Source organism: Prunus mume, linkage group LG2 (assembly GCF_029339155.1).
Source record: "Prunus mume cultivar Tortuosa linkage group LG2, ASM2933915v1, whole genome shotgun sequence".
Lineage (NCBI taxonomy): Eukaryota > Viridiplantae > Streptophyta > Magnoliopsida > Rosales > Rosaceae > Prunus > Prunus mume.
In genome coordinates this window covers 41,770,249-41,842,337 of record NC_142699.1, presented here as the reverse complement: position 1 = coordinate 41,842,337, position 72,089 = coordinate 41,770,249, and the positions used below count along the sequence as shown (strand labels likewise).

General features: G+C 37.4%; 2 protein-coding genes and 3 pseudogenes across 2 annotated transcripts; 2 read left to right on the top strand and 3 right to left on the bottom strand.

Annotated features, from left to right (window-relative positions):
* Positions 1 to 2,665: 2,665 nt before the first annotated feature.
* LOC103322512 (galactolipase DONGLE, chloroplastic) lies at positions 2,666 to 4,337 on the top strand. Its single transcript, XM_008224438.2, has one exon. The coding sequence runs from the start codon at positions 2,721 to 2,723 to the stop codon at positions 4,134 to 4,136; it is 1,416 nt and encodes a 471-aa protein (XP_008222660.2). The 5' UTR covers positions 2,666 to 2,720; the 3' UTR covers positions 4,137 to 4,337.
* A 19,969-nt stretch (positions 4,338 to 24,306) lies between these two features.
* Positions 24,307 to 25,575, bottom strand: LOC148920406 (uncharacterized; annotated as a pseudogene).
* Positions 25,576 to 25,831: 256 nt separating this feature from the next.
* LOC148920405 (uncharacterized) lies at positions 25,832 to 26,425 on the bottom strand (annotated as a pseudogene).
* A 5,542-nt stretch (positions 26,426 to 31,967) lies between these two features.
* Positions 31,968 to 36,750, top strand: LOC103322513 (transcription factor bHLH128). The gene is made up of 6 exons (XM_008224439.3): positions 31,968 to 32,505; positions 33,774 to 34,105; positions 34,473 to 34,604; positions 35,639 to 35,704; positions 36,033 to 36,101; positions 36,391 to 36,750. The coding sequence occupies exons 1-6, from the start codon at positions 32,073 to 32,075 to the stop codon at positions 36,442 to 36,444; spliced, it is 1,086 nt and encodes a 361-aa protein (XP_008222661.2). The 5' UTR covers positions 31,968 to 32,072; the 3' UTR covers positions 36,445 to 36,750.
* A 20,716-nt stretch (positions 36,751 to 57,466) lies between these two features.
* LOC103322542 (disease resistance-like protein DSC1) lies at positions 57,467 to 59,389 on the bottom strand (annotated as a pseudogene).
* Positions 59,390 to 72,089: the final 12,700 nt, after the last annotated feature.

The window sequence follows — 72,089 nt, the reverse complement described above, 5'->3', positions numbered from 1 at the left end:
AGAACCTCCCATCTACTTCTCCGTATAATCACTTTAAGTAGTTTTTAAGTGATTTTATGGAGAAGTAGCTCTCATGTGCTTTTCCATAAAATCACTTAAAACCACTGAAAATGATTATATAGAGAAGTAATTTTCTATAGAAATGTTTTTTGACCTATCTAAAATCACTTTCAAACGAGCTCTAATCATCTCACCAAAGACTAATACATACTCAATGAAAAAAAGGGTAAATTTTCTTTAAATCAAACCAAAAGATTAATAGGGAGTTTTTCTCTAATTTACTACCCAAAAAAAAAGAGTTGTGATTTCAATTTTAAAAAAAAAACTGAAATATTCTTTTGCATTTCTTGATCTTGGTTTCTTTGTGGTGTAATATGCCCATCAAAAATTGTTACCATTTTAAACAAGAAAAGTGAACTAAAAGAGCAGAAGGGTAGTCAAAATATGGCAACCCTACAACGCGTGGCTCCTAGCCACATTTATTCTTTAAAAATGGATAATGCTCTGCGTAAAGTGAAAAAGGCCGGAGTGGCAATTTATATTTTATACAGATTTTTATAGATAAATGAAATTGGAAAAAGGCAGTCATTGTACGTACTAAGATTACATCTTTACAAAATACAATCCAGAACTTCAGTGTTCGAGTATGAGATCATTAGTCTCTGCAAGCTAAGGTTTTTTTCCTCGGTTAGACCCGTTAACATATTATTTATAGATTATAATAAGTGGTGATGCATATGCCCACCTGAGCTGAGGGGCCAAAAAAAGAAGAAGGTACTATTCACAATCCCCACCTTTTGCATCATTTTAATGGGATCATATGAGATATCATCATACAGTATCTTGCTCTCCGCGTTGAATATTCTTTAGTCACTCCCACGCCCGCCCACACGAACCAACCAAAACCATCACAATTCTCTGGCGTGCGTCAAACATGAAGCGCGCTAAATACCAATACCAGTACTTTTTTTATTTGGGGCATGCATGTAATTTTGCTAAAGATGAGCAACCAAATAGAAAATAGTCGGCGGTTTGTTTTATTAGCCTTTTTAACCTTTGTCGCTTAGCATTTGTGTCAACTTGAATGAAGAGGTTTATTAGCCTTTTAAATTCTCATTTTTTAACGTACTTTTTTAAAACAACAATTTTTTTTTCACACATGGCGCCTCCATGACATACAAATTAGCACAAAATGACCTCATTCATGCTATGTCAGCAATGATGATAGACTTAATGCCCATAAGTAAGACGCAAAATATCGGACAATAAAGTGAATCGTGATGATTTTTAGAGGGGCAACGAGCACTAGCATAATTAAGTCAATAAATAAATACAAACGAGAGATTATACCTCTTTAGTGTAACAATAATATTATTTGTATCACATTTGTTGGTCATATAACTAACCTACCAGTGTATGTGAAGATTCATCTGTATTAGAGAGGTTTTCTGTATAAGATAGCAATTGATCATTGATTAGTTCACATGCAAGATTCCTTAACTTCTGTAGTTCTTTTTTTCTAAGCATATATCCAATAATTTGTCCTCTTTTGATCCTAACATTAATTGCTCAATTATTGTGTTACTACTTCTTATTACATACTTTGTAAGCAAACATGCCGCCATCCAAGTCAAAATTTACTAACTTTTATATGTGAAAAGTTAGCTAGCTTCACAGATGAGTATATTCCATGAGGATACATCCATTTTATTATATAAATATTATTCTTTGAAACTAATTATTTTGAATGGATCTCTATAAAATTATTCTTAATTAACTTCTTACTACGTGGCAAAATTGTAAAGAATAAAAATGAATAACGCTATTAATCATGGTGTCAACGTATTTATACAGATGAAGCAAGTTCAGAAACATACGTCCGCAATATGGGCACACAAATAATGACTCTGTGCGTTCGAATGTTAGGGCCCAATGAATTTTTGTGCCTGTCCGCGTGAGAACATGTTCTGTTATGGGCATAACTTATTTTTATCTTGGAACGGAAATTAGTGTGTACGGATTAATTTAGCGATCAAGAGTTTTAAAGATAATTGTGAGTATTTTAACTTTGGAATATAGAATGACAAACGAGGAATGTGAATATCTGGCAAACACCTTTTCTTCAAATCAAAACACAAGCCAAAAAATAGTTTAGGTCTAGGGAAACAATTATAAACAGGACTATATCACAATGCTTAGTGGTGATGAATACGTTGGAGTTAAGATTAACAGACATACCCCAAACAAAATTAGACACGATTTGACATTAATGTCACTCATTGTTGAGTTATGTATACATCTTTTCCGGCCAAAAAATGAAAAACGCTGTTTGAAACTTTGAAGTCAACGCCAAGGAATCAGCAAAAACCAAAGGAAAAAAAAACAAGAGAAAAAAGAAGAAAGGAGCTCTTCATTTCTAACATGGCCGCAACAGAAGCCAGAGTGTATACGTGGCACAACCGACCACTTAAATTAAACCCAGTGGAATTCTGAAGTCCTTAGTCAAATACTCGCCGAACATGCTTTTACTTTTGATTCACTTTATTTCCTTATGACCCACATGACAGAAATTTATCTCACACACCCTCCCTAGTCCCTACCGTATGTTCGCCCTTTACACATGTGTGTATATTTATATCTGCCTCTCCTCTCACAACATAAACCCAGCCACTCTCTCTCTCTATAGCTCTCTCCCATTTTCCTTCAACTGAGCTGTAGAAATGGCTTCCATGTTTCAGATGCAGAATACAAACATGAACCAGCATGTCACATTTCCCAAAAACATTCGGCCACGGTCGTCAGATTCTTTTGGGCAGGTTTGTTTGCCAAAAAGAACTGAAACTGCTGCCGGTCAACAGACAATTGTCGCGGCAGTAGCGACCGTGGAAGTAGCCGCTACTACCAGTACTAGAGCCAATACGAAAACCACCGCCAGCACTCGTACTACTAGTAATTTGGCTAATCAATGGAGAGAAATTCAAGGTTCAAACAATTGGGAAAACCTGGTGGAGCCATTGCACCCACTTCTCCGGCAAGAAATTATTCGATATGGTGACTTTGTCACCGCGTGTTACAAGGCCTTTGATCTCGACCCAAACTCCAAACGCTACCTCAACTGCAAGTACGGCAAGAAGAACATGTTCAGAGAGGTTGGGCTGGAGAGTTGCGGTTATGAAGTCACCAAGTACATCTACGCCACTCCGGACATCAACATCCCAATCCAAAACGGCGAGTCCTGCGGCCGTTGGATGGGATACGTCGCCGTTTCATCAGATGATGCAGTTAAGAGGCTCGGAAGAAGAGATATTGTAATCACCTTCAGAGGCACAGTCACGAACCCTGAATGGGTTGCAAACCTAATGAGCTCATTGACTCCGGCACGGCTTGATCCTCATAATCCGAGGGACGATGTGAAGGTGGAGTCTGGATTTTTGAGCTTGTACACGTCAGACGAAAGCGAAAGCAAGTTCGGGCTAGGAAGCTGCCGGGAACAGCTTCTTTCAGAGGTGTCCAGATTGCTAAACAAATACAAAGGTGAAGAGTTGAGCATAACATTAGCAGGACATAGTATGGGGAGTTCTTTGGCTCTTCTTCTTGGCTATGACATCGCGGAGCTCGGGTTGAACCGAGAGAATTCCCGAAGGAAAATACCGATTACAGTGTTTTCGTTCGGGGGCCCGAGGGTAGGGAACTCGGGGTTCAAGCAAAGGTGTGAGGAATTGGGTGTGAAGGTCTTGAGGATTGTGAATGTGAATGACCCCATTACCAAGATGCCTGGGGTTGTTTTCAATCTCGAGAACTTTAGGGTTTTGGGAGGTGGGGGATCGTTTGAGTTTCCATGGAGTTGCTCATGTTATACCCATGTGGGTGTTGAATTAGTATTGGACTTCTTCAACATGCAAAACCCTTCATGTGTTCATGACTTGGGGACTTATCTTAGCTTGCTAAAATGTCCCAACAGAGTGCAGATTCAAAAGGAGGGTGTGGATTTGATGAACAGAGCAAAAGAATTGCTCTTGAATTTGAATGTGAGCGCTCAAAATTTCAACATGCAAGTGCCAATCCCATGGAGAAGTGCTTCTGCCAGAAGCACCAACAATATGGTGAAGCTGCAGGTTCAATCACAAAGAACATAAATATTAGTGTATTCATAGAAATTTTAGGATTTTTCTCAACTCCCCAGCCTTGTAATTTTGTTCAGGAAAAGGGGTTTTGTGAATTACAATCGTCCTGGCCTAATGTATATTGTAGAAATCTGTTCAATAACCTCTCGAAAGAAATCAAGAGGTTAAATTATTTAAACCAATGAAACTGTTATTTATTTATCAATTTTTTTATGTAGTTTTGCATTTCCGGTGTTCTCATTTCCATGCTATTTTCTTTCTTCTTTTTGGTTCTCTAGGACTAACCTTGTGTTGATTGCCTTCGAAGTTTTAGAGACCGTACGTGTATGCGAGATTCATGTGTAGGATTCTAAGAAATGTCATATATAAGTGTGTTATTGTACATTAAAAATTCTAGATATTTGATCATATACCGCATTCTATGCATGCTTCCGATTAGTCCTTATATGGTAATTGTTATTAGCACTCTAAAATAACCAAGCTGCATTTCTTCTTTCTTTAATTTTTTTTTTCTCTAACTAAGAGTGCAGTACATGATGACATTTTTGAAGTGTTACTAGCAGCTCCCTCCTTTGTAGCTGTTGATATATCATTACAATTTCATGTCTCTAGTACTCCAGCAAATTATCTCTTGATTATTATTCTGTAATTTTATCACAATATTTAGTTTTCCTTTATGGAAATAAAGCGAAACCATAGGGCCTGTTTGGTATTCAACTTGAATCCAACTTTTTAAACTCAAAAACAGAATTTGAGTCCAAAACAAAGAAAACCTGTTTGGTAACTCTATTTTTAAAAACTCAAACTCAAGAGCAACTAAAAAACACCCCAATTATTAAAAACAAAAATTATCTATTTTTTAGTTTTTTTCTAACAACTCACAAGTTCTCAAATTTTTAAGATTTGAAAACAGTTTTCAAGTTGCATACCAAACAAGTTTTTAAATCTTAAAAATAGATTTAAGAACTCCTTGTTTTTAAGAAAAATCGAAGTTTTTGAGTTCCCTATTTGAATAGGATACCAAACACCCCCTTATTTACAAAGACTTCTTTTTATTATTATTATAAACATATTTAGTAATATAGGACTGTCTAATTTTTTTTCCTACATGTGTCAAATGTTAATTTCTATAACTGCATGCACAAAAGTATGAGTACTAGCTCGTTACGGTTTGTTTCTTAAGTGATTAAGAGTATTTACCATGCACTTTAAGTCCTAAGGTCGATTCCCCATCTCCCAATATCCCTTGTATCAAAAAAGAAAAAAAATTACAGAAGAAAATAAAAGAAATCAATTATCAAAACAACAAGTATTTACGACCTTTGACAATTAATTCCGAACAACCCATTAACATCAACAAAAAAGACAAACATATAGAGACGAAAATGAGGTCAAAATGTGGGAAAAGTGAATGGTGCGAGTCATGTACATTTCTACCCATATACACATATTAGAATAATAAAAAGAATTATATATATATATATATATATATGTATAAATCATTTACAGCTAAATTTTCAAATAATAAAAATGGCATTGTTTAAAAAAAAAAATTAAACAAACAACTACAGTTCAAAAAGACAAATACGAAAAACAATAATCTATTAAAATTTAAATTATTTAGATTAAATAAATAAGGAGAAATGATCAACAAAAGTTCTCAATAGAAAAAAAAAATATATATATATATATATATAGGAACACTTTGTAAGGTCTAATACAAATTTTATTTCCACAATCTGAATTGTCCATTTTTCAAAGTCTTCACTCAAAAATCAGAAACCATTAAGACATCTAGGCGTGAACAACAAAATCGACAATCCAGGTGGTTCAAGAAAACACTAAAACTACAACCACATCAATTGAGTGGCCAAATGATTTTTGGATTCAAGTGATTTTTACAGGGAATCTTTGAGGGAATATCCATAAAAAAAAAAAATTTATCTCTATATATAAAGCAAAAGGTAGAGAATGGTGAAACATTCAAAATATCATAAAATGTCATTGGTTAATTCAAACATTAAGAATTAAAATTATTAATTAAGTGAGGATAATATGGTAAATTCACATTTTTCATATTAAAAAAATTAAAATTAAAAATAAAATCAAATAATAGGTCTTACTTTTATGGAACATAACTACCCATGTTATCTTTTCTTAATTCTAAAAATAAAATAAAAAGAAAAAAGAAAACTAATTGGCACATGCGTGAGCGTGTGCTAAGGGGTTAGTATTGTGAAAATATAAAGTGAATGGGCCTCACAAGGGATCACTCAACTGAAGCTAAAGAGACAGAAAGTTGAAGATTGAGGTCAACTACTTCTAAAGTGGAAGGGTCTGATGTAGAATAGATGAATGAAGTGATAGAAGACGAGTTGGCACGTCGCACGAGCAAAGGAAAAACGGGCGAGTTACAAGTTTGGGCGCTGAGCTCCGATTTGGGTCTATGACCCACCATTTCAAAAGGAATGACGCCACGAGTAAACTTCATCATTTTTCCATGACGTATGGACTTAAAGTACGTCATATCGCTCCACCACTCCAATCCAGTCAAGAAAATCCTCAATCTGCATGTGACCATTAAAGTACGGCATATCCACCTTGAGTCGAAACTCATGCTGATGAGGTTGTTGTTAAGGTGATACAACTTCCTCCTCAGGGATCTCTTCTTCTGAATAAGCTCACTGTCAGCATTTGGGTGTCTATTACGACCCCCTCGATTAAGATTAAATCCCCTATTAGGTGGCTACACGTTTGTGTTATTCATGTTCTCTAGCAACACATGAACGGCCGCAACTTGCTCATCTAGGGATGTAAATTTTCTACACGAGTAACTACTCCCCGATACCATGGGTCCTATCACCTCCATCTCGTCCAAACACCAAGCCGGTCATACCTGCTTTGATGCCAACTTACACAGTGTGACAACGTATTGAGGCAATCAAACAATTACCTAAGAAAACTATGAGATAAAGTTGGTTTAAATACTCCTAGAAACCTTAGGAAATAAAAACGGAATTAAAAGAGAAATTTAAAAAAGTTTCTAAAAACTTGCAAAATATTAAAATGCCCTTCAAAACGTTGGGTCATGGGCCCAAACTTTTAACTTGCTAGTTTTGTCGTTACACAAGCGACACTCCAACTCCTCTTCTATTGCTTCAGCCATCTGTTTTACATCAGAAATGTCCAAAAGTAAAGTGAATGAGTAGTAGTACTGGCATATAAATAATAGATGTATATTGGTCATAAATAAATAAGGTTAAAAAATATATTGAAACGAAGATTACAACGCAGATCTTATATCCATACAAATCAAAAATGATCTTAGTCAGTAAATCCAAAGGGAAGTTACTAAACCATATACAAGTAGTAGAATAACTACGTTCTCTTTGAAAATATGCTTAATTTCCACCATTGAAATTTTTTGTTGTAAAGCCTAATATCTTCAATAATGGATCTTAAAGATCAAGGAGTCTAAATATGTTGCTGTAAAACCTGAATAAGAATCTTCTAATCTCCTTTTATTTCCATAAATGTTACAATGAGAAGAGCTCAGTGTATCTTATAAAATTGTGATTTATATGAAGAAGCGATAAGGGTTAAAAAAAAATTAAGTGGAATAAAACCTTGGTGTTTATAACCGCACCCATGTTGTGGAACAATCCATTTTTATCATAAAATCAAAAGCTGAAGTAGTAGAAGCAAATGTAAATTTATGGAGTAAAGTGTCATTTTATAAACCCACAACACCCCAACCCCCCCCACCACACCCCCTTTTTTCTTCCCCCAAAAACTACGACCCTAATCTAACTTAACCCTCGAACTAAAAAGTCAGCCAATTTAGTATTCGAATTCATTAAAACAACAAATTCAGCCTTTGCCAAAAGTTTTTCAATTTTTATTCAATTTTCCTTTAATAATAAGGGTAAATTTGTAATTTTGAGTGTAACAAAATGCAAAGACATAAAACCAAAATAAAAATTCGAGCTCTTCTGTTTCTTCAAAACTCATGAATACCAAGTTCATATTTCTTAAAAATTTGAACTAGTCTTGGGTCTTTCTGTGAGTATTTAGAACTGATGTAGATTTTTTAAGTATTTTTTAAGTGTTTTGATTTCTTCAGTTACAGGACATTTGATTGGAACCAAGTCAAACTTTATGATTTCCTATAAAGCCCTAAAGTTCTTGAGAGGATTTACTTTGAAATTCATCACCTACTGGATGTGATGGAGATACGTTTTTCATTTTAGTTTTAAAAAATAATAATAATAATACTCAAATAGAAACTCACGTGAAGTACATGTGACTTTTTGGACAGAATAGTGGATGAAATTCGAAAAACTTAACAGCATGAATAAATTGATTGTTTTAATGAGTTCGAGTATTAAATTAACTAATTTGTTAATTCAACGAGTTAAGTTCTATTCTTTTCATAATTTGGAGAGTTAAACAACTGAAATTATGAGAACTAGATTACCATGTTTAAGGTGTGGAATTAATGCATGCATTATAAGTAAGCTCTTGGTAACACTGTTCAACCACTGACTTATTTTTTTACCCAAAAAAAAAATTAACCACTGACTGATTTACAGTTGTCATATCTAATCTAAACTAATGTAATTACATTAAGAGATATTTAGTAATATACCCATTCTTAGCACTAATATTATAGATAAACCCTACACCATTGAATTTCTATAAACAAACCCAAAAAATAATAGTTGACCTTATTAAATTTAATGTTCATTATTAAATTATTTTGGTGCCCTATTGAGTGTTTTTGGTATTTTTATGAGATTTTGGAGTTGAGTTTGTTTTAAGAAATTGATGGCAATTTTGTAATTTATAAGAAGTTAAAAGTCTTTTTGTTATGTTGTAAATGGGCTTTGGGTATATTTTTAAAGTCCATTTCATATAGGGTATTTTTATAATTTAGGCCCCTATATTGGGTATAATAGTGAATCTCCCTAAAATTAAAGAATACCAAGCTACTTCCCCAGTGTTATTTTCAAACAAAATTATTTGCAGTGATCCAATTAAGGATGAGAATTTTGAATTTCATGCAGTCTATATATACTGTCGTGAGACTCGTTTGGTCCAAAAGCAACGCTTCTTCTTCTTAAACGTTTTTCTTTTCCAAAATCGCAGCACTTCTTAAACGTTTTTCTTTTTCCAAAATCGCAGCAAAAGGTAAAACCGTGTTAACTTATATTCTAATAATTAATATTCGTTTTTTTTTTCTCCTCTTTAATTTGATTAACCAGAAACAGTGTTGACTGGACTTTTTCGTTTCCTTCACGTTTTACGTGAAGCTCGTGCTACGGTTGCTTTTGTTCGTCGTTAGTACATCCCCCAACTCCGACAAATATGATTTCGTTTTTGACACAAACGCCTATTTGCTTCAATATTATATATATATACCTTATGGTTGCAAGATAGAGGTCAATATTTTCACTTGAGTAGCAGATCAAGAAAAGAACAAAGCGAGACAGGGTGATTGTTAAAAACTTCAACAATTAATTAAGATTAAGTGGCAGGCAGGTGGTGGAGGAAAAATTACTATGTCTTTTTGATAAATTAGGAGACATATGTCAATCAAATGTTACAAATTTATTTTTAGGGAGCTAATTTTCCAACACCGAAACGCAGGTAGAGAATCGACGCCGACGCATTCATCTGTGATGAGTTGAGGAAAATCATTACAAAACGAAGAAAAATATGGGAACCTTTATGTACTATCTGAAAATGGGGGAAGAGAGGAGAAGGAATGAAGAGAGAAGAGGAGATGGGAGGAAGAACAGTGACTTCCTCCCTCCCTCAAAGTGAAAACAGCTCTAAAGTGTTTTTAAAAGAGAGGGGACTAGGGTTTTTTTATGTTTACAATAATCAGAATAGTTTGTAAATTAAAAACCCTATTCTGATTATTCATTGACAAACCTTATAAATTGAAAAAATAAAGGAGAGTGAGCCCACTAAATTTGTTTGATTTGTCACATCTAACATAGTAGAAGAAGAGAGGGACGCAAACAAGAGGATCACGTAATCCCATTATTACTGATGGAAGACCTTCAGTTTGAGCCTACAAAATTTATTTATTTATTTGGAAGTGTCTGAACATTCGCTGCATTTCCAAGATTCCCGGAGAAACAGAATAGTGACTCACATATAGACACTGGAACAAGAAGAATCTGTCTATGAAAAAAAGGGCTAATCTTTGCAGTTTCAAAGGCATTTGTAGAACCATAGTGTATAGAAAGATATTAGTTGACCCACCCCTAGTTTCAGTTCCAATTCAAAGGGAAAACCTGATGGCACCCACCCCTAATTAGAAGGAGATAGAGAGATTTTCTCACACACACTGCAAAAGTGTCATGAAATTTGAACCAATGTATTTAAGTTGAGCATGTAGTTATTAATTATATATAAGAAAAGTAAAGCGTTGCAGTTTGGTTTTGACAAGCGACGGTATTGTATCGATAAAGGGGTATAATTTAAATTTCCATTCTTGTGACAATAAAAGGAGGAAAAAAAACCCATATTTCTGGATAAATGGTGGTGCTGGAATGAAACCGATAAAAGATGTACACCCCTTTTGAAAGCACTAGCTAGCATTGATTGCAATGTCCATTCACTTCAGAAAAGGACCGAGACATGAAAAGTGTGGAGTCCAAATAATTTGGGATATGCAAGTTAGAAGATCAAAACGTACACCTACGTTCGGATACGCGGACTCACAAAACGCACACAAAGCATCAAAAAATATGACGACCGACCAGAATCCACGTGAATGAAATGCGTGAAAGTCAGCCACTCATCTTAACGCTGTTCTTTGACCGTTTGACTATACGAACTTTTTCTCTCCTTTCTTTTTGTTTATTGTCTCCATGGAACTTGTGGATAATCAACGTTATATTCCTCGGTGTGAATTTAGGGTATGGTTGGACTATAATATATCAAATGTGTATATTTCATAAATAATGCATATTTTATTTATTTATTTATTTTGGTTTGGCACGATTTGTGGAGACTAACTATATGGTAAACTTGTAATATTGTGCCCTTTTTTTGTTTTTGGTTACTTTACTAAATTCCTTTAGCCCATTTATGCCTTGTTTGTCCAAGAAGTCAACTTGTAATTTTGTCAAAATTTCACGGACCGGCCATAGTGTGAAAAAATTACACTATGCATGGGCAGTTCTGACATTTTAGGAACTTATACTAAATGAACAACTTGACCTCTAGAACAGTTTTCAACACGTATCAAAGAAAAAAAAGGTTTTCAACAAAAATATTAAAATTGGGTTGGTTAGTGTCAATTAATCTTGTCATGAGAAGAAGTAAGTTAATTAGAGATTGCCTCACAAAACCACAAAAGTCTCAACAATAATAAAGTACTTCTATGCTAGATTAGGTTGGACTATATATTAGAGTATTATATTATTAATAATAGGCTTGTTTATTGAAATACCTTTTGTGATTTTCAAATAATCTTAATTTGACCCCTGATATTTCAAATGACTCAATCTCCCCATTGAACTTCCATTCCGTGACCAAAGTTGCCACATTCTGTGAGTTTTCATATAAAAACAATTAAATCAACTCAAGTGGCATGAGTATTTTGGTACATTTAACTATTAAAAATTAAAAAATTCAAATTAAATATAAAAAATGCTTGAAATTATTTTAAATAAGTCAAAACTAAAGATAAAAATGTCTCCCTTTTTTTCTCCCAATTGTAGCTCCACCACCTTCTCCCTAATCTCAACCAGCCCCACCGCCCAACCAACCTACACCCACCCCACCTTCTCCCTTCTCTCTCTCTCTCTCTCTCTCTCTCTCTCTCTCTCTCTCTCCCTTCAACCCCCTCCCCCCAATTGTCAAAAGGCTCAAACCCACAAACAAAATCATTAAATTTACTTCAGATTTCGCATATGTGGCAGTCCAAATCTCCCTCCGTAGCTGCCAAAGAAAGAGAGATATAGGGTGAATTGTTGGTTAGGGTTTGATGATGTCGAAGAAAGCAAGAGGAGAGAGCAAAGATGACATGACCCGACCCAAATTCCACTTTGGAATCTGAGCGAACCTGCGTGTCCAACACTGGCAGCAGGCACACTTAACCAAATTGCCCATCTTATTAAGACTCAAATTTCTTTTACGGTTTGACTTCTACCGAAATTTCAGCAGAGTCTACTCTTTAATTCGCTAATTTCCCAAAATTTTCACCTGTAAATATACAATTAATATTGATAACCAAATCTCAATCATTCAGTAATGCATCAGGCAAATAACTTTGAATGGCCTCATGCCTCTTTATACCAAATAAATCATTCTGCCATCAGAATCTGGTCTCAACTCTTAGAACAACGTGAAGTTAACAAGTTCCAATATAACTTATTGAACCAATTTTCAACACTTGATCTTGTGGTTGTATCTAGTAACTCTAGGTTGCCTACTTATCTTTACTAAGGGATCAAGCCATACGTAGTTCTTTCATACTTCCCTAACCAAAACTTCAACTCTAACTAACCCTCTAAAAACGTACAAATTTTTTTTGATTAAAGAACAATCTTTCACCCACTCATATATGTGCAAAAACAACCCAATATGTATGAAAACGAGAAAGTTACTAAAATAACTTTCGGTCACGTAAAACCTTAATATCGCTTTCAATAGTTTGAATAAAACATGTTTCTATCTTCCACATATAATAATAGACTCATCACTTAGGAGAATAGATATGAATTGTAGAAAATCCTTAAAACTTGGAAACCTCCAATCCTTGTCTCATAAAATCAAAAAATAGGTATTAAAACTTTTACTAAAAAATACCAAGACAAAATCATCAATTTGTGTTTAAACATCTTAAAACCAAAATACTCTCCACCTAGGCATACCCCCATTCATGATCCGTCAATTCCAAGTGTCACATAAGCGACACATCCTTGTAGGCCTCGTAAACATGGAGTCAACCCGAGCCACATTCCTCCCAAGACTCAAGGGATACTTATAGTCAACTTGAGCCGCATTCCTCGCAAGACTCAGGGGACACATAGTCAACCTGAGACGCACATTCTCGCGTAACTCGGGGGACATATAGTCAACCCAAGAACGTATATTCTCGCACCACACGGTTCAGGCGTCTCCAAAACTTGTAGGGCATTTTAATAAATGACAAAACTGTTTCAAAGGCAACTGGGAGGGTACTCCTGTGGTGGGTTTGAAAACCATATTCCAAAACTTATCATAAAATTTCCCACATACCTTTGAATTTACACCACATATTGTTGAGAACTAGTGTCCATAATTCATCATTCTCAAACCACTGAGTATATATATTTAATATAGACATGTACTTAGATATTTAATTAATTTATTATTCACGTTGAAAACCGATTAACAAATCATTCCCAACTCTTCACAACTAAACACAATATAATATCCTTAGAAAGTAAAAGTGATTACGTAGTAACTCATAAACATTAACTCATCCAATAACACTCAGTCAGATTCTTTAATAATAATAATCATAATAATCATAAATAAATAAATAATAACCCCTAGAGATCTCATCACTTCCAATAATGCATAATCTTCAAATATCCGAAATAACATCCAAGAATACCATAAAATACTATAATCTATATCTCAAAATCCAACCATAATCAAAATAATTCACATAATAGTCAAGCCTCATTTCTAGAATTGTTCTTGCATTTCTCGAAGGATGAAACTACTTAGGAAGACTCTCGGTCAACCGAGTTGTCAAACTTTCCAAAACTGGTCAACCGAGCTCGCGGGGCCCATGGCCTCCGATTTCTGATCCGAAAGTTCTTATGGATTCAACAATGTTTAATATACAAGTCCTGCAAGTTTGATCCATATCGAACGGTCGGATCGCTCGCGATCGCACGGTTATCATTCAACGCAAACTCTAAGTCATTGAATCAGAGCATTCGGGACTCTGATTCACGATCTGCAAAATCCTACACGATCCTAGAGATACTTAGATCCACATATATTGAAATAAAATCGATCCAACAGTCCGAACTTAACAAACACTGATATCACCTAATATGCGATATCCGATCAACAGTCAAATAATAACCAAATTCAAATCCGAGCATACCGTCGTGGTCGGGACTACATGAGGATTATTTTAGACCCCAAAATTAGTCAAAAAGTGGCCCAAGCACCGTCACACGCTGCCATCGTGGGTGTCTAAAACAATTCCCCGATCAGAGATTCTCCAAATCGCTGGTCAAGACCTATACCTACATGATCAGAACAATGAGTGGATAAACTTTTGTTCAAATTAAAAAACACATAAATAGATCCTAAATAACCCAACAATCAGCTAGAACATATTAAGAGGATGAAAAAGCATACCTAGATTGCAAGATTTGGTGGCCGGAATCGCCGAAATGAGCTCCAAAAAATTTACGTAAACTGCAACTTTACTAGATTTTCCAAAGGAGCATATGCGAGGTGGTGGTGGGAAGTGTCAGGGAAGAGGAAGGAGGTTGTGGTCTGAGGTACGGCCTTGTGGCCGGTGGTGGTCTGGGCAATGGTGGTGGTTAACAACCACCGACTAAACTCACCAAAAGGGGGGTCGACATGATCTACGCAAATGTACCATTCAATTCCCCAAAAATTTTCCCAAGAAAAAAGTCAACTTTAAGCCTATTGAAATATTCTAGGGGTAAAATTGTCTTTTATTTAAATAATTTAATAATTAAATATGAATTTAGGATCAGGTTATTACAGGAGAAGATAGAGGGGGGAAGGGAGAAAAAGAAGGAGAGATGGGGAATGGTTGCTGGGTTCTTTTTGGGTACCTTTGTTTTGAGAGAGGAATGGGGAGGAGGAAGTTGGTTGCTGGGGTTGGTTTAGTGGTGGGGCTAGTTAAGATGAGGGAAAAGGTAGTAGGGGCTGACGATTAAGGGAGAAAAAAAGAAGATATTTTTATCTTAATTTTAACCTATTTTAAATAATTTAAAGAAATTTTTATATTTAATTTTTAATAGTTGAATTTATCAAAATACACATGCTACATTAGCTAATTTAATTGTTATAATATGAAAACTAACGGAATGGGGCAACCTTAGTCACATAATGGAAGTTTGGGGGGAAAATTGAGTCATTTGAAACTTCATGGGGCAACTAAAACTATTTGGAAACCACATAGGGCATTTCAACAAATAAGCCTTGATAATATAGCCAGTTTGGCATTGCTGTGCTGTGGAAATAATCCTCACAAATTTGCTGTGAGCGAAAGCAGTTTGATGTTTGGTAAACTTTTTGTTAATAGTGTTTTTGGTACTAATTCTTGCATAATCAGAAAATGATTGCAGCATAACCATTAAACCCAGCGCCTCTTTAAAATTGATTCCGGCATAATCAGAAAATGAAAGCATCTCATTAGCTACTTTTCCTTATGGGTTTATCTCACATCAATTGTTAACAATAAGTGATTTTCTCATAATTTACCAAACGGGCTTGGGCTTCTCAAATTTTTTTAAAATCACTTGTAACCCAAAATAAGAAATGCCAAACAGGCACTAAGTTTCAGTTTTTTATATATTGATATTTTATGTAAATTATATAATCTTTTGGGGTCATGTTGCACCCCTCAAGAGCCGCCTTTTAGACTAGGTAGGGACCTACGTTAGAGCATTTCTGAGGGAATGTGCAAATGAAGTAGGTAAAATTATATTATAACAACCTAGGTAGCATGTTGCCTACCCATTTGCATCATGAAAAAAGTTGGTCATTCTAAGGAATCAGGCAATGCAATTATACAAACTATTATTATATTATGGGTATACTAGTGATTTGCCCCATAAACTTGTACCTTACTTTCGATTGACCCCCTATCCTTTTTTTTTTAAAATAGAAAATTAAGGATATGGACTTTTTTTTTTGTGGCCAATTCCACCCCAATCGTCTAAATTCTCATTATTTCATCCAATTTTCAGTTAAAGAATTATTTTTTGGGAAAAAATTGAAGAAAAAGAGTAAACCTAATGCCAACCCTTTCCATCTCCTCATTTCCTCCTCTCATTACTCCATGACCACCATCCTTTACTCCCAGACCAATCCCCCACCCTCACATACCCTTCCCCTACCTCTCTCTTCTCAGATTTTCATCCCCAAACCCAGCCCACCCCCTTTCCTCCAGATTTTTCTTCTCTTCCCATTCCCCATGACCACCACCCTCCACTCCCAAACCAATCCCCCACCCTACAGACCTCTGCCCTCACTTCCTCCTTTCTATATTTTATCCCCTCCCCCAATCCGCCACCCCTCTTCCCTTAGGTTTTCTTCATCTACACCTGCAAAAAGAGAGAGAGAGAGAGAGAGAGAGAGAGAGAGAGAGAGAGAGAGAGAGAGAGAGTGAGTGAGTGAGTGAGTGTTATTTGAATTTTCTGGTTTTTACTTTATTTTTTATTTATTTTTAATGTACAAAATGACTATTTTGCCCTCATAATTAACGACAAATTGGATGAGGTATACAAATGTAGTAAGAGTAGCATTACTCTTATATTTTATTTAAAAAAAATAGGTGAGAGAGTGGAGATAATATTTTATCATAAAAAATAAGTGTTGCCCAATGTACCTATTCACTTTGAAGTAGGCAATATTGCCTTGTTGGGAAGAGTATGTATATTTTGCATACTCATTTACCTATTCCCTTGGAGCATGAAAATGTTGATGTGGCAAGGAAAATGAGCTTATAAATACATAATGATCGATATTTTCATAAATAAAAAATGATATATTTTATTGATAAAACATAATAAAGTATAGAGCAGCCATAGTGCCAAATATGAGTACAACATTTCTAATGACCAAACACAAAAATAATTTGGTTTGGTCTGGAGAGAATTATGCTTAAACATAAAAAGGCTTAAAACTCGGATTCAGCAAACAAAAGCACATATATGCAGACTTGCAATACAGATCCACTGCGCAACGACAGAAACGGCAAATCTTTATCAAAAAGTCGAAAAGTAAAATACAAACACCTAAAGATTTTATGAGAATTATTAGACTACACCAAATAAAGAAACAAGAACACCGCTCCACATCCTCTTCGACAAACCAAAAAGACTCGTAGCGCCATACCAACTAAACCTTATCCAACACAAACCGTCAACTTTCAAGTTTGCAACTCCAAATCCAGAACTTGAGCAAAACCTTGTGTGCGTGGACCAAGCTACAATTGCATCATGACGATTATGGTGATTTGTTCTGACTGCTTCAACAACACAATAAAACAAATGAAGTTTAGTTGACAATTTCCACAACACCACCCTCCCCCAACCCAAAATCCAACGACAACAAAACCAGCAATATAATCAAGTAAAAGATCCAACAGTAACATAAAGCCACCACGAACATACAAAAAACACACAAAACAAACAAACAAATTCCAACCCTCCCCGCTCCCCCCAGATCCCCTTGATAGCAAAACCAGCAACACAATCAAGTAAAAGATCCAGCAGCAATATAAAGCCACTAAGAACATATAAAAACACAAAGAACATACATCATGATGACTATGGTGATTTGTAGTGACTACTTCAACAACACAACAAAACAAAAGAAGTTGAGTCCTCAATCCCAACGACAGCAAAACCAGCAACACAATCAAGTAAAAGATCCAGCAACAACATAAAGCCACCAAGAACATACAAAAAACACACAAAACGAAAAACAAAAAAAAAAAAAACCAAAACACAAAAAAACAGTAAAATAAAGCAAAAACAAAAAAACAAAAAAAAAAACAAAAAAAAACAAACACACACTAATTCCACTCCCCACCCCTCTAAAACCTAATCTCACCGAACAACAAAAGTAGCAACACAATCAACTAAAAGATCTAGCAACAATATAAAGCCACCAAGAACATACAAAAAACACACAAAACAAACAAACAAATTCCACCCCCCTCCCAATCCCAGACAAAAATCAAACACAATCAAGTAAAAGATCTAGCTGCAACATAAAGCCATCAAGAACATACAAAAAACACACAAAACAAACAAACAAATTCCAAGATCCAAACATATCTGGGCAAGAGTTAGAGAAAGTTAGGGTGAGAAGCCAACAACCCCTAAGGGGGCGATGACTGTTGTATAATATCTAAGGGCTTTTCTATCTACAGACTCAAAAAAAAAATGGAGTTTAAGAATTCATCATAGTGTCTAAAAACCTCTTCATCGTGGGGATCGAACCAATGACAGCAAGTTAAGAGCTTAGTGCGTAACCAACTGAGCTACACGGGCTGTCACATAATGATCGATATAAAACATATGAGAGGAGTGTAAGATAACTATGTTAGAGTGTCTCTAATAGAAATTAAAAAAGAGATAAATAATTAATTTTGAGTCAATTTTCTATTCAAAGCGCAATAGTTTGATTTAGGAGTTAGGTTAAGTAACATGCAAGCTATTTAACTTCTCAATTTATTAGGCTCCTTGTAGTGCTTATAGTGACCCGCTCTTATTGATGAGAATCTCTAAACTTATTTTATTATGGATACGCTAAAATTGTTTTTTGCATAATAACATAAAATGTCTTGAACGATAACCCTAAATTCAAAGACCAGCAATTTTCCACTCCACGAGATTTTTAATAATAAAAAATCACTTAATGAAAAATGGTCTTAATTTGCAGACTATAGGTTTCTGGTTCGAATTATCATGATATCATAGTTGTGTGTATATGATAAATCCCTTATATTGTAATTTAAATATTGCCTGTACTATAATAAAAATAAAAAAATGAAAAAAAGAACCACGCATGTCAGGCTCACAAAGCTAAGTGGTCATCAAAAGTTTTGAGGTATGATTTTAATATCTTGTTGCTGTTTAATTTCCATTGTATTATTAGCTTTTAGCCTAAAATTTTAAGATAAATGCTGAAATAATTGTGATCTCCTATGCTTGACTTGACCTGGGTGTGAGAATTTCCTCATAGAACTGTTGAGATTTGTTCATAATGTCAAACGGAGAGAGTGATTAATCAGTAGATGGATTACTGTTTAAGTGGTGGCTGTCCTTTAAAGTCAAACAATTACGCTAATATATGATTAAGGTCAATCAAATACTGGGCAGCATGAAAGAAATAGGTGATTAAATTAATTCAGTTCGTCTTAATTAATCCTGTCTCCTAATGCGTTTCCGGCCACAAACCAATAAAATAATATTTCTGTTGAGATTATTTTAAACGATGGAAAGCTGCGGGTTCAAATATGTTTTTGACTTTTTCATACGAGTGCGATCTCATTTTTGAAAATCTTATCATTTGGAATGCGACGTTTCTGATTTACTTTTGAGATTTTTCTGCGGAGTAGAATTAATGGAACAATAGCAAGGCAATACACAATGTGTACGTAGATGTTCATATTATATTAATCATGTTGAATTATACTTCTTAATTAAATACTATTTGCACATGGAATGTAGATACTAGAACATGAAACGAGACATTGATTTCACAATGAGCAAAGCTTGACTCCTTAAAACTCGGGAGGAACTCATTCTCAAATAATATGATTTTGACACTTGTCAAATTTCAAAATAAAGAAAGTTTATCAGAAAAAGAAAAAGTTAAATAAAATTAATAAGTGTCAAAATCTCATTTGTTCTGAGGAGGAGTTGCTCATTAGTCTTTTGAGGAGCCAAGCTTAAGAGCACTTCCACTCCTCCCCTTTTGTGGGGCCCTTAGGCTCCAAAAACACCCCCCACAAAGGAAAAGTTGCCATTGTAAGAAGTGGGCCCACAAACTGGGCAAGCCCAAGGCAAGACTTACTTGGGCAAGTAAGACGTCATCACCAATTTAAATACCAAAAAAAATTCAAAAAAAAAATTTCTCTATAAATACCTAACCATGTTCTTCATTTCGCACACCAAAATCCATATAAATTCCTATCCTCATAACTTATGTAAATAGTAGTTGCTCTTGAGTTGTCATGGTAAATTGGCAATGGGTGGGAATGCATCAAAAAATTTCTAAGACAGTCACTATTCATGTAAATAGTGTTTGCCCTTAATTATCCTTACCCTTTGCTATGACAGAATTTAAATAGAATGTTTCAATACTTGAAGCGTTGAAGCACTAACAGGATTCTAATGTGGCTAACCAGATTTTAGGTGTGATAATTTAGGTCCAAAAGAAGTTAGTCATTCCATATCAAGATTCCCATTGAAAATGCAACTTTTACATGAGAGAGGGATAGAGATTTGATTTCACGACACAAATTTTGAACCCAAAGAACACCGAGACAACCCCACCGCACTTATAAAAGTCCACAAACGCAAAGAATTCCAGCCAAACACAAGATATACATGATTTCCACAATACTAATTTCAATTTTGATAGGTAATATCTTCAAAAAAGAGTTTCAAAGAGGGCCTAGATTGACGTCTAATTTAAACGAATGAAATAACTCGCAGTTGTGGGTTAGGGTTGTTGGTCAAGGTATGCCTTGCCTTCTTACACTTGAATTTGAATCTCCCTTTAAATTGAATCTACTTCCCCATAAATCAGAGTATAGTTTAGAATATCAATTTATATAAAAAATAAAGGCTATAAAATAACTCAACATAAGGATAGCACCAAATGCTTAAAACCACTAAAAAGAATATAGATATGATGTGAAATTGGAAGTACAAGTAAAATTATTTTTCCAGTTTTAAAACTGTTTTTCTTATACACCATAAGAGTGAACATAAGCCATACCACTTTCCAACTAGCGTCACTTGAGCTGTATAGCTTATAGGTTTAAAAACTAAATATTTTACTCATGACGTTTATGATAGGCTGATAGACCGTACAGAAGTCAAAGATTATATTTTTATTTTTAACAAGCTTAATATTCCTTTTGAGAGCTTGGCTTGTTTTTGTCTTACAATCCAGCTTGAACGAGGCCAGAAATGAGATGAACTCGATGTTGGGAGTATTTATTTCACATTAAAATGTTAAGGAATTTAACATGGACTTATAAAGAGTTGGACCATATTCAATAAAAACTGTAATTTTTTTGACCATACGAAACACAATATAAACTCGGAGTGTATAGATTCGCGACACCTGCTCTGTCATCATATAGAAGCATTATTTCTACGTCAATTGCAAGTAAGCCAAGGTAACAAACTTTAAATATTGCATGGTGGACGTCGCCATATATTGCAAGTGTGCTTTTATAAATTGCAAGCAGAAGTGCGGCAGGCAGTCTTTCATTAAGGCAAGGACGCTGTCGGGGGTCAGCTTTGTTTTGCTTCCTAAAAGTCTAGGCCAAAAGTTAATTTTATTGGAGGAGCTAGTCTTTCTAATGCATGCTTTTGGGTTTGCAAAGACTTGACACTAGCCCTCTAGGGGAAACTAGGGCAAGAAACACATGATCGGTCCTTCTTTCCTCGGTCTTGTGCAGAACCTTTTTCTTCTAAGTATTAATTCCACCATTCGTCGCTCGCAGCTAAATGTGACTAATTAAATGATTATCATGACAGTCTGCCTGTTAGCCAAGCATGATCGTAGATTCACCAAAAAAAAGGGTGGTAAAAAAATTCGACCAAAAAAATGTGGTCCTAATCAATGCCAGAGTCACAAGTTGTACAATGTTGGCCTCATGTGATTTTCTCTTCTAAAATTACATTTGAATCCTTTGATCCAGTAGTCAGGGCCTGGACTATGAAATATTCAAATATATTCTAGAGCCTATTTCTCAGGCTTTAAGGATTTTATTATTCTTTTTTGTAGGTTCTGACTTGTATACCCACAAACAATTGTGCTGACTAATGTTTACATTTTCTGGCCAGGCAATTCTTTGGGCTAAATTAGATCGACCCATTACCTTACACTAATCCAACCCATTTAAAAAGCCGAACATCTGGATTTTTCTGTTTTGTCATCAAACCGAATACCCAAAGTTTGTTTTTTCCAGAACCAAATACCCAAAGTTGGATAGAACATTCTAGAAACACCAACCTTCCTTTTCTCCTTTTTTTAGTAAACAAGACATCAAATTTTTTCTCACATTTTTAGTAAAAAAATTCTAAACTTCTTTGCTAAAATGGCATCCATCCACCTCCTAATTTGAGTGGATCAAACATAACATTGAGGGTCTTAGAAGAATGATGCTAAAATTGATGTATGGGGATTCTAAGACCATCTCTAACTCTTGGGGTGGAAACTCAAATTTTGAGTTTAGCCTCTAAAAATCATCTCCAACCCATGTATTTTGGGGGGTGGAAATTTGAGAAATCTCAAATTTGGGTGGAATTCAGTCCCATTTTTGCTGGACTGATAATTTTGTGGGCCCAAAATCTGCTTTTTTATTTTTATTTTTCTGATCAGCCCATGTGCATAATGTTTCTTGGCTTTGGTTACTGTTGCAGAACTTTGTATCAAAAATCTGATATTGCTGGTTTGTTTTTGTTTTTGTTTTTGTTTTGTTTTATTTTAAATATTCCAACAACTATATTTGTAATTAATAATCATGATTAATTTTAAGCAATCTCAACGGCAAAATTTAATGATTGTCGTTTATTTAAAAATACTTAGATAGTTTAAACACACTTACATAATTCAATGAAGAGTTCGAATTATTCCGGGCATACGTATGGTATTGTACTTATTTTTATTTTTTAAGTGAAATTCAATTATGTTTTGGAATTTTATTTTTTTTAGGTTAAAATGTTTAGAAAATTAAATCACGAGTGTTGAAACAAAAATAATGTCAAGAAAAATTAACAAGAAACAAAATTTAGGGGTTAATCATTCTTAAACAATTTAATAAAGTTGCGGACTCAAATTATGAGTCTACAAGGTTGGAGGAAAAAAAATTTTGAGTCATGAAAATACATGAATAGTTGTATTTTGGAGGGTGAAAATTTGAGTTTAACCCCAACATGGTTGGAGATGGTCTAATGGGGTGCTAGGTGTTCGGATCTTATGAAGAGAATGAATGATTTTGTGACTTAGTCAAAGTCAATGTGAAAGTCAAAGGTCAAAGGTCAAAAGTCAAAAATCAAAGGTCAAATGGTTGATCCGACACTTGACACGGTCAACTAAAGATGATCGGGACCAACACTCGTTAGACAAGTGATTGAATTAGTCAAGTCACTAGAGTAATTAAATTGATTAAATTAATTTAATTATTCAATTCAAGTTATGAAACTTTAATTAAAGGTCTCATATGACTTGGAAATTCAAAAAGGATTTGACCATATGGACTTAGGCACATATGTGACACATGATAGGATTAATATGTAGACCAAGATAGCAAAAGATGACACACAAGGGGGGTGGCTACACTAGGGTTTGGAGGCATTTTTGTCACTCTTGTGATATTTTTGATCCTATAAGTGTGTAGCTATGGAATCCTATCATCCAAGGGTTTTCAAGTTGGTGAAATTGGAAGAGAGAAAACATCAAGCTTTCTCTCTCTAACCCCTTCAATATATCACATCAAGTGAGGGTGCTGGCACCACTTTTCACTTGTTGTCTACTCATTCTCTCATCTCATTCAATCCTTGGTGAAGAGCTTGGGGGAGGTGCATATTTTTGTACCTATTTGGAGAGCTATAAGGTGGAGAATCAACATTAAAGGGAGAGCCAACAACAAAGGGACCACTTCCTCTACTTGAACACCATTCTTGGTTTCAAGATTCGCTCCAAGAGGTATAAACATCTTATCTTTCTCTCAAATAGGATTTAGAGAGTCTTTGGTGCACACTTTCATAGACTTATAAAGATTGGGACCAAATGAGACTTGCATGAATCCCTAGTTTATTTAATGTTTTCGCTCTTACATTGATTTCATATTAGTTATGGCTTGCTAGGTGATTTATACTCTCAAAGTTTGGTTGTAGAGTTGTTAGAAATCTCTACACAACACCATTCCCTTCAAGGGCATGATGGTGAAACTTTTTTTTTTTCTTCATTCTTTTTCTACTTAAATAAAAAAAACAAACAAACAAACTTGACTACATAATTTTTTTTTCATTTTTTAATTTCCACTTATTTTATCAAAAATTGTAATATACAATTAGCACACATATTTTACCATAAATTATAAATTACTATTGTAACAAAAGTGTTCTAAATATTGTTATATTAATAATAACAATGTCTTTTGAGGGCTTCGGAGAGGGTTAGCGTAACAAATATACAAAAATTGTTCAATTTTAACATGCCCAAATAGATCACTACAATATAAAAGAAGCTAATTAGATGCATTCATTAAACTTGTAGTGATGCCATTTCTCAATGCTTCCATCTCTTGTGTTCCATTGTCATGAAGACTATGAAGTTCTTGTTGTACATCAATATCCCCACGTATCTCTTCACTTAAGATATCATTTGAAGCATCAAAATGTCTATCACGTTGGGCATGCCTCCTTATATAATTATGAAGTGTCATTGTAGCAATGACTATCTTCACTTGCATGTTGAATGGATAATTAGGGATATCTCTTAAAATTTTCCATCTTTTCTTCCATACTCCGAAGGTTCTTTCAATAACACTCCTAAGAGAAGAGTGAACATGATTGAATACCTCTTTATAACCCGTTGGTTGGCTTCCCCTACGAAAATATGGGAGATGATACCTTTCGCCTTTATATGGTCCCAAATAGCCTCTCATTTATGGGTACCCTGCATCTACTAAATAATATTTCCCTTTGAAATACAAGATTCATTTATCTTAATATGTATATATAATTGGACTAAGTAAGTAATGAAAAACACAAGGGTTAATTGAAAAAGTTTTACCAGCTTAGGAAAATTTAAATTTTCATTGCATAGAACTGAAAGAAACACGCTTGTATCATGTGGCCTTCCCACCCAGCACATGCAAATATAAATTGCATGTCAAAGTTGCATCCCTTTCCTACAAATATAAGGTACATGATCTTGAGGTCGTATTGAAGCTTGAACATGTACTCCATCTATAACACCAATACAATCCTAAAAATGATAGTTTGACAAAATTTTCAATGTGTATAACTATAATTAGCAATAAAAAGTAGAGAGAAGTGATAGATGCAATTTTTACCTTAAAATGAGGCATATATCTAGAATATCTCAATATTGCTTGTGGGATATCACTAAATTCAAGATCCATCGGTTTGATGACATCCATTGCCATACGACATACAACATCCAACATGTAACTAAAACATCTACTCACTGTCTTACCAGAGTGTTGAAATCTTTCTTGTGCAAACCTATTCCTCACACCATGTCCTAGCATGTGTACAAACATTCCCAATATCTCAATGGAATTCATATTCCTAGAAGCCCTCAACCCATAATTAGATTGCAACTCATTAGATAATCTGTAAAATATATCTTTATCCATCCTCAACATGGTATAACATCGGCTATCATTCCCATGTAATAATTCCATCAACCAGATATTACCTGTTTGTGAAGAATCCATACAAGAATTTTTATGAATATATTTCAAAGAATATAATTCAATTGCTTATGCACAAGCGCATATAGATAGGTTAATCTCCTCCTCTTCATCATATGGATTGTCCATATTTTCAAATAAACCTACAATTTATAATTATAACCATCAACACTCTCAATTAACCATAATCTATGATGTAAATTTAGTCCAAATAATAATTCATTGCAATAAATTAATTATCCAAACAACATAACCACAACAAAGTCATAAGTCAACTGTCCTATTGGTTGTTAAATTCATAAGTTAGCCATGCAAGCTTGACATTAGGAGTCTTCATGGTAGAGAACATCTCTCGCTTCTCTTGATTAAAAAACAATCCAGTTGCAAACATCCACAAAGTGCTAGTAGGTTCACATCTAGGTAAAGATGATACAACTTCCATCACTTCAGGAATACTATTGTCCAATTTCATTTTCATCATCAATGATGTTGCTGTGCTCCTACTCTCAACTGCACCAACAAGGTGGTCAATTTGGCCAGCTAGTTTTTTAGCACATCGAACTTTTCTTCCTTTCTTATCTTGCTATTTTTTATTCAATTGTTTAGGTGGTTTCCTTTTCCCTTTCCTTGTAGCATTCTTGATAGCTTGAATCATTTCAATTGGATTGGTATCATATGAGTCATCACTTCCTTTGAGTGAAATAACATCACCCATGGATGCCTCTTCAGTTTCTAGTGGGAGTACACCACATGAAAGTGCCCAAGCATATTCACCAATAACTGTGGTATTCATGAACATCCTATCTAGTTTCTCCTCCATCTCAGGATTAATGCCTTTTTTACGCAACTTTGCATATTCAACATTTATGTACATTATAGAGACATATGGATTGTTAATATAAATGCATGTTAATAAAATAAAAAGGGGAAGACAAAAGATTAATCTAAAAAGAAATATTGCACGCACCTGAATTTTATTATTCCATCACTCATCAGATGCATCAACAGTACCCTTGCTCGAATTCTACTCTAGCCCAGTTTCTTTGCCTACGAGTTATTTCCACAATTTCCACTCAATTTTGAGTGCATCCCACTTATTTTTCAGTTGCCCCTTATCATAATTATTTCCTATCTCTTTATTAAAGTTGACTCTCAAATTTTCCCATCCTAGTTTTTTAAAATGAGTGCCAGGACGACGTCACGTCCGGCATCCACTTCCTTGATGCACAGATCACAGAATATGGATATATTTGGAGCATTTGATAAATAATTGTCCCAATATACATTATTTTTTGAAAGGCATAAAAATAGCAAAGCAGAGGAAACAACTCCTAATATACAAAACCAATTAACACTAACAACAAAATAAGTAAGGATTACACTTACTTTATAGCCATAGTTGAAGTGGGGGGGGTGTAAATTAAACTACATTGCTGTTCAATCAGAAATTTTCCAATACCTAAGCTGATACTTACAATTACAAATATCTTAAGTATTGATTAAGCTAATTTTATTAAGCCAATGCAACTGGAATGACCAAGTGAGATGTGAACATCACTTAGAAATGGAAAATCCTAGAATTAATTTAAACTTAATTTTTTGACAAATTTGTGTCATAATTCTAAAACATTTATGGGTAAACCAAATGAAGAGTATTGTGCTTGGATTCTTGACTCAGAGAAGTGGGGAGGTTTGTTAAAAAGAAAAAAAATTTCTTTTTCCTACATGTATGAATATTGGTTACCAAACAAAATGCACGATGAAAAGCTTTTCTTGTGAAAGTTTTGGTTATTTATGATAGCCAACTAAAGTATCCAAACCGTAATATTGAACATTGTTGATATATTTGACAAAAACTAGAAAACCAAAAACCAAAAACACATCCAAGACAGACAAAAGAGGACCCAAAACTCCATAATAAATCCAAAAGAATATACAAGCTATCAATAAGAAATCAACCAAGCATCAGTAGATTTGACCCAAAGGTCAGTTGAAAGAAAGTTTCAGAGAAAGATAAACAGAGAGGGAAGTAGATCTGACCCAAAGGCCAGTTGAAAACCCCAGACCAAGCTAGGGAGAAAACAAAACCTTGCCAAAAAGCACGGAGAGACAAACCTAGTACAAAACTAGGAGCAAAACTCTCTCTCTCTCTCTCTCTCTCTCTCTCTCTCTCCTTTGTCTTCCTCCTAAAGCCCTAAGAACACAAAGCCCTAGTCTCATAGGGAAAAAATAAAAAATAAAAATAAAACCTAATTTCATAACATATATAAACCCTAAACCATAAAGAATGAACTCACTGATGAGTGGCTGATTGTTGTTAGCAATTAACTTCCTTGATTGAGATTGGAATTTTGAGATGCAAGGGGATGAAGAAGAAGAAACGTGAGAAGAGCAATGAGACTTTGAGAGTGAAGGTCTGAGAGAGAGCGAGCGAGATCTATTTTTGTCTAGAGGGTCAAGTATTGTCATTTTGTAAAATATTTAGGGGCATTATAGGAATAATGAAACTTTCATTAATCAAATAACTGGCTCTTTTTTTAAGCGGCTTTTGAAAGTTGGCTCGCAATTGTACGGCCACTTAGTAAGAAACAAGTCACTTATGAGGACTGAAAGTAGGAGGTTAAGTCTTTTTAAAGTAAGAGTGAAATTGTTGAACAAATGAGTTTCAAACAAAAGCAAAGTCTTTGGTTTACTAGGGCATTGATTCTGGGGAGTCTGGTCTAATTCGGATTCAAAGATTGATTCTAGCTAAAGTGTGATTAGGCCATGGTTCCTAACCTTGTGTTCCTAATTCCCTAACTTGATCATTTGTTGTCTAACCCGGAACTCCAACAAGTATCTAGCTTCCATACATACTTTTCTTATTCATAGTTCAATGGCATATTTGATGATAGCTAACCTAAATCAATCAAACAAGCATATTATTAATGATGAAAAATCCAAACTTGAAACTCAAAACTTCAACTTATAAACCCAGAATATTCATGTTAGGTTACATCGACTTGAATTTAGTGGTTTGGTTTGGTTGTTTTAGTTTTTTGGCTTTCTTAGAGAGAGAGAGAGAGAGAGAGAGAGAGAGAGATAAAAGTAATGGAGAGGAGAAGAAGAAAAAGAAGAAGAGGGAGAGATGGAGAAGAAGAAGAAGAAGAAGAGAAAAAGAAAGGAGAGAGAAGAAGAAGAGGGAGACGGGGAGAGGGTGTGAAGACATATATAAGAAGAATGAGAAAATAAAAATAGAGAGAGGGACTGATGAAGACAAGACAAACGGAGAGATTGAGAGAGAAGAAAAAGAAAATATTGAAACTATATATTATATATATTTATTGAAACTTATATTATATATATATATTTCTTATAGTAATATTATATATAATATTTTTTAATATCTTCGGTTTGGTTTGGTTAAACCGTGGTTTTGAATATTACAAACCGTACACCGAACCATATATTTCGGTTTGGTTTGAGTTCAAACCAATGACCAAAAACAAATTGAAAAAAAACCAAACCAACCCAACCCATTGGTTTGGTTTGGGCGGTTGGCCGGGTTTCGAGTCCAAATGCCCAGTCCTAGGTTTACCAAACACTTCTCAGACCAAAAAAAAAAAAAGGTTTACCAAACACTTTTAGTTGTTAAAATTTTATTTTAAGCTGCTTTTTTTTTTTTTTTTTTTTTTTTTTTTAACAACACTCCCAAACGCCACCTTAAAGGGGTATCAATCATAGATTGTCTTGCTTGTAAAATGTGCATAAGGTTTAAAGCTGCGTGATGACATCCACCACCTTAGTGAAAGTTTAATTTCAAAAACCCCAAAATGTCCTTCAACAGGTTTCAACTGGAAGTCATGTAGGAAAAAAAAAATTGGAATAGTTGACATAAAAAAAATGAAGCAGTCAAAATTTAAAAAAATAAATAAATTTGGCACAAATATTACGGGATGCGTTAGGGGTGTACATCGGTTCGAAATCAATAAATTTTTATCAATCCAATCCAATTCAAATTTTTATTGGATTTGTGATTTTACAATCCAATCTAATGTGTTCAGATATTGAATTAGATTGGAATGGATTATCGGTTTGCATGAAAAATATAATAATCACAAAGATAATCGTATAGAATAATAGAAATAAATAAATTTTTGAAAACAACACTACAACACGAAGTTCAATATTTAGAGTTCAAGTTACATCCAATCCTTAAAAAAAGAAACACTTAAGTCAACACCAAAACTTAGAAATCTAGAATTTTTATTTTTTTTAAATATATTTTTTTTGAAAAGAATATTAACAAAGTTGTGTTGGTGTGTTGGTGTAAGTGGAACGTAAAAGGTGGTTTAGGTTCGAACACTAGGAAAGTCAAATATTTGCATTAAATTAGATCGGTCAATTTTGAAGGATTGGTTTGGATCATGCATAGCCCTAAGATGTGTTTTAACAACTTGATAGTGAGACGCAAAAATAAAATAAGCAAGTACTATTTAAACATTGGAGGTTGAGTGTGTTTCTAAATGTATTTCCCAAATTGGAGAGTGAAACATTTCCCAAACAAGAAAAGCCTAAAATCGAGATAACATTTATAAGAGTATCTCCAATTGAGAGATCAAATTCGGGAATATAAATATGCATTTTTTGTAGATGTAAATATTTTTCTTTTTAATTTTGTAGGTCGGCCAATGGTTTTGGAACTCACAAGTACAAAGCTTTGTCAGCAAAGAGAAGTGTGTACTACTGGTTTGTCATTGTGGGATTTTTTTTTATAACGTGGGTGACCATTTTGGACTTATATAGACGCATACATTGAATCTCTTAAGCAAGTGGTCGATTCACCTGTGAAGAACAGTCCCAACAATTATGAAGATTGATAGTGATTTTCCTTCATCTTAACCCTTACTTTCTATTTGTCCAATGTTTGCCTGCCACGTCAGCACCCATAATACAATATAGCACTATATTTGAGCACTGATAAATTTTGTCACCTACTTCGGTCACTGGCCAATCAGATGAATCAAATTTCACGGGTGAAAGTAGTGGCCCTGCACGTGGATGGTTTAATTCGTACACGAATATTTTTATTTATTCTTGTATAAAATGAGTTGTCTTTTGCCTTGATAGTGGCATTAATTGAACCATAGAGCCTTTCCCGGGTCTTGCAGGAGTTCCTGGCCAATCACAACTTGTCTCGGAGTAAACTCGGACGAATAGAAACCCAATACTTTCCTAACATTTTCAATAAGCTTAATTATTTTGGTGCTCTTGAAAATATGATCGAATCTCATATTATTCTTGGTGAGTTAAACCCGTAACATCAATCTATTCCCCTTCTCTCTCTCTATGTCACCTTACCTATCTTATTTCGCCCTATTGACGAACTTAATAGTGGCGGATAAAGTGAGGCAAAAAACATATGAAAATTAACCATACATTCAGAGGCACCAAAGCAATTAAGCCTATTTGCTTAGATTTTTTTTTTATTAAAAAAAATACCAAAGGGAAACAATTGTACTATTTATGGGTCATTCCTTGCATTCGCATAGAGATAATTGGGTTTATGATACAATGCTCCGTGTTGTATTAAACTAACCTTGGTGGCCTCAAGTGTGGAGATTGAGTTGACCAAGATCGTGGTAATAGTTTGTGCTCCAAGATGATTAACAACCATGATCAGAGTTGAACTATCTAGTGGAGACGAAGAGCAGAAAGTAAGTCTATTGTAATAGCAAGGGCACAAAGACAATACAATCTTCTAGTATGTGTTTCTAGGAAGTTGAGTTTGGGTTTGTGCTTGAAAATTGTCTTTATGCAAGCCAAATCGCTTCTAAATGCTTGATGAACACTATTTTTGAACGAATGTACCCAATACTCATTTAATTGTTTTTCCTTGGTATTTGAATCCTTTTTCTCTTTAAATGTCTCTTTAAATGTCTCTTAATTGAGTAATCCATGAGAGTTCAAATGAAAATTGCAAATGCAAAGGGAAGCTACAAAGAGCAAGGGGTGGGTATGGTCTAGATGAGATTGGTTTCATTGCAAAATCGTGGCTGAACCAATTAGCCTAAAATCAATATAAATAAATAAATAAACAAGTAGACGGTTCGGTTCGGTTTAAGTTGATTTACAAAAGCTCATAATCAAACTAAATCAAACCATATATGGTCCGATTTAATTTTAAACTGTTTGAATTTTTTTGGGTGAAAACCAAACTAAACCAGTAATTACGATTTAGATTGACTGGTTTTATCGATTCAGCCGGATTGATGCCCAAACGTAAAAAGAGCTAAAGAAGGAACCAAAGAAAAAAATTTGGCGCAAGTGTACTAAAACTCACCACTCTGATTAACACGGTGACGTTAAAATACTCCCGTCACCCGCAGGTGAGTTAAGTACTCCTCTTAGAACTTTCCCCAACAAGCCTCCTTCCTCAAAGCCCCCTCCTTTCCAAAATAAACTAACTTCCCTTTTCTCCCTTTCTCTCTCTAAAAACTCAAACACCAGAAAGCTGAGCTCAGAGCTGCTTCATACAACAAATGTATCCCTCAACCTCATCCTCCTCATCCCAAAATCCCATGGGCCCAGGCCCAAGTGCAACCGGGCTGACCCGCTACGGCTCCGCCCCTGGCTCCCTCCTAACCTCGGCCGTCGATTCCGTCATCGGCGCTGTCGCAGACCGCGAATTCTCAGCACTCCGATCGCAGCCCCACCTCGGCCACTACTTCTCTGGCGACGGCCACGGCGACGACTCCTCCCTCACCAGCTCTGAGTCAACCTTCAAAGTCAACTCATCCAACGGCGGCAGGGACGCAACCAAGCCATTGCTCCGATCGTACGGCCTGAATGAGATGGCGAACTCGGTTGGATCTCCTACTTCTTCTTCTTCTTGCTCTTCGCCGTCAGCCCTGGTTCGCCAGAGAAGCTCTCCAGCTGGCTTCCTCAGCCATCTCACCGCTCCTGATAACAATGGTACGCCGCCCTTTCGCTTTTTTTTTTTTTCCTTCCTCTACTTGTTTGTTAAATCACGGTTTTGTCCTTAGTGGGTGGAGTTGTTGTGGGGTTGTGCATAGGGGGTAGTTTTGGAATTTTCACTGGGTCTATGGGAATGGACGTGGACTGTGAATTGAATTGACTGAAATGGCCGTTGAAGTTCGTTTATATTACGAAAATAGCATTCCTTAATCGTTATCCAATAATATAATATTCGTAAATCAACCAATGAAAAAGAAGGATTTTTGGTATATTTATTCACCTGGCCCAACACCAACCCACCAATCACGTGTAAGCGTGGGCTGCTTAGGTGTCTTTTGCATTACTTTATTTATATCTATAATTTTAGGTTTTATTTTGTTTTATTCTTTAATTATTATTATTTATTTAAATATTTTAAAAATTATAGTTTTGGGATAGGTAACGTTGAAGGATGATGACGTTTGTGGAATTGTTATGTGTTATTTATTTATCTGTTGTTGACATGTGAACATGTGATTATTATTATGTTTGGAAAATTTATAATGAAGATGGGGGGGAGAAGTGGGTTTGCTTAGATGAACTGTGTATGCATTCTAGTCGCCATCTTATATTGAAGAAATGGTTTTAATCACAAGTGGTCTGTGAACTTTTTAGAAGTTCTCATTTTAGTTCTCAAATTTTCAAATCAATCAAGGTGGTCTTTCATCTTTTGGTCGACACATTCGTTCGGTCTCTAGTGTCACATTCCGATACATCTTTTTATTAAAATTGGTCATGTGTCATCAGGTACCAATTTTAAAGGTGTATTTTTGTCAAAATATAGCTCATCCACCTAGGACCAGGGATATTTCAATGAGCTATACTTTTGCAAATTAGCTTTTAATTCTACTTAGTAAATGATTTCTCAAGTTCGAGCTAAGCTTTAATGAACAAGCCGAGCTTGAACCGAACTCGAGCTATCTCATAAAAAGAATGAGCTGCTCACAAGCATTATGAGCCGATATACCAAAGCTCAAGCTCAGCTCATTCCTTTAACGAGGTCAATATCTTGTTTGATGTCAGCTTGTTTTTTCGACGAACCAGTCTCAAACGAATGTGCTTCATAACCTTTTGAATTCTCCATTAAACTGTATTCATGGTATTCTAGAATCTAACATGTTATTGATTTTACTTTAACAAATGACATGGTTAGCATCTTCATGGTCACGATTTGATCATTAAAATGTGTTTAAAGATCATTGTTTCATTTTTGACAACGCAAATAGGCGGATTTTCTGTTACAAGGGGAGCTGGAATCTATAGCTCACAAGGTGGCACTAATGGCGGTCATGGACATGGAGTAACGAGGTTAAAGTCTCAGTTGAGCTTCACCAGGCAAGATTCTCTTTCTCAAATATCTGAAGTAAGTGAAAATGCCATGGAAGGTGTTAGCTCCAACAATGGCCACCATAGGGCCATGCATTCTTATCCCACTACTAGCTTTGGGATGGAATCCTGGGATAATACCAATTCTATTGTCTTTTCGGCTCCACCAAGCAAACGAGCTAAAAATATGGATGGTGACTTATTTAACTGCCTCAATGCTTTAGAATCTCAGGTACTTTAATTTAAGTAATTGTTTTAGGTCCTTTAGATCTGCATCAATTATTAGTCTAATGAACCAACTTGCACTTACCAGTTTTTTTATAATAACTCAAAAGTGAAATACGTATCAAACCAAAGAGAGGAAAATGGTAAAATTGAAAGGGCTTACATTATATATGCATCATCAACTCATTAGACGAGGAGGATTACTCACTTTTATTTTAAGTGTAGAAAATGGTAAAATTGAAAGGGCTTACATTATATATGCATCATCAACTCATTAGACGAGGAGGATTACTCACTTTTATTTTAAGTGTAGTGTTTGGATTATGGAGAGTAGCAATTTTTCTGTTTAATAATTTGATTCGTTGTCCAAACAGTTTAGCCTTCCCCAGACATCTTTAGAAATGGCTACAGTAGAGAAGCTACTGCACATCCCTGAGGATTCTGTTCCTTGCAAAATTCGGGCGAAGCGTGGCTGTGCAACTCATCCCAGAAGCATAGCGGAGAGGGTTAGTAAACTTTGAAGAGATATTATAATTATTCACATCATGCCTAACCACAAGATATTTTACTGAGTTTTATTGCTTTGTTGTTTGGGGGCCTTGAGCAGTAAGAAATATGAAATTATTGTTATAAATTGTGCTTTAATACATTTGTTAGTAACAATTCCTAATAAGTGAGAGGTGTCCTATGGGAACTGATGCTCCTAGTTAAGAGAAAAATAACCACTTGCTGGGAATATTAAAGTTTCAGACACAGTGAAGAATGTCAATGGGCTGAAAGTGATGCTTGGTCTTCCACTTAAAATTAACTGTTCAGAGATGGAATAAGAGCCAAGAACCATTTCTCTTTTGTACTTTTGGTAATGTTTTCCCTTAGCCAAGTGCAGTTGAGGTTCTTTACTAGTGTGAGTCAGAATTAGTATAAAGTTAGGACAGCATAGTGTTTATTCGTGTCACAGTGTTGACAAAGTGTTGTACCTTTGAGTCATTAGTGATAATGGGATTCATTCAAATAATAGGATATTGAAAAACAGAGTAAGATAATAGATAGAACTGGTTCCTACGAACATTAATTGACTAATTTATCGACAGTTGATGGAATGCCCATGGAACAGTGTGTTTACATGATCCATCTTCAGATCAATTTCTCATCGTATTGATTTAAACTAACAAACCATGTTAAGTACTACTTATACAAATTATATGGTACAAATAAGTCATTCTTTTTCCTTGTTTGTTTCCATTGGGAGAGAGGGGAGTGGGGGTTAAATGAGAGGTTGAAAAGAAATTGTAAATGAAGGAAGCAATCAATATAGACATCAAATAGTTGAAGCCATCCCTATATGCTACTGGGGAACTAGTTCATAAGTTTCAATGTTTTACCCTAAGCCTCAGCTAAAGACTTTGATAGTGACTTTTTTGTCTTGTAGATAAACATATCTCACAACTTGTAGAGAAATGGCGGCTTGAAATTGTTTGTTTGTATGCAGTTTATGTTTATTTAATATTTCCTGACTTGTATCGTTCGTTTATATGTACAGGAGAGAAGAACTAGAATAAGCGGGAAGTTGAAGAAACTACAAGACCTTGTTCCAAACATGGATAAGGTAATGACCGATGGCTCTTATAAATCTGGATTGGTGAAGGTTACTGGAAACATATTTTTGGTCTTGACATATAATTTCCGTAAATGACATTATTCTGCATTTTCACTTTATTCAAAAGCATTTTTAATTTTTCGTTAACATTTAAATGGACGAGTAACTCTATTATTCAATTTTATTTGGCAAGGAGAGAGCCCATCCATGTTAGCATGTTCTAGCTTGAGTGTTCATATGGACAAAACTGTGCTGAGCATTTACTGAAACTTTATGATGCCCGATTATGAAACTTATCACTTAGTACTAATAAACTTTTCTCCCTATATGATTGCAGCAAACAAGCTATGCGGACATGTTGGACTTGGCAGTACAACATATCAAAGGCCTTCAAAATCAAGTCGAGGTTTGTGAATGGTTAATTCAAAAAGTTTGCCAATCCAACAATTCCTACTTGAATATTTTACCCTAATGTTATAAACAATATTATGTCTTCATCAGCATCTCTATATTTTAGAACCTTGATATTGGTCGATCTTAACACTAGGGTCACTCCAAAAAAGTAACGTTAGCTGCAATCATTATTTTCTTTTTCTTTGACAAAGTAACATTGCCTTTGTCAAAAATTGAGTAGAAAAGATGAATGAAAGACGGTTTCTTGTTTAACATTTATTTTAATTTCCCCCCTCTCACAGGATCTTCACAAGGATCTTGATAATTGCACTTGTGGCTGCAAACCAAACAAATAATGTTCCCCAAGCTTGTAAGCAATTGCAGAGGTCCTAGGTTAAAGGGGACAAGAAGGGGGCGGCAGCAACCGAAGCTAGACTATTTTTGTTGCATGACCACCAGGTTAGACTTCATATTTTTGAAGTAGAGAAGTAGATTCAAACATTTGGGACAGAAATTGTCCTTTGCATATTTTGTAGTGATTCCAATCTCCACGTGTTTTTGAAGAAAAATTGTATATATTGAAGCAACCGTAGTTTCGTAGCTCATCAGAGAAATTGACTTTGTTTCTTTCACTGAATGAATATTATGTATTTTACAGTTCATTTTCTCCATGTTTTTTTCTTGATTTTCAATTTCCTTAAGTTTTAAGTTCTAAATGGGATGCTGATGGTTTTTTTTCTTCTTCTAGTATAGTAAGAATTTCATTTCCATAACGTGAACAAGTACATTGCAAATTATTTCGAGCGACCTAGGGGAACAGTAGTATAGTAAGACTTTGAGTTTTTCTTGCCCCCAATCCGGGCATGTGTTTATCTCTCGTATTACGTACAAGTCATGTGGTAAGCATACATTTGTAGTCTACATTCATAACTAATTTAAATCTCCAATTTCCAGCACTTTTGTGTGGCGGGGTATCTATGTGCAGAGTTTTAATTTAGCATCATTTCACGTATAAATGAAGTGCAGATCTGGATCCTCTCTTTGATTTTCTTCTTTTAGGATCTGCATGACTTTTGCCCTCCGTACGCCACTTCATTAAAATTTAATCGAAGAGTTGAGACATCATTCTTAAAATAAAAACTTAATTCACTTTTAATTAAAAAAGGAAAAAAAAGGCCCTTACTCTGCTAACAGGAAAGTTAACGTCCTCTAGCAATTGTTCTTTTTGTGAAAATGAGTGCATGATGAGATGACTACACACTTTGGGGATTCGGATTTCGGAACAAAGGACCTTTCTGAAAAATCCCTGTTTCATGAAGCTAAAAAAGCACCTACACCACTCCCCTTAAAAAAAAAGAACAACACCTACACATCGACACAATAACACATCAAACAAATCCCAAAAGTAAAGTAGGGCATTTGAAATCATAACCCGAGCAAAAAAGCTCCTTCTCTTCCTCTGGTGCGAAGCCATCGCCACAATCACCTTTGTTCTCGCCAAACAGAATCAACCTACACCAATTTCTCGGTGAACTGACCGTCGTTGGTTAGACGCGTCGTTGGCTCAGCGTCAGTCTCCGAAAAGTGTAAAAATGACGAGGCTGGTTTGGCCCTCTCGGCGTGGGTTGGTTTGGTTGCCCAACCTAGTAACCTGCCTAAAAGCATCACATTAATGGTTTTTGTTTTTGTTTTTTTTTTTTATACAACCACCTTCCCAGCTCGTTGATCAATATAAGTTAAGAGAAGCAATTGTGGCTATGAAACACAACATAACAGTTAAGCATATCAAATACATAATGACAGTCCAACATAAAATCCAACAATGTACATATGAGAAAATACGCAACTTTGAACCATCTCTAGTCTACTTGACTCAGGCGAAAACGAGAAGAGCTATGCTTCTTTCCAAGTTCAAGGCTTAGCCCACTCAAATGAGAAGAGCTATCCTTCTTTCCAAGTTCAAGGCTTAGCCCTAGTCCATGGGATTGGCACCGAAAAAAAAAAAACCAAGAAAAAAAAAAACCCTTATAAAATCACAGTGAAGACTTCAAGTAAAACCGCAGATTGGACCAAGATTGAATCACAAGGTCTTAAATTGGTGGATGAGATCTTCATCGTCAAAGAACGAGGTCACACAGTGACAGTGGATTAAGGTTTGCTTAAATTCCTCCATATCTTGCTTGTATAATAAACAAAAGCTAGTTTTTGCCCACAAGCCTGGGAGATCACTTTCACTTTGAACATGTAGTTCACATGATGCGTTGAAGAAGGTAGAGAGACTAGCATAACTTCGGGGGATGTAAAGTAGCCAAAGGAATCCTCGACGATACAACCGTGTGAATTTCTCCCTAAAGATGAGACAGAAAGGGGCCGGCGCTAAACAATATCCAGTAGCGCTTCAAATATGACACATAAGTTTCTGAGGAACTCTTGAATCCATGTTGTTTTGGACAGAAGTTGGATGCTCGGATATTGAAAAATGAGAGCATACAAGAAGTCCCATCCAACTGTTATAATTTTGCAACTTGGGAATATGGAATTCCGGGTCCTACGATTCGAACCACTCTGGAATTTCGTTTTGTGGGAAGACAGTACAGTACTAAACTGAGGATTGATATACTATAATGAAGAAATGCAATTTCCTCGAAGACTGAGAGTTACTGATACCCGGATAGAGAGTGCAAAGAAACATTGAAGCAAACACTCAAGGTTTCTTTTCCATTGGGTTACTGAATCTCCTCTCTTGAGCGCTTGATTTAATGGAGAGTCATCAGCAAATATGCGTAAATGAATTACTTCGCCAACAGTGGATTCTGAAACTGTCGAAATGGCTTCCTGTGAAGCAATTGGACAAGGCTTTCGCAACGATATAATTCTCCTGCGACCATTCAGAGAAAGATCATACATTAATTATTAGGTTGAAAGAATCATTAACAGTCATACAGATGATACTATGGAATTATGACTTTAACCTTTGCAATGGGAAAGGGCAACCAACAGTGTCAAAGAAGTTGCTTCCCATGGATTTAGCCTTTTCAAGCAAACTTCCTGTCATATGTAAAAATGAGAAAAGCTCATCGCCTTCCAGCACAACCGTTTCATCATTTACGTTGATAGTAGACAGGAGGGCTGTTTATAATGCACTGAGTTATTGTTTGGATTAGCCCTTTCAAATCTTGCTCATACACTAGACGGATCCCACACAGTTCAACCTCCACACCTTCAGTAACGGAGCTAAAAGCAGCAATAATACTCTCCCATTGATTCATCAATCGTCTTCGGAAATGTCTCTGTTGATATATGAATAACAAAGGTCACTCGTTGTGACCCAAAAAATTTCTCTTCCGGGGTGCTACATGATGTACCGGACCCATTTTAGAGGCTTCCATGACAAGACCCGTCCTGAAATTCCTTGGAATCTGGACGGACCCGCTAATTACCGACATCATCCCGATGCCCCACTTACTAACGATGAGACTTTCTACCAAAAATTTGGCAGAGTCTCTCGTAAATTGAACATTTCCAAACTTCAACCTGTTCAAAATTTACGATTAAGTACAACTAATGGCGCATGCTTTACAAGCAATAAAATAATTTACAAACAAGGCCTCCGCCTCACAAAATTTAAACCTCGCGTCTGAGCATATCTACGAATTCAAAATCCAACCGAAGTATCGTTTAAGAAAGGAAAAGGTACCAAGAGTCTCTCGAAGACTCGAATTCCAAGATGCACCCGGTCCGGCTCAATCGCAAAGCTCGATCGGGTGGGGCAAAAAAAAGTTGTGAGTGGACAGAAATCAAGTTCAGTTCAAGTGAAATCAAAGTAGTATAACCCCCACCTTTATTAAAACATTCAATGAAACCATAAACATAACAAAACCATCATAAACAGTGTATAAACATATACTAACATATATATATATATATATATATACCGGATCTCAAATCCGTAATCCGTGAATAATACTTCACGAAGCCCACCACTCAACTTAAGAGTTCCTTCTTGAGAGGTTAGACTCTCATAAACGTTCTCAAAGACGACCGGCAAGGAAGTATCCTTACCGAGAAATAGAACAAAAGAACATTCATATATATATATATATATATAATTATATACATACTTTGTCTTCATTTCCCTTTTCAATATATGATGTAACTTCTTCTTCAGAATAATAATACTAATACTAATTGTGCTGCCAATAATAGTATATAGATATAACCAATATTTAATTGTACCGGGGAAACAATCCAACCGGGGGACTGTTTGACTAGTCCACATGTATTTTGCTTGTAGAGTCATTCCTCAATTCACCATGTGTCTAGGGAACGAGCCGTCCAACTGGGGGACTAACTCTCAGCCAGCACGTAAATTTTTTCAGCCGACTCCAAAGCACGGTCAAAGCACACAACTTGTACGCTGAAATACCGTTTAGTCTAGGAGTTGAATCTGGATCGCTTGCAGACTACCCCAAATCTTTGGGGCAGGGTCTTCACTGTTCCAGCAAAAAACATCCCCTCAAGGATGTTCTGAGTTCTCATAATTTCAAAAGTACTCAATATCCATAACCAAAATCAGATCAGGGGAGGTACATGAATTAGTACTTAACGCACTCTAATTAACAGATCAAATATTACCTTTCCATAGTTCATATCAACTTGGTAGGTGACACCACGTACCCCATGCATAGACGCGTGTAAATATAGCTTCTTAAAAGCCAAATATCATAATAAGTTTGATGAAAACCTCGAACTTTCATTCGAGCATATATAAATTCTTGATAAACATAATAAAACTATATGCCATATTTCCATGAATGAAAAAAGAGAATCATACTGACTTTTGTTCAAAAGAAAAGTCCACTCACCTGCTAAGTAGTCCCACACAAAGAGAAGAAAGTATTTCTTGACCCTTAGAAGGTGTTCGAGTTGGCCTTATCTGCATGTACCAACTCAAGAGTCGGAGTATCTGGTTCAGAATACGAAAATACGATGAACGTCAAGCGCTTCAAAACAGAACTTTAAAATAAAACCCTAGCTTCCCGGGAGTTCCTATAGGTTTTACGAGGTCTTTCTGGATACACGTCCTGTACGTTTGGTCCGAAACGGACGGTTAGATCGCTCACGATCGCACAATTGGACGACATTTTCAAACCCTCACCCTAGAGTTGGCATTTCCGGAGTATGATCAACGGGACTCTTGTTTGCCATACTATCTTAGCCACTCAATGTTATCCTACACGATCCTAAGGGTATCTAGAGGAACATACTTCAGTTTGAAGTTGTCCTAACAATAAATTTTGTGCCAACGGTCGGAACATATCGAACCCGAATAACGCACGATATGCGATAATTCGTTCGATTGTCAAACGACCTTCGGAATCGAGATCCGCGAAATCCTACGCGCTCGTGACAACCTAAGGATCACACTGGAATGATTTACAGCTCCACTACACTTGCCCACACTCCGCCACACGCGCTGGCAGCGTGTGGGTGTCCAAAGCGATTAAGCTTGTCCGGAAAATCTCAAAATCTCGGCTCAAGACTCCTATCCTAGGTGTAACACCCTATTTGGAGCCACTTTTGTTCTTGGGCATACCCCAAAAATTGACTGGAAGTGGCCGGAATCTCATCCCGAAATTCGGTCGAACCCTAATTTGAAAATCAAGCTGCCCACACTCAAAATTGATGCAATCCTACCCAACCATCAGCTAGAGCATGAAAAATAGGTAGAAAAGCATACCTCACTCGTCGAATTTGGAGAAGAAATTAAGGAGAACCTGAATGCGGTTTCTCCTTCATTAAAAATCTATCAAACTCTCGCCACAAGGATTGGAGTTTTGGAGATTTTCTATGGCCTTGGTCAATTTTGGTATTTCCCAAGATTTTTTGATGTCGGCGAAAGTAATCTTGCGAAAGGATTTGCTTATTCCCTGGTGAATTAGGGCACGGCATCTCTTTTCTTATTTTCTTTAAGTACTTGCTGTGATTCCGGTGTCGTGGCTGTGGTGGCGGAAGTTTTTTCCGTGGTTGCACTTCTAAAGATCCCAAAGATCTTGAGGGAGATGAACAAGGTCTTCATTTGTAGGCGCCAATATTCATAATTCTGAAAATAGGCATTAAATTTTGAATATTTCCAATGGTTGAGAAATTTGAACTTGATCATGATTAACGCGGAGGGAGAGATATACCAAATTTGTTGGAAAAGATGGATAAGAAAAATGGAAAGAGTTTTAAACAGAAAATGAACTAAAAATCTGATTTTGTTTTACATAATATTCCCTTTTCGAATTATTTACGGTTTTGCACCGACACAACTTTGATCGCCAAAACTTCGTTATAACTCCGATTCAAGCCTCTACCTGATACAAATTCATCTCGAACCACCTACAGCAACCAAACCACTTGTGGTCCCAAAATCCTTCCGGACAAGAAAATGACCGAAATACCATACCCCAAGGGTAGTTTCGTAATTTCATATTTTCGGAATTTAGTTTTACCCTTTGCATTGGAAATTAAATAGAGTCGGGGTGTTACATTCCAATGCACATAGGTATGCAAATGACAGCTAAATACAAAATGCTCTGAACCTTCCTTGCTAAGGTAAACAGCGGGTGGAAGAGTAAAAGAAACATACATAGCAAATCCTACCCATTCCTTGTTATTACACAGATATGGAGGAACATCCAACTTAACTTGCATCCCAGTACTTTGATGGCTTAACCCTGGAAAAATTGCTCTGAGGGACAAAATAGAACCATAATCATAGATGCTTGCCTGCCGTCCCTGTAATATATATATATATATATATATATATGGAATTGATCAGTAAATGCATTATACGAGTAATTGAGAGAGAGAGAGAGAGAGATATATATATATATATATATATACCTTAATTGACCCTACATCTCTTCTTAATTGACTTACAATCTGTTGGCGAGTCCTTAGTTAGGTTTTGGGTTCCTTACTATGTTAGGATTTTGGTTACTTACCCATTTATCTAGTCCTATTTAATTGAGATTTATTTCCTATTGTAATTTATATTTATTTTCTATTATAATTTGGATTTATTTCCTATTTTATTTAGGGTTAACACATCTTTGTACTTGTATAAATACCTCCATATTGGAGAAGAATAATACTATGAGCGTATCTTAGCATAATTGAATATTTGCCCTACTTTGTTTGACACAATCTTAGGTGAACTTGAATATGTTAAGATGTGTGGTTGAATTGGTATCAAGAATCTTGCTTCTGAAGTGCATGCATGTTGTGCTACGTGCGTTGGTTCCACTTGAGAAGTAGTTTCTTCTTCTACTAGTACTTGACTGTACTAATTGGAGTTTTCGTTAACAACATTGTAGGTTAATGGATTCTTCATATGATCTATCAGACCAATGCTATCGATCTTTTCCCCGAAAGCTTTGACACACTCTCACATCTTCCTTGTATATGAGACGGGTTGCACACACTTTCACATCCACCCATGGACTATCAATTATAACTGAAGCTCGAATGTAGCAAGCTCGGATGAAGCATTCTCTATTCACTCTGCTATTAAACCAGTGTCTTGGCATATAGACCCAAACTCCCAATGACTGAGTTTTAGGGACAGTCGAAGTGAATGGATAAATGTCATTGACTAGAGATAGACCTTCAATATGACCTTCATTGGTGTAGATATCAAATAATAATTTGCCATTGGGTTTCAAATAGTAGCTTACTAAGCTACTATGACATGTTGAATCCAGATTAATATTGTCATGTTCTTGGATTACACATGTTGATGCAAAAAAGTGGTTCTGTACTTTTGGGCTCAACTTAGTGATGTTCGGGCCTTCGGAGTGCTTAGGCTTCGATAGGGCGTGATCCTGCAAAATAAGGGTCCGCTCGGTAAGACCTAAGGCATCGGTGTGGTACTGGTCGAAGGCTCTTTGATGTTTAAGTGAGTACGGATGTAGTAAGAGACTTAAACAGATGTAAAGGCAGTATGCTAAAAGTTCAGATTACCTCCATTTTGGGGAATTGTGTTCCTTTTATAGACCTTGGGAGGTGTACAAGTTTTGTAAAATTTCGATGTGGAACTGTAGACAATCATTATGGAGGCTCCACGTGTCTAGTGGGCAATTTTGTGCTTTTTCATTACTATCGGTAGCTTGGGTGCCACAGGCTTCCTTACCAATGCCATATTTTGTCCACGCGTCTTGTTCTTATTGGCCGATGATTTTGGTATCAACAGGAGTCCCCCAAGTTTCTGTTGGAGAAAGGGTTCTCAACAGAGACTTGCTTCGCTTTGGCCACCGTTCGGTACGTTGGCAATACCGAGGCGATGAGCCCTTTCCTTGGGGCGCACCTTTCCGTCCGAGGCTCTCGGTATTCCAAGGGTTAAATATTCATGCGGTGCCGTTCGGTAATGATGCAATTACCGAACGGTGGTGCGCGGTTGGTTCTTCCATGCTTCTGAGAGATCGGTCGTCCCATGAGCCTTAGATGGGGAGCGGAGTCATTTTCAAGCAAGACAAAATGATGCTTCGTCTTCCGTGCCTAACGCTCCGTCTTCCATGCTTGATGGGCTGCCTGCTCTTACCCACGATTGATGCCATGTGTCAGGCGGCACTGCGACGCAGAGCAATGATGGCACCAGTTGGGTTTTCGAGGTGTATCGTTCGACTTCTTCTCCTATAAATAAGAGTGACTCTGGATGAGGGAATCACTTGTGTTGTGAGAGTGACTTTGAGAGCTTCTTCTAAAGGCGATTTCTGGAAAATTTCTTTCGGTAATCAAGGCGATTCCCAGCATCTTTCTTGCCGTGGAGTGATTTCCGGCGACTTTTGACACCCTACAAACAAGGTATTCCCAGCTTTTCACATATTTTTCCGATTAAAAAGTGTCATTATGGCTTGATCTAGACTATGAACATACATGAACACGAGGAGCGTTCGGTAGTCTAGCTGCCGTAGGTAGTGACGGCCATAGGAACCCTTAGTTTAATCTTTATGCATGGCATTTAGTTTCCCTTTGTTGTTTATAGATGTCTTATAGCGAGTTTACGTATGATTCCGAACTTAATGCATTCGACGGCGAGTCATCGGACTATCAACTAGACTCCGGCAGTGTGGCACTGAGTTTCGAGAGTGCCGATAATGAAGATGCCGAAGTAGAAGTTGTCGGCGAAAAGATTAGGGCCCCACCATCTCTCGGTAGGGAAAAAGTTCTGCAGCCATGAACCAGGTGGTTCTATTGGCTGTGGTGCCATGCGGCGATGCTTGTGCCAGCATGAGCCGATTGTGAGTTTCGATGGGGATACGCGGTTGTCGGATTGGCATGCTAGCTACCATTCGGAGACTTCCACTTCTAGCCGGGGCGACATACCAGCCGAATCTTCAGGGTAACCCTAGAGTGTGGTTAGGCAACCCCAAGAGACACCTGTTTGGTGTAGATTATTTAGGTCCGAACCGAGTTACCGAAGCTGAGCTGGCTAAATATCGGGTGAATTATCTCATCCAGATTCAATCAAATGGAGAATCCCAGGGTCTACCTAGTCTCTAAGCAACCCAAAGGATAACGATGTTGCCTTTTTACGGACTTTCAGAAGCAAGGCATCCGTCTGCCTCTTCATCCTACCATTTAGCCGATCCTTGCCCATTAGGGCTATGCCCCGGCCAATACAACCCCAATTTCTGAGTAGCCCCGATGGGAGTTGTAATTGCCTTCGGCCTTGCCGAAGAGGGTGAGCCTTCGTATGAGCAGTTCTCATACTTATACAAAGTGTCACCAAGTCTAAGAGTGCGGACCATGGGGTTGGGTCCAGTGAACGCTGCGAGCTTCAGCGAGGGTCACTCGTAAGTGTAGTGCCTTCCTCGCAGAAGTCATGGAGGAATCGGAGGGTACTTTTGTCGGTGACTAGGAGTCACCTTAGGATAGGCCGTCCGTTTCCTATTCCTACTGTATTCCAAATTGCGGTAGGATTATAAGTAGATTGTTCGGCACTTCTTTGCATATGCCTTTTCGATCTTCTGACGTATACCATTTTTGTGGGTAATATGAAGTAGCCTACTCTTACCAAGGTGGATACACAGAAGGTGGAGAGAGTGAGGAGCAAGGTGTCGGCTGCCGACCGCTTCTACCGGACTTCCTCTTCACAGCGAATTTGATAAAAACTCGCCTAATTGATTCGGCAGAGAGTAAGTTCCCATCTCGTTACCGTTCAAGGTATAGGGCCATTTGCCTATTGTTGATGCTCTTTTGGGATGTCAACTTAAAGAGAGGTGGACAGTCTTCAGTAGGGGAGAAGGTGAGGACCTTGGTAAGGGAAGAGCCTGCAGAAAACAAAGTGGGAGAAGTAGTCGTTAAGCTTCGGACACCGGTGTGGTGCTGGCCAAAGGCTCTCTGTTGCTTAAGTCACTATGAGTGGTAAAATTGGCAGAGTAACAATAAGAGTGATAGAGATACCCTTTTTACTTGGGTACTGTTACCTATTTATAAAGTGGGAGGTTTGCACAAAGTTTCGATGTGGGACTTTGTGTAAGTCGCTGTGGTGGTGACACGTGTCTTGGAGATTAGGTTTGGCAGTTGGGAGCTTCAGTAGGTGTCTGGCACCTTGGAAGAGTGTCTTCCTTCGACATTGGAGAAGGCATGTCTGCCTTGGTGCTAGTCGTTTTGAGGCTGGATATGCTCGGTTGATTATGGTGTAAATGTAGTTCCTACATTTCGCAATGAGAAGTAACTTTTGGGTTGGGAACTTGTTAGTTTTCTGTGTAATTGTGACCGAGCATTCCAGCTTCAATGAGAGCTGTAGGGCATTCCCTAGTCCCCCAAGTTGGCAGGCTTGAAGTTGCGTCACCACTTGGAAGGTATAGTGAAAGCTATGTTAGCCTCTGGGATTGTTGGTAGCTGGGTACATTTGAAAGAAAAGTAGACTTAGGCTTTAGTGCTTATGACTGGTCCCGCTGCTTCGGCAAGGTTGGTGTGGGAAAAAAGTTGTGAGCGTTTTTCCTTCTCCTACATAGTGTTTGCCGTTCAACAACCTCTTTTTTTTTTTCTTCTTTTTTTTTTTTGAACCCCATGGTAGTCTCGGCATGGGATCAAGATGGACTTGGGCTACAGATAGAGCTTCGGCAAAGGCTAATGCAACTTTATAGGCCTCCTAGCTTGTGTATGGAGCTGGGCCATAGGAACTAGTTTTGGGGCTGAGGGCTTTAAGACAACATGGGGTTGCTAGTCCCCTTTTCTTCTGCCCCGCCCTTGCCGCTTGGTAAGGGTGGGTTTGTTGTTTTTGTGCCTCATGTGTCTTCCAAGTGGGCTTGTTGAGCCAAAGTGGTTCTTTAGTGAAGTAAGTCTGGGGTCTAGGCTTGCGGCAAGGGGCCTTTGGTAAACACAATGTTTGGTGCTAGGGTTTTATGGAGATAGGGGTCCTTTAAATCAAACCCTGCTGATCACAGTGGTTTGGTGAGAACATAAACGACAGTTTGTTTCTTGTAAGGGGTTAGGTTTTCGGCAAGTGGGCATTTAGACCGAGGAAGTGTGGTCATGCTCCTTTCTGCATAGCCCTTGCCATTCGGCAAGGGTGGGTGATCTGTGAATTGGGTTTTAGCCTTGGGGAAGGGACTAGAGTACAATAGTTTCGATAGGGTCAGCTCGGGATTTTGAGGGAGCAGAGTTTTGTACAAGGCTCTTGCCGTTTGGCAAGGGTGCTCGGTCTGCGGTGGACCTGTAGGTGGGCTTGTAGTTTCGGTTCATAGGCTTTTCACCTTCCTATAAAGTCCTCATTCTATTGCTCACCCTTGCAGTTCGGCAAAGGTAGGCTTGAGAAAGATTTGAAAAGTGCTAGGGTTTTCGTTTCGTTTGGCAAGAAGTTCCAAGTGGTCACGATTTTGGACCAGTTTTGGAGCTGGACCTCATTGGACTGAGCTTGCTTCAACAAGGAGGAAATAAGGAGGTTTGATTTTTCGTGAGCTTTCCCCAATTTTTCCACAGTGTCTTGGCGTTCAGAAGGTGGATCGGTGATCAACCTTCGCAGGTGTGAGTAGGAGGAAGTCGTGGTTGGGCTTTTGCGGGCTTAGTGTGCCCGGGCCTGGGCTTCTGTCATATCTTGGGGCTAGGGCTTGCTTTAGAGATGGGCCTCATGAGTTGGCAAGGTCTTGAGTTGGGTTCGGCAAGATCCACTCGGTGAGAGGCTGCTCCCACACTTTCGGCAAGGAGACCGGAGCCGTGAGCATCTTTCGCTGGTCCAAGTAGTCGAGGTGAGCATCTTTGAAGCCTGGGGTGAGCTTAGCTTCACCTTGGACAATTGTGAATTGTGAGACCTCCTCGTTTTGCTTCCATGGGCCTTGTCGCCGTTTGGCAAGGCCTTTTCAAATATTTTCTTCTCTTTTCCGTTTTTGTTTTTGTTAACTTGAAATTTGATATTTGAAATTCAAATTGTTGAGCAGGTTCAAGGAATTTGGGAGGGAAGGCGAAAGGGTGCCTAGGGTTTTCTCAGGGAACTAAGGCGTTGACCCTTGGGGCTTATAAATAGGAACTTGGGGTATCGAAGTCATCACACTTGAGTCTTCGAGAAAATTTTCTAGAAAGTGAGAAGGAGAAAAGGAGATTTCCGGCGAGATTTTGGTGGTGATGCTTGTGGCCAAGGTGATTTTCGGCGTCTCATTCGTGGTGGTGCAAACAAGGTTAGACCTCATTTCTTTTGAACTTTTGAATTGAAATGTCCTTTTTTGCATGAACATGTTGAAGACTAGGATGAACAACTTGAATATGAGTATGGACATGATGAACACTTTGAACATTGGTATGAACTTGTTGAATGTAAGCTTCTAGATCAAAGAGCATGTATGGGTCCTATCATTTTTGTGTTCTTGGTTTTCGATCCTTCTTGCATGTGCATTAGTTCCCTCTCCTTGTTTTTACAAATTGTAGATGTCTGAAATTTCTGATAGAGAGAGTCATGACCCCCCTACCTTTGGTGGGGAAGATATTGAGAGTGAAGAGCCTAGCCAATATGTTTGTTATGAAGATGAGAGTTCCCAAACAGAGGGTGTGGTAGAAGATATGATAGAAAGTAGGATGGTAGTGCATAAGGGTGAGAAAGGGGAGCCATCAGTAGATTCCCGGGAGGCCGAGTACAGAGAGATGTAGAGGAATTGCAGAGTGTTAGAGGCTGTGGCTGATCGGGTTCTAGCCTTGCCTCATACACTAGAGGTAGGTCTGTGGGTGTAGCCGTGGCTTCAGCTTGAGGGGGTGGATATACGGGTTGGTGTCCCTTTGTCAATGCATAATATACTTACAAAGGTAAAGTTGGCAGAGTTTCGGACAAATTTTAATGTCCCACCTTCGGTGGGCTTGAGGTTACCCAGTCTGCTAATGTGAGATATGTTCCGGAGGGATGCATGTTGATATTTATCGATATGTACCAAAGATGGCTTTAGACTACCATTTCATCCTTGGGTACAGATGATGTTGGCTGGGATATGTGTCAGGGGCAATATAATCCCAACTTTTGGATTCTTCTTCATGGGGTTTACATTGCTTGGTGGTTATGGGTTGAGAGAGCCGACGTTTGAGCAATTTATGTATCTCTACTCGATCTCCAAGCAACAGGAAGTTTTGGCTGGTACAGGCCACCGTCGAAAGGCAAAGGAGAGGGGTTACTTTATTGGTCACAAGCTTTCTACTCAGAAGTCTTGGAGGAACAGGTGGTGCCTGGCTTATGGTGACTTGGAGTGTCAGCCAGAGAGGACCGTCTCCAAACACATTCCTACCCACTTCTAGTCTATAGGTCCTTGGCTCCATCCTTTAAGACTGATTATTGTTTTGTAGTGTTTTTACCTGCTTTGACTCTTATTCACCATTTTTGCTTGTGCAAGTGTGAATGGCTGAGTAGTATCTAACCTTTGGTGCAGGTTCATTGAAGTAGGGGCCGATCTCCAAGGAGCAAGAAGACGAAGTTAAAGGGTGAGGTCACTGCTGTCAGAAGAATCTACTTGAGTCCGGCCTTTTGTAAGGAAGCAAGTACTTGGGTCATCTTTGTTGTTTATCTTCCGATTCCTTTTGTAGTTGTGACTAACTTAGCTTTTGATGTGCAGTGGTATGTATTATTAAAGGAAGCACGAAGGTGGCTGTGGATCTTGATGAGGCCGAGATGCAGAAGCGACTTAGGGAGTCTCGGGCCAAGAATGCGGAGAATGGGGTGCTAGGCAGCGACTGGGAAGCGCCTAGAGATGATGATGAAGGGCTGGTTGGACGCTACCGGGAAGAAGAAGGCGCCGGAGGAAGCTCACCGGAGTGTGATGGGGACGGAGCTGAGGCTTCCTCCCTTTGACCTGCAGGTGCCGCCAAGCTTCCTTCGATATGAAGGATATTTTTGTTGAGGGGTAGAGAAGGTGGACTTCTCCGTCTGCGTCGCCAGAAGAAGGAGGTAAACCTTGCCACGCATCGGCAGGAGGTTCCCTTGGTGAACGTCTTCCTGGAAGGCATGAAGAGTGACCCCGAGGTTCGGAAGGAAAAGGCTATCGAGGTCTTGGCCATTGTTCAACCAAGCTACCGATCGCGGGGCTGATTGAATTTTTTTGGTGCTGCGGTGGCTTCAACAAGAAGAGTTTCAGAGGTCCTTCAACAGCTCGGTAAGGAGTCGATAGTGGGCTTACAGTTTCGAAAAGCTTGGTAAGGAGTCGATAGTCCCACATCGGAAAACTACAAGAGATGGAGACTCCCCCTCACCTATAAAAGAAGACTACTCTCCTTTGAGAAATGGACTCTCTTCTAGATCCCATGACTGGGCTGGGCTTTTCTCTTGTTACCTTTATATTTGGGTCCAACCCCTTGAATAAATGTAAACACATAATATCATCATGAGAACATTCTTCTCCGTGGACGTAGCCCATTCATTAAGGGTGAACTACGTACATCTTGTCTTCTGTATTTTTACTAACGGTGCGTGCATCCTTCTGCAGTGACTCCTGCTAGGCAACAATCAGAGGCATCAATAAGGCATCTCCTCCCGGGGACAAAGCGAAGAAGCAACAGCACCACAGAGCCTCCGGCAATAGGTCATTCGGCCCCACAAGTCGGCCAAAGAGCCCTCGAAGCCGAGAATCGACTTGTTCGAGAGGCTTCGGTAGCTCGACGGTCGGGTCGCCACAAAAGCCTTGCTTTGCCGCAAGAGAGGCTTACAAGGATGTCACCGATAAGCGCCCTTCGGTGATTGAGCTTGACGGTCCTACTAGGCTGAAGAGGGCTAGGAGTGCGGAACGGACAGAGCCATTTTGTCGTTGACGATGATGACGAAGATGCGGTAGATCCGGTCACCATCGCCTGCCATTCAAAAACAGTCCAGTTTGCGAACTATATGATTATCGGTTCGCGAATAGAGTGTTCGATGTGGACGAGCTACGTAAGAGGTAGTCGCTTTCCGTCGCAAGCTGCGGTAAGTTTCGTTGCCGTTGTCTCGAAACATGCGAATAATCTTGGTTTTTAATGGTGTGACTCTTGCAGGCATTGATGGATATGTGGCTCTATATGAGGAGAGCCATTAATGCTGTTGAGTGTGCAAAGAAGGCCTATGACGACGGTCGCTCCAAGGTTGCTGAGGCCGGCAAAGTTCTTCAAGACCACACCAATCTTCTCAGAGACAAGGCAACTCTCGAATGGCAGCCAAGGCCATCGAAAAGAAGCTCAACAAAATGAGAGGCACCTTGGAGGCCTCGATGACTGCGCGAGGGAGGTCGAGGTAGCCAAGGAGGCTGTGGCGGTGGCTTTGGAGGAGGCCGAACGGTCTCGGCGGCCGAATTTCAAACCGCCATTCGAGGCAATTGATCGGTACCATTCATCAAACGACTTCATTGCCTTTGTGGACAAGGAGATGAGCGAGAGATGATGGATCTGATCTACCGCTTCAAGCGCTTCAACCTAGGTACCAAGTGAACCTCAACTTTGTTGTTGATCCCCACCCTTACCGTAAGGGATTACGGGAGATGATCGAGGATTATGAGGTGAAGACGCTCCTTCGATTCGGGCCTTCTTGCCGAGGCCGAGGCTAGGTCGATCCCAAACCGAGGTCAATGCCGGTCGTGTTCGAGGCGCTTCTTGCATCGAGAGCCCACAGCAGTAGCTTGTGTTATGTATTTTGTTTATTTGTTGTTTTTTTTAAAATCTGTAAATGCCATAAGGCAGTTTGTTCCGAATACCTTGATGCTAAGGGCATCTTTTTATTTTTATGTTAACTGTTCTCAATATTTTGGCTATATGCTTTTTATTGTTTCTGCACTCTTTTATTGTTGCCGAAGGCTAATGAGTTTTAGCACAAGCATTTGCCGATTATTTTGATGCTGCCGATGGCTAACGCGTCTAGGGGTAGAAAATCTTTTCAATCAAAAATTGCGATTGTAGATAGAATCGGTAGGATTAAGGCTCAAACCCTTTTATTGCCGAGGGCTAATAAAAAGTCGATTGCCGAGTGAACCTTTAATCGGTAAGTGCTTTCAATTGGTAACAAGCATCCTGATCGTCTCTCCATATACCGAAGGTTGGATGAATGCTATGGAAATAACAATTTTAACGAGTATGGTGACCATCGGCAACCTCACTTGTGATGGTCCTTACCGTATTTTTTGGTTACTGAAGGCAATATAAATACATTAACCGACCGTTTTTAATGAATAATAGAGCCGTAAGCTTTTCATTAAATGTCCGCCAAGGCAATAGTACATGTAGATCTCGGTTTACAATTTCACCTGCCAGTAGGCTAGGGTAAACTACTTGAAATAATATTCAGATGTTCGACGTGCCATGGATGACCGAGGGTCTTTCCATTGGCGTCTCTTAGCCGATAGGTTCTCGATCAGAAGATACTGATGATCTCATAGGGTCCTTCCCAAGTAGGTATGAGGGTTGCTTGTGGGATTTTTCGTGCCAAAGAGACCTTGAATCATAGGCATTTTTAAGCTACCATTTTATTAGTTTCTTGATGATCTTATTTATTGCTTATACTTGGCCGTTTAATTGGGGTGATACTTGCTGGCGTTAAAAATAGATTGATTTTGAGGCGAGTACCAAATCGCCAAGTGCTCCTTGGCATTGTCAAGCCGCTGAAGAGTTCTCAATCAAATTTCCTGCCGCCATTATCGTGATAATAGCATAAAGAATACCAAATCGATAAAGAAATGTGAGTCCGCATAGACAAAATCTTCTATCCTCGGCTAATAGTTCCTAAAGCTTCGCTTCAACCCATTTGGTGAAGTAATCTACGGCAACAATAGCATACTTGACCAGCCTTTCCATTGTGGTATCGGGCTTATGATTGGCATCAACGGTTCGGCAGGATATGGGGTATGTTGCAATCGCTAGCATTTGTCACACTTCCTCACTAGTTTATGTGCGCCCTGCCGAAGGCTTTATGTGCCAATGATCGGAACCCGCATGATCGCCATAGACCCACTATGGATTTCCGGCGACGTAGTCCCCTCGCTCTGGCAGCGATGCATTTCGATATGGAGTGGTGTGGCTGCATTTATAAAGGACATCATTGATGACCGCATATCTTGCCAATCGGTAATGTAGCTTCCGTGCTCAGCACTTGTCATTAGGTAGCGATCGCTCGCTAAGTAAGCATAAATCGGGACATCCACATGTCTTCATACCGTAAGGAGCATACTTCGGAAGTTGCTGTGCTTGTCAGGATAGGATCTCCACCGCATCCTTCTACAAACCTTGTCATTGATGGCCGAGGCTAACCTGCCAAGGCATTAGCGTGATTTTACTCCTGGGTATCATCGCGATCGGGTAAGCTTGGAATTTTGAAGGAGTTGGTGTGTGGTCGATGATAGGTTGACATGGGCGTCTTTAGTTGCAAAGTCTACCATTATCCGATTCACGATAAGTTGGGAGTCGGTGTAAATGATGATCTGTTTTGGGCCAATTCTTTTGGCTAGCCAAAGGCCACCAAAAGAGCTTTATATTCGCTCGTTGTTGGAGGTTTTGAAGTTGAATCGGAGGGTGTATTCAACCTTGACTTTATCTCGGCATAATCAACACTAAACCGGCTCCACACCCTTGCTGATTTGCGAACCATTGACATGCAGAATCCATACGGGCATTGAAGGGTCAAGTATTTGGCTTTCACCGCCATGGTTTTCGCATCGCGACGTGAATTTGCGGTCTCGGTGTTACTGAAGGTGGAAGTTCGAGATGAAGTCGGCGATGGCCCGACCCTTCTCCGCTAGTCTTGGCTTGAATTGTATGCGTCAAACTCTCCAAGCTCAATCGCCCACTGACCAATCGGCCGGATGTTTCGGTTTCTAGAGTACCGCCAAAGCGGTTGGTTGGTTAAGACCGTGATTTCATGTGCTTGAAGTATGCGGACGGAGTCTTCGGCCGAGACAACGAGATCTAGGGCCGCTTGTTCTAGGAGGGTACCAAAGCTCAGACTTTTATAAAGCTTTATCGACATAAAGATCGCAGCTCCGCATTCTTTGGTTTGCGTATTAATACTGAGCTAACGGTAGTGCTAGATACCAAAAGGTAAAGAAACAGAACTTTTGTATCGATAAGCACCCGTCCGACATCGGTCGGCGATTTATGCTCTTATGATCATCGAGTCCTCATGGGGATAGAGGATCCCTTCTTTTTCTTCCTCGCTGAACGTGATGGGTTTCCACCTAACCCTCGGTGTTTTATGATGCCGGTTGACCTCTATGCGCAAGACCGAGGGTATTGCACGGCTCGAATGTACCGCTTCTCGATCGCTGGGTATACCAAAGAGGGACCTCCACTAATGGTGCCGATCAAATTAATCGCCGATTTACATTCGACCGGCGCTTGTGGTGGTTTGGCAATGTATCGTCGATTTTCCCTCTTGAATCAAACGCTCGATGAATTTTCCTCGTGCTTATGCACTCTTGGTATTATGGCATTATGGCCGATGGTATCGATAGAACTTCCTAATATCCTTATTGTCCTTCCGATTTGGTTTTTGGTCAACCGTTTGGGTATTATCTCTGCTCGCTTCATCGTAACGGCCGTAGGTAGTATTTAGTAAGGTGAAAACTTCGATTGCGATCATGATTCTAAGGGCGCATGGGTCGCGATAGTACCTCCTTTTCCCTTCTTGGTGTCCTTGCCGAACATCGTAATTATCTTTTCATTTTTGGCTTGCGGTGGTACCCATCGCCCTTTCAATAGGGCGTAGGGTTGCCCTGTGTTCAATAATTCCGCCGGTTCCTCCCGCCGAGCCAAGGCCCATATTTTGAGTTGAAGTATTCGGCCTTTGAGTGGATTGTCGCTTGCTTCATCAATTCATCGTAGGTGCGGCCTCTGCGCACCGTGTACAAAGTGTGAGGATCAAGGCCACTTTGAAGGCGCCGTAAGCTGCCTGTCCGTCATCCGCTTCGACACCTTGAGTACTCATGACCAAGCGCGCAACGATTCCCTTAAAGGCTCGCCTTCCCGCCAAATGGTGTATAAATAATCGATAGAATATAGAAGGTATGTCTGGATCATGAAGTGATTGAGAAAATCTGTTTCAACTCGTCGAATGAGTCTACCGCTCTGGTTCCAATCGGTAGAACCAATTTAAGGCGCTCCGATAAGCGCAGATGGGAACAACAGGCATTGCCCTCGTCACGAGACCTTTACATCCTACGGCACTGGAAAGAGTGAAGATGTGTCAAGGGTCTTCTACCTGTGTAGAATGCGGTATGCGAAGAGGCTGCACATCCCGTCCCGCCTGGAATGCCTAATGTGTCGGTGAATGGTCCCGGCCGGCTTTCCCAATTGGGCTCCCGAGAGCGGTTCGGTCATTTTCCATCTTTTGAACTTTAAAGAGAAGTCGATGACAGATCTCGGTTAGGAATCTCTTGGAACCATAGTCCTCATAATGTCTCGGTGGACTAAATAGCTTGGCCTCAGAGTATCGTGTAGGCGTTGCCGAATGATAGGTTGACCCTTGGGTCTTGGCGGGAACTTACTAGTGGTCCGACTCACCGTGGATTCTAGTCCTCGCATCTTCGAATGGTTGATTTGTTCCGAGAACCCTCATCTGTGACTCCTTTAGATGCATTGATCCCGATTAGAGATCTCGACTGGCGATGGCGACAATTGGTGTAGACCTTCTTGGTAGATGAGGTTGGTCTCCGGGAGCCGTGATTACTAGCCGCTTGGAGGTGTAGACGCTGCCCTTGCCTCCTTCTTGCTTTTCAGGGGATTGAGTGGGTTGGATGTTTTGTGTATGCCGCTGATTGAGTAATTGCTGGGTTTTGTCCACTTTAGATGAGAGTAGGTTATTATGTTCTTGTAGTTTTGCCATATCCCGCCAAGAGAAGTGATTTAGGCTAGAAGTTCGGCTTGTTGTTTGCATTATGGGCGAATTGCGAAGGGGTGCAAAGGTAGCGCTGGGCTAGCTCAACTCGCCTTCCACACGCAATCCTTCCTCGGGCAAAATACAAGCAGAAGTGGTCCCCATGTGTTTTTAAGGATAATGGGTCGACTCAAGTCGTTTCCCATAGACGGCACCAAACTATTGATGCAAAATAGTGGTTCGGTACTTTTGGGCTCAAATTAGTGATGTCCGGGCCTTCAGAGTGCTTAGTTTTCGGTAGGGCGTGATCTTGCAAAATAAGGTCCGCTTGAAAGACCTAAGACACCAGTGTGGTATCGGCCGAAGGCTCTCTGATGCTTAAGTGATTACTGATTTAGTAAGAGATTTGAGCAGGATGTAAAGGCATATGCCGAAAGTTTAGATCCTTCATTTTGGGAAATTGTGTTCCTTTATAGACCTTGGGGGTGTGCAAAGTTTTATAGAATTTCGATGTGGGACTGTAGACAATCATTATGGAGGCTCCACTTGTCTAGTGGGCGATTTTGTGCTTTTTTCATTGCGATCGGTAGCTTGGGTGCCGAGGGTTTCGCTGCCGATGCCATATTTTGTCAATGCGTCTTGTTCTTATTGGCCGCTGATTTTGGTATCAACAACACAAACAAAAAAGAAAGCAAGTCTCATCCATTTAACGTTATCATCTGAACCTACAGGTTAGCGGGATGGTTATAGATGACCCAGTAGTACTCGAATGACTCAACCACGTCGGAATTTCAGTTTGACTAGTATGACGCTGAAAATGGTGGCCATCAGAAATTACACCCTGTAAATAGAAATTAAAAGAGGAAAATAATCAAAAATTGAAAGATGGTTCAAATGTGTGTGTGTGTGAGAGAGAGAAAGAGAGAGAGAGAGACTCAAACCACTTTTGCATGTGTTGATGTACATGTTCATTCGATAAGGGAATCCTCTGAAGTTTTTGTGTTTCACCTTTTTGGTAATGGTGAAATCCACACTGTTGACTCATCATTTGGGAAAAATCTTCTCAGGATAGGGCAGTCAATAACTGATACTTATTGTAAACTTAATGGAAGTTTTGGCAATGATAGGAGCTTGCTACAATTATCCAATTTAAGTTCTTTAAGCTCAGTAAGTTGATAGATGCTTTATGGAATCCTCATAAAATTATTTCCACTCAAGTTTACACTGTTAAGTGAGGATAAACAGCTAATGTCATCAGGTAGTGCTCCTTCAGAAAGATTGCAATAGCTCAGATCTAGTTTCCTCAAAGAGCATAAGCCTAAGAATGAAGCATGAAGCTGCAAACTGATGGACTTCTGATGGCAACAAGCAACAACTAAAGAGCCAACCCCAAGGATTATGTGGCAGACCTCCACATTGAGCCAAAGATAGTACTTTAAGGTTTTTCAGAATCACAATGAAGGAAGGTACTTGTCTTATGCCACTTCTGCTTGCATCAAGCTCTACCAAGCTCTCTAAGCTCCCAAACCGTTTTGGCAACTCCTCGAGTTTATAGCAGCCTGAGATGTTGAGAATTTGAAGTGATGTTAAAATACCAATGACACCTGGCAGACTCAAAAGGCTCTTGCTATCTTTGAGATTGAGCAAAATCAGGCCAGTCAAATACTTGATTGATGTTGGTAGCTCTATTATAGCTGTCTCATCTAAATGAAGTTTCGATAATTGTTTCATGGTCTCGTCAATCTCCGGAAACCTTTGCGTTTGTAACATCCAGAAAGAATGAAAGTTTTGAGAGACCTCAGGCTGATCTTGTGGGGAAGACTACCAAGGTTTTGACAACCTTTAGGTTCAACAAAATGAATCTTTGGAGAGCTCCAACTGATGGGTGAACCTCAGACAATCTTTTACAACCTTTAAGAATTAACCTCTCAAGCTTTGGGATTTCAGTGAAATTAGGGGTCTTAGTCAAGTACTCGCAATCGCTAAGGTCCATGATCACCAACTTTTCCAAAGGCTGTAGACAAATAAAAGGTGCCATATAAATCAAAGAATGTATAATGAGCTCTTAGAACTTGAAATATAAATTTCGGCTCTGTATAAAAAATGCATGTTCGTAATAAACGAAGAGAGTCTTACCTCCCTAATTTCGTTCCATAAGTTTTCTATTTTGCTCTGAGGCAAGTGCAGTTCAACCAGTTTTTTCGGATTAAAACTTGACAGTAACAATTTTAAAGGATATCCATACTAATCCAAGAGCCGTAGCTTATCTGAAAGAGATCCGTGGCATCCAGAAAAGTTGACGTTGAAGATCTTCAACAATCTTAAGTTGGACATCCTCACAAATGGATCAGTGGTCAAGTCTGTATTGTCATATTGTTGAGGGGAGCTTAGGAAAATGCCTTCAACAAATTTTGTTCCCTAATAGCCAAAGGTCAACAGAATGATCAGGTGAAGTGCATGATATAACGTATACTACACTTGATCTTGATGTTAATATTCTAACAAAAAAACAGAATATCAAATCAATTTAGGAATAACGAGTTCGTCGCAACATGTTAATATCAAGTAGAAGCTAATTACAAATACATATAAAGAAAGATTGTAAATCATCAATAGTTCATGTATTGATCACAAAATAGGGCAACAACTTGGGGGTGATCTATAGTTGACTCTAAAAACTAGTATTTACTCACTTTTTAAATTTTTTTTACTCACTCGTCTAGTGAACATGAACCATGTCAAAAGCTGAAGCGAATATGAAACTAATTAGGCATTAGATTCAGATGTTGGTTTATGAAAAACTTTTAATGATTAGTTTTATGGAAATTATATATTTACAGTATTAGTAGTACAAATGGAGTCACAAATTATGAATAATTAAGGAGTGTATTATTGTACTAAGCTTCAATTACCTCATTCTTGCTAAGTACTTCAACGGCATCTTCATGAAGCCACAACCGGCTGCGTTTTCCTAGCTCTTGCTGAGATTGTTTGCGGACAATATCCTTGCCCATTTCTTATAGTAATGATGCATCCACAACTTTTCTCCAAAAATCGTAAGTAAAGATTTCTCAAGGAGGATTCTTATACGTATATCCGGATAGTAATCATAGCTTTCAAATATCCTTTTCACACGCTTTACACTCTCTCCTTTAAAGAAGCATGCAATGTCCAGAATATATCCTTCTCGTCCGTAGATGCTAATCCACCAAATCCTACTCTCAACATATGAAGAAGTTGTTCACCAGATTCTTTTTTAATCTGTCTAGTTCACTACACCATTCAGTTAAACTTCTCCTGTAGAAAGGAGCCGAAAACTGTAAGAGCCAAAGGAAGACCAGCAGCGTATTTTTCAACATACTCATTAAGAGCTCATATGCTTCATTTAGTAGGCTTTGCTGTCTTTTGGGGTTACAATATTCTGCTACCTTGACCAAACCGATCATACAATCCTCTGGCACCACATCCAACTACAGCTTCAATTTGTTTTAAATTATCGATGTCTTCGAGAACGATAAGCACCCTCTTGTGACTCAATAGTTTACTCCTTACCCCATTAACATCTCTACTTACTTTGGTATTGGACAGGTTACGTTACCATAAAGTTTCTTTTGCACAAAAGGCAAAATTTTCCATTCAGACATCTCTCTAACATCATGGATGAAACAGCTAGCTTCAAATTTATTATGAATTCTTTCAAAAAGAACTTGTACGATGGTTGTCTTACCTATCCCGACATCCCACAAATCCCGATCACAGTAGCTTCATGTTCATCCAACCCTCTACTCATGTCCAATTCAATTTTGTTTACACGATCCATTCCAACAAAGTCCTTGAAATCACTTGTTGAGAGTGTGTGTGTGATTCAATTTTCTTGAGATATTTTCGACTATTTCATCAATAACTTTTGCCTCTACCTGCAAAAAGGGTAGAACATGAATGTCTTACTTATTCCAATCCATCAAAAGTAAACAAAAAAACCAAGGTGCATCGGAGATTGTAAGTATATATAGTATGATAGGAGAACTACAAAGCCATTCAGCCTTATGTGATAGGAGAAACTATCACATTTACATGTCTGTCCTTCATATGCGATAAGTCTTCCTTGTTAGTTTTTTACTTGAGAAAGAATTCCCTAACTTTTAAAACATTACTAGTCGACTGTGACTATAGAAAGACATCATAAGCATGGTTCAACTTAATGTACAGCAATATTACATTCCAGCCATGTTACTAGATGTGTTTAATCTCTTAATAAATACCATGCAATCTCAATTATCTGTTATAAATGCGATAATTTCTCAACTCAAGTGAACCCTTCCACTGCCAGCTTGCAAAACTCAGACAACATGTATATATTTTCATAAACAAATATGTTTAAGTTGAACTAATATAGCTAAAGCAAATATTCTTAGAACATAACACCTGATGAATCAAATGAGACAGAGGAATAATTTCAGATGAAAAAATTACCTGTCTTTTATATCTCATCCGAAGATGTTGCCTACTTGAGCAAAAGCCTCCCTCCACTTTTTTATCCTTCTCCTCCATCTTTGAGAACTTGTTCATGTTTAGCAAAAGCCTTCTCAAAATCTCCACTATGCTTTCTTACATGGGTTGGTTCCACGTCATAGAACACAGGCAAAACTGTTAGTCCAGACACAGTCATGCATAAGAACTTCGCAAGCTCATCCAAACACCATGTCGAAGAAGCATAGTTTATTGAAAGAATAACTACGGAAATACTGGACTTATCAATGGCTTTCAAGAGTTCTGGTGAAATGGATTTTCCCCTCTCAAGTTCTTCATCATCCATGAAAGTGTATATTCCTCTTCGATTCAAAGCAGCGTATAAATGGCCAGTAAAACTTTTGTGGGTGTCCTCACCTTTAAAACTCAAGAAAACTTCATACGTTCGTGGAGGGATTTGAGGAGGAGGAAGAGGAAAACTTGATGAGGAGATTTGGGTGGTCGTTAATGCAATTGGTAATATTGCAGATTTAGCAAGTTAATAAAATGTTGCAGAAGCAGCTGGGAGTTTGAGAACTAGACTTGATAAACCATAAGCTTTGGAGGAAGAGAATATATACACACTTGTTGAAGTTTTGGATTACTGAGAGAGCTGGGAAGGTATAGAGAGAGAGAGAGAGAGAGAGAGAGAGAGAGAGAGAGAGAGATGAGCTCAGAAGAGAATAGAAAATTCCTCACTGCTACGTTCTTTCCATTGCAGAGGTCATGCTTTTCATTCATTGCAATTCTCACTTCTTACATCAGAAATCATCACCAATCAAAAACACGGCCATTGTGATTATAACACTTGGCAGTACAAGGCATGTTAGCTGTTGGTAAATAACAACCTGATCTAAGACCTTACGCTTGGCAATATGAGCTCAAGTCATCATAACTAAACTTAGCTAAAATAAAGAGAAGTAAAGTTTAAGTAAATCATTTACTAATATGAAATTAGTAAGCAATTTACTCTTCAACACTCCCTTCTAAATTGCTAACTGATTTCACACCAAGCATACTTCTCAAATAACTGAATCTGTCCTTGGGAAAAGCTTTGGTGAAGACGTCAACTATATGTTCTTCACCTTTGCAGTAGAGCAATTCAATCACACCGTCTTGAATTACATCTCTAATAAAGTGAAACTTCCTGTTAATGTGCTTGCTCCTTTGATGAAACACTGGATTTTTAGGCATTGCTATGGCTAAAGTGTTATCACAAAATACAGTAGTTGCAGCAGTTTGTTCTTCTCCAAAATCTTCAAGTACAAATCTGAGCCAAATGGCCTGTGATGTAGCTTCCGCTGCACTCACATACTGTGCTCTGCTGTGGAAAGAGCCACACTATGTTGCTTAACTGAAGCCCATGAGAATGCTCCACTTCCAAATGAAAATGCATAACTTGAAGTGCTTTTCATATCTTCCTTAGATCCACTCCAGTCACTGTCACAATATCCAATCAACAAAGCAGATTTTCCAATCACATACTCAATTCCAAAATCAATCATTCCCTGAATGTATCTTAGAATCCTTTTAGCAGCTCCATAGTTTTCTTAGAAGGGTTGTGCATGTATCTGGCAAGCAGACTAGCATGAAACATGATGTCAGGTCTGGTTGCAGTTAGATATAAAAGACTTCCAACAATCTTCCTTTATAAACCTTCATCTGCGTTCTCACTTCCATCTTCTCTTTGCAACTTATCAGTAGCAACTAAAAGAGTGCTTACTGATTTGCAATCTTTGAGCCCAAATTTATCCAAGAGAGTGAGAGCATACTTCTTTTGATGGATAAAGATGCTCCCTTCAGTTTGAGTTACTCCCATTCTAAGAAAGTGATGGAGTAGACCCAAGTCTAACATCTCATACTTGCACATCATCTCAGTTTTGAACTCTTCCATCATATCTCCACTACTTCCTGTGTAGACTATGTCATCTACATAGATTGATACAATCAGGGTACCAACTCCTTCTTTCTTCCTCACATATAGAGTTGCTTCACTTGAGCTTCTATGAAAACCACAATGAATGAGATAGGTATCAATCTCACTATACCAGGCCCTTGGTGCTTGTTTTAGACCATAAAGAGCCTTTCTTATTCTATACACTTTGTCTACAGCTTCTTTAACCACAAAACCATCCGGTTGATCAACATAAAGTTCCTTTTCAAGAATACCATTCAAGAAAGCTGATTTGACATCCAATTGCCACAGATTCTAGCCTTTCTGTGCAGCTAGTGCAATGAGGGTCCTAATAGTATCCAACCTTGCCACAGGAGCAAAGGTTTCATTATAGCCAACTCCTGGTTTTTGTGTGTAACCTTTGGCTACAAGTCTGGCTTTATGTTTTTGAATGGAACCATCAAGGTTCAGCTTGGTTTTGTAGACCCACAATTGGTTTGTTGCTTGGTCTATCAACCAATTCCCAAGTGGAATTCATCTCTATCATCAACATTTCTTCTGTCATAGCCTTTTTCCAGGCTTCATCCTTAACTGCTTTAGTAAAATTTTCAAGTTCAATAATGCTCATCTTGCATTGAGCATACACATCATCCAAACTTTTCCATTTCCTTAGAGTATGGTCATAAGTTTCAGAGGTTGAAACTAATGAATCAGGTGGAACTAAATCCATAGTTGCTTGCAGGTCACTGACAACTTGTGTTCTTAGAAGAGATTGCACAGACTGAGGTGAGTCACTTGCTTCTAAATCAAACTCAAATGTCATTGAGCTTTGTTCATCATTCCAAGGAATTTTAACCTCCACTTGTACTGCCTCATTTGATTCCCAATCTCCACATGGCTTTCTCATAAAACATAACACTCCTAGATAGTTCAATCTTTTGAGTTCTCAAATTGAGTACTCTATATCCTTTTTCACAAATTCCATAACCTACAAATACTCCATTCTCACCAGTTTCCTCTAGTTTGTGCCTTTTCTGTGAAGGGATGTGAATGTAGCATAGAGAGCCAAAGATTCTCAAGTGTTTGACACCTGGTTTCCTTCCACTAAACTTCTCAAATGGTGTTGTGTTGTCCAAAGCACTTGTTGGACTTTAATTCTGCAGATAAACAGCTGTATTCACAGCTTTTGCCCAAAACTTCAATGGAATCTTCTTCTCATGCATCATTGTTCTTGCCATTTCTACCACTATACGATTCTTTCTCTCTGCAACACCATTCTGTTGTGGAGAGTAAGCTACAGTCAATTACTTTTCTAAACCCATCTCTTCACAAAACTTTGAAAATCCCAAGGAAGTATACTTTGCACCCCTGTCACTTCTGAGTTTCTTGATTTTGTAGCCACTTTGAAGTTCAACCATGGACTTGAATCTTTTAAAAATATTGAAGACGTGTGACTTGTGCTGCAAGAAGAATACCCAACACATTCTAGTGTGATCATCTATAAAGGTGAGAAAGAATCTGTTGCTTGCAGGAGTAGTAATCTGCATTGGACCACAGATGTCAGAGTGTATCAGTTCTAAGGGCTGTGATGCTCTCCAAACTTTCTCCTTGTCAAAAGGTTCTCTGTGACCTTTTCCTATAACACAACCAGAGCACACATGCTTTGTGACTTGTAATCTAGGCAGACCTTGCACCATTTCTTTATCTTGCAGGAGCATCAAACTAGTATAGTTTAGATGTCCATACCTTTTATGCCACAACCAAGATGACTCCTCAACTGTTACTTTATTAGCCATAGAAGGTTTGACATATTCTAGGCTTAAAGGAAAACATCTATTTCCCTTCATTGGTACACATGCAATCAAATCCTGCATCTGCCTATCCCCATAAATATCAACCACATTATCACCAAAGACAAGCCAATATCCATGTTCTACCATTTGACCTACACTTAACAGGTTCTCATCCAAACCAGGAACAATCATAACTTCCTTAATGTATCTGGTTACACCCTGCATTTCTATGGCCAAAGTGCCTTTGCCAGTTGACTGTACCAAATCACCAGTACCCATTTTGACTCTACATTTCACATTCTTATCAATGTTCACAAGCAAAGACTCATGAGAGGCCATATAATTACTACATGCACTGTCAACATACCACATATTCATATTCTTTCCAATAGTAGCAGAATGACAAGCATAAAAATTGTTGCAGGTTTTGTTACCTGATTAGCAAGATTTGCTACTTTTCTAGCCTTGTTTGCTCGATCACATTCCTTAATGTAGTGACCAAATCGATTGCAACCATAGCATTTTGGCTTCCTTTTAAGCCAACACTCTCCATAGTGTAGTTTATCACAATGCTTGCATTTTCCCTTAGCCTGATCTGATTTTCCTCCTTGATTGACATAGTTCTGAGGTTTAGAATCCCATTTCTTACCCTTTGATTTCCAGTTCTTCTTTGGCTTAGCATGACCCGAAGAAGAACTTGACTGGTTTCCCTTCTGATTCACACTCATACTACTGAAAGCTCTTTTAGTGGTACTCTCAGCATGCCTATCAAGCCTTTGAGCAAAACCTCTTAGTGCAGCAATGACTTCTTGCACCTCAATAGTTTTAATGTCTTTAGTTTGCTCAATTACATAACACATTGGATCAAACTCTTTGGTCAGACTTATAAGCAATTTATGAACCAATCTTCCTCCTGATAAATCTTCTCCATACCTCTTCATTTGATTCACCAACTCAAGTAAACGAGTGAGATACACATACAAGGTTTCATCATCCTTCATTCTTGTGTACTCAAAATCTCGAAGCAAACCCTGTAGCTTAATAGATCTCCCTTGCTTATCACCATGAAACTCTTGATGTAAAACATCCCAAGCACCTTTTAAGGTTTCTTCGTTTGAGATTCTAGGGAAAACGTCATCTGAGACAGCTCCTTGGATAATACCAAGTGCCTTAGCATCCTTCATTAACAAAGACACCTTCTATGACTCCAATGACCCTTCTTCATCAACCTTCTTCCCTTTCGATTCTGAAATCCCAAGACCCTTTTCAACTAGATCCCAGATTCCATGCGACTTAAAGATAGTTCTCATTCGGATCTTCCAAAATTCATAGTTATCACCATTGAATATTGGAGCCCGAAGATCACTACCACATGACCCAGCCATTTGAGACCGGAATTGATGAACTGAGTTGGAAATTTCTCGTTGGATTTTCCAAGCTCAGCTCACACAGCTTCAATGCCCACTATCCAGATCCAACCTTTGCTCTTGATACCACATTGAAGTTTTGGATTACTGAGGGAGCTGGGAACGTAAACAGAGAGAGAGAGAGAGAGAGAGAGAGAGAGAGAGAGAGTGAGTGAGCTCAGAAGAGAATAGAAAATTCCTCACTGCTACATTCTTTCCGTTGTAGAGGTCATGCTTTTCATTCATTGCAATTCTCACTTCTTACATCAGAAATCATCACCAATCAAAAACACGGCCATTGTGATTATGACACTTGGCAGTTCAAGGCATGTTAGCTGTTGGTAAATAACAACCTGATCTAAGACCTTACACTTGGCAATATGAGCTCAAGTCATCATAACTAAAGCTTAGCTAAAATAAAGAGAAGTAAAGTTTAAGTAAATCATTTACTAATATGAAATTAGTAAGCAATTTACTCTTCAACAACACTAAGGCTTGCTTTGTTGAAAGGAAAAGCAACTTGCAGAACAAAAAAGGAAAAAGAAACAAGAGAAGAAAAGTTTCCACAACTTTGCAGTGTATAATTGAGTCTTTGATTTCACAAATCAATACAACATGGTAACTCAACCACAACAAAGTCTCATTTCAAATAATGTTATTTAGGAATTTTCTGATAGTAATCTTCTTCATAGGAAGATATAAAGATATATGGTCACACTATGCTACAAGAAAAGTAATTGATTACTAATTATGTACACTCAAATAGATCAAGTATACAGAAAATGTAATATTTACAACTCTAGTCAACAAGTCACACCAGCACAACGGAGCAAGTAGTCTTACATACCATTATCATAGTGCGGCAGCCTCTCAGAGATGTGTGGGATGCACAAGCCCACATATCGGCGAGGGATTTTTTTTTTTTTGTCGAAATATATTGGTGAGGGATTGCCACGCTACTATAACTAATGCATAAATGATTTCTTGACATTAAAGAGATACATATAGCCACAAATAGATACCAGACTCGTCTAAAAAGGAGTGCTGAACTCACATCCTTACAAATCAAATTTGAAATTTAGTACAACTCATGCTTTAACAAATTATTGACACAAAGTTGATTAAGAGGAAAACCAAGTCAAGCGGCCAGTGGAAAACTAAAGAAGCACAAAGTGGAATTGATGATGATAAAGCAACGTATGCTTTCAGAAAGTTAATTAAGAGGTGTTGCCTCATTATGGCTTGTCTTTCCCTTTTGTGGTCGAAGAGATGCTGCATTGAATTTGAAATGTTGATGAACAGCTCATGTGCGGTCTTGTGTCTATAGAGCCATAAATTCTTCATCTTCAACTCCAAAACCCTTAAATCTTAAGAACCCCTAATAAACTTCATTTTTATATGAAATGAATAAAAAATGGTAGCTCATGATGCCTTAAGCAGGAAGCTTCATTTTTAACAGATTTTTTAAATTAAAAAAAAATACAAAAGAAGAGTTTGAAAAGTTTTGCCAAAAGAGGAAAGATCAATATATTACAGAAAATTAATGTTTATGCATGAGGTACTTTCCAGGAAATAACCTAGTCAATATACTTTGCTAGGAATCTTGGACAACTTGATTGTAGTTGCTCCTCTGTATTTTTGAATCTCTTGTTTGGTAGAAATTTTTGAATTTATGGATTCTGCCAGACTAAGCAGTTCATTATGAGAAATAATAATACTATGTTGTACCCTATCTGGGTAAATACTATCTGTAAACCACTCTGGAGGTATGCTGGTGAAATCTAATTTTACATTTTTCTAGAGAGGGATATAAAAACCTATAACTTCTTTTAACTTTAAGGGAAATGAATCTAAATGATGACTGTTTTTAATAAAAAGTTGACCTAAATAACCATACTCTATTAAAAAAATCCTGGAATAACTATGATAGTTTTTTGGTTATGCTCTAAATGCAGTTCTTTATGTTCGAAATATAAGTGCTAAATTGTTGCAATAAAATAAACAAATAAATACTACAAACATAACATATATTTACAACATAAGAATTGAATTAGAATAACCTTAATTGAGTTGAGGCAAGTGTTGGACACTCTGATCTTAAGATGAATTACACCCCACACTGGTGCTTATGGTTCACTAGCGTTTGCCTCGCAGGATGCAACGAGTCTCCTCCTTGTAAAAGAAGAGGAGTTTTGAACCAAATTATGCAGGAACCTCTCTTTGAAAGAATAAAAACTCTAATGCTATCTGTATATGGAAGTTTGCATGTAGTGAATTTATTGAATAAAATGACCGCATGAGGATTGTTCTATTTATAGATGATGAAATACAATTTTCAAAAATGTATCCCAATCTAAAACGGCAATCAATGCATCCCTAGGTCTCTGATAGGGTTCCAGACATATATGAAGAGTTGCCATTCCCTATTTGAAGAACATTTGTTACTCTACTTAGGCTCCCACACAAACTTCTAAACAGTTGGGCCATTATAATAACCCAATGTTCATGTCTTTAACCCAATGGACTTTATTAATCTCCATTCAAATAGAAAATTAAAATTAAATAAAATAATATTAAATTTCTCACACTCTATATTCCACCATGTTAATACTAGCTAAATAAATAGTATAATGAGAACTTTTGGTAATAATTTTTATACCAGGTTGTGGATGATTTTTTAAATTAAAAAGAAACGCTTGAATGTTTAACTGAAGAGTTGTATTTTTTTTCATATTCTAATCTAATCATATGACTCTTAATATATTATGGTAAAAATCTATATCTCTAGGTTTGAAGAAAATATGAATTTTTAGTTTTTCGCTCAAGGGAAAATTCTTTATTGTTCTCAATTAAGTTGAACTGATTAGCCTCTTCTTCTTCTAAAATCATGATTAAATTTTGACATCTTAAATTCATAATTCTAAAATTTCTTACCATTGTTTCCTGCTATTTCTTCAGTTCTTCATTTTTTGCGTGCAAAAAAGAAAATTGTTGTTTTGCTCTTTTATAATCATAATTATAAGCTAAAAACTCTTGCTCAAGGGCTTTAATAAGTTATTCATGCCCTCTTTCATGCTTTCATTATTAGTTATAATGTTTGGTACCATTATTTTTGCTGCCAAAGGATGATACTCCAAAATATTGCATAGATACTCCAAAATATTGCATACCTGTTGATGAATAATATGAGATAAGATGTCTGTTATAAAGTATTAGCCATACCTTTAATATGCTCAAATACTGGTCTAAATTCATTTCCTGTAATAGAATCTACAGAATTAACCCATCTTTAGTCTGTTTGTTTGTAAGTAGTAATTTTATTATAATGAGAAACTATATTCTAAAAATCTGTTCTAATAATAAATATCTCATGTTAATAACTCCTAAAATTTCAAAGTCAGTGGCTAGAAGTCTAGCCTTTATATCACTAAATTTACCAGATGCATATCTACAAACTTTTTCCTCAGATTTAGGTTCTTCTTTATGTTTCTTCTGATTTAAAATTCCTGCCATCCTATTGATGATGCATTTGTTTCAACTATTTTGTAATTATTGTCTAATAGTAATGCTAAATGCTTAAGTTTATATGTTGTTTAATATTTTGAACTTATTTAATATATTCACTAATAAAATATTTTTGACATGTTTTACTGGTTTTACTATGCAATGCTGCAATTTTCTTCCTTAAAAAAAAAAAAAAAAAAAAAAAACCTTCTAGCATAATTTAATAATCCTAAAAATACTTGTAATTATTTTTTATCTTTAATTTATCTGGAAATTCTAATACTTTTTTAGCTATGTGTTCTTGTAATTGTATAGTTCCTGACTTAATACATACCTAAAAATTGTATGTCTTGTTTTTCAAACTCTACTTTATTCCTACTTATTACTATACCATTATCAATAAATTCTTGCAAAATTATTTCTAAGTGTTTTCTATGTTCATTTCTATGAACAAGTACATCGTCTGCATATATAGTACAAAAATGATCATAACAAGTACATCATCTACATATACACTACAAAATTTATCGTACTTCTTAGAAATATGATCCATCTTTCTTTGAAAGATCAATGGTGCATTTTTTTAATGCAAATGGCATGACAAGCCATTTAAAATATCATTCTACACATGTAAATGTTGTCCATTGAATTGATTCTTCTGCTAGTTTAATTTGCCAAAATTCTGATTTACAATCAAATTTACTAAAATATTTATTTTCTTGAATTTTATTCAGAAGTTCATCTTTATTTGGTAATTTATAACTATCTTCATAAATATTATCATTTAATCTCCTATAATTATACACTATTCTACTTTACCTATTTTAAGCTTTGAATGTTTTCTAACTACAAAGGGTGTTGATGATCTATGTCTAGATTTTGAAGGTCTAATTACTTTTAAATTTAAAAGCTCTTTTCTTGTTCAAATTCTTACTCATCTAGTAAGTTACATGACATATGTGTTGTTTTAATGGTTAAGTCAGGATTAATAATGTCTAATTTTGCCAAAATCTTATTCTTATTCCAATGTAATTAGGATCTTTTACTATAATTCTAGTTTGTTCGGCTAATTGTAAAAATTATTCTAAAGTCTTTAGTCTATCTATTTGCATAAGTTCTAAAGGCTCTATTTCTACTACAGTTGTATACTTATATTCAAATATTATATCATCATATTCCAAATTGTTTTGTTAATCTATTTTTTCTTGATTTATTTCTTCTAATTCTTCCATATTATAGTATTCTTTAAAATTTTGTTCTTCTATTTTAATGCTATTGTAATACTCTAATATATTACTTTGATCAGTTGTGGTTATACCTTTCTTTATAAAAAAAAAAAAAAATGTAATTTCTGGAGGTGTATTCAAAAATTCTCCTTGTAAACTTTTCAAAAATTTTAATCCTAAGATAAAGGATATGATTCTTCTAGGGATATAAAAGTTAAGGGGAAATTAAACTGTTGCCTTTCTAACCTAATAGGTATATTGTTTATACAATGTGTTAGATATACAAGTCTTGTGTCAAACTGTATTATTCTTATTGATCTAGCCAATCTTTGCCTAAATTGTTCTTGCACCAACTCTTATTTGATTATATTTTTTGTGATTCATGTATCTATCATAGCTATTGTTTGAATTTTATGTTCTTTTGACAATACTAATTCACAATTAATTGTTATTAATGAACTAGTCTTTCGTTTTTCTATGTTATGGGGCTATCGTTCTTTCGATTATATCTATTATATCAACTATATTATTTATTTCTATTGATTTATAATTATAACAAGATTTACAATAAACTGTTCTCAGTGAAGTATTTTTCTACCACATTTTTCTGACATTGATTACATTCTTGAGGCCATCCTAAATTTATATATTTAAATTGTTCATGCCCATTTTGTTCTTCAAACATACACATATATTCATCTAATTCATTATTTTGAATTACTAGAGTAGCCTGATTCTGACCCTAAGTATAAGGCATTAACACTATAAATACTTTCATTATCGCTTAAATTATCATCAAGACTATAAATTGGTTCTAAGTCTTCATTGCCCAATTAATTGTATTTTTTCTCTAGGTTGTTTTCCTAATTTGGGACACTTAGGTTTAATATGTCCTACTTCACCACAAAGATAAAATTTACATGTACTCTTATTAGGTACTTTATATTTTCTAATCCATGGTTTGGTTTTTCTAAATTGTTTATGGATATATTTTCATCTTCTAAAAGTTTTTGAAGGTTGAATTCTAAAAATTTTATGTTGTTCATAAGCTCTATATTTTCTGTAACTCTTTTTATATAGCCTTTTCTGCTTTTATTTTCTATGACATCCATACTATTTAGATAAATCTATATATTTACAACTCATGTAAAATTGTTTTCTAATTTGTCTCTTTGTTTTAATTTTACTAACATTCTGATAATATATCATATACATGTTGAATTTTTGCCCTTACGGATACATCTTGTTTTCTAGGATGTTTTTGCCATCCATTCCAAATTCTTTCTCCTATTGGTCCTTTAATTTTAGTCATACACGTGTCTAATAAATTAAGATCATCAATTCTCCCAGTTCTACCTAAATACTTGAAAAAAATCTAAAGT

Bases quoted from the DNA above. Each gene is read 5' to 3' on its own strand.
- LOC103322512 (XM_008224438.2), top strand. From the start codon at position 2,721: ATGGCTTCCATGTTTCAGATGCAGAATACAAACATGAACCAGCATGTC.
- LOC103322513 (XM_008224439.3), top strand. From the start codon at position 32,073: ATGTATCCCTCAACCTCATCCTCCTCATCCCAAAATCCCATGGGCCCA. The intron at 32,506-33,773 runs GTACGCCGCCCT...CAACGCAAATAG, and splicing joins CACCGCTCCTGATAACAATG to GCGGATTTTCTGTTACAAGG. The intron at 36,102-36,390 runs GTTTGTGAATGG...CCCCTCTCACAG, and splicing joins GCCTTCAAAATCAAGTCGAG to GATCTTCACAAGGATCTTGA.